General features: G+C 38.5%; 2 protein-coding genes and 1 pseudogene across 2 annotated transcripts; 2 read left to right on the forward strand and 1 right to left on the reverse strand.

Moving 5' to 3' along the window:
• Nucleotides 1-13,191: 13,191 nt before the first annotated feature.
• Nucleotides 13,192-34,289, forward strand: LOC111899328 (WD repeat-containing protein 55-like; annotated as a pseudogene).
• An 8,642-nt stretch (nucleotides 34,290-42,931) lies between these two features.
• LOC111899329 (cryptochrome-1) lies at nucleotides 42,932-43,926 on the forward strand. Its single transcript, XM_023895181.1, has 3 exons — nucleotides 42,932-43,503; nucleotides 43,557-43,569; nucleotides 43,813-43,926. The coding sequence occupies exons 1-3, from the start codon at nucleotides 42,932-42,934 to the stop codon at nucleotides 43,924-43,926; spliced, it is 699 nt and encodes a 232-aa protein (XP_023750949.1).
• A 14,949-nt stretch (nucleotides 43,927-58,875) lies between these two features.
• On the reverse strand, nucleotides 58,876-60,183 carry LOC111899330 (uncharacterized). Its single transcript, XM_023895182.2, has one exon. It carries the CDS (start codon nucleotides 60,181-60,183, stop codon nucleotides 58,876-58,878), a length of 1,308 nt encoding a protein of 435 aa, XP_023750950.2.
• Between the last annotated feature and the right edge of the window lie 11,906 nt (nucleotides 60,184-72,089).

Consider the following 72,089-nt stretch of genomic DNA (forward strand, 5'->3'; position numbering starts at 1 on the left):
ATCTATGCCATAAGTCTGTGGAAGCAATATACTTTTGAACAACAAGATTCTAAACCCTAAATGAAATCGAAATTCGCAAGGATAATAACATGCCTCTGATTTGTTATTGTAAACAAACCCTTTGATCAATCCAATAATCTCTTGAAAACTAGCTTCAATTGTGCGGAAGCCTTTAATGGTTCACACACACATCACATGAACTCTAGAAGATTTAGGAGAGAGGGGAGAGGAAAGAAATTTTTGTCTATTGTATATCTGATTGCATTGGCTGAAAATTCTAAGCCATAAGGCTCTATTTATAGTTGATTAGGAAATACCTAGAAACCCTAATTCGAATTTAAATAATATTATTTCAAATAAGGAAATTGTCTAGTTCCTTAATTATATGTATGAAGGCTTCCAACTTAATTCTGGTCCCTATGGTATGCATTTTTTGGGTTTTTAGTCCAAACCCCGACTTTTTTGGATTAGTGGTCCTTTTAAGCTAGTTTCGTTGCGTTTATGATCCGTACGAATAGTGAAAAGACTGTAATGCCCTTGGGCTATTTATTTTCCATTTTTCTTTCATTTCTTTACAAATTTATTTAATTTAATATTTAAAAAATAAAAAAAGGTCTCACTCTCTCTCTATCTCACTCCATAAGAATCCTTCCTTTCATAAATATTAATCATGAGTTCGTCATCTCTCACACATCAATCTTCTATTTTCATTTAACTATTTTTCATCTGGTTGTTTTTTTGCCATGGTCTCAACCCGCTTTGACTTTCTCTTTCCCCTCGGGTGACTTGTCTTCTCTAACAAATGTTGATATTTTTTGTGATTCCTTCTTCCTTGATATTTTAACTGAATTCTATCAAGAAATGACATATAATTCCTTCAAACTAAGCTCTTTTTTCCTTAATTATTCTCTTCAGTGCCTGCCTTGATTTTTAAAATAAGAAACATTCTGTAAGAACCAAACTGAGAACACAAACTTTTTATTGCTTGGTTGACTGAAAGTTTCATTTGAGGTTGAGATGAAATACAAATATCCATGATTCTTAGACTTAAAAATTCCTTATGAATTGTCACAACAAGATTCTTGTATAAATTTACTTCAATGGGTTAAGAGGTTTCTGCCTAGTTGCAGATATAACTAGTTAGAATAGGGTCCTTGACCCACAAAAGTTTAGAAAATTGAAATCCCAGAAAAACTAAACTATCCAACGATAACCCATGAAAAAATTATCACCAGGTAGATGAAGAGAAGTAGTCGATGGAGACACTCTTGTGGGTTTGGTTCTTTTCGTGGTCCATCATCATATTCCTCAACCACCTGCAACATCAATTTTTGATTTGGTTTATGATCAGTTCTTGAACACATAACAGTTGTATCTCGATTTATCCTTCTACCCTTGAATCAATCGGAGTAGATCACCAGAAAACCTTTTATGATCTCACCGAAGAGGTTGCCACTAGATGAAGATGAAGCATCTGCTAGTAATGGAGGAGTTATGTTTTTTATTGTGTTCTCTCCACTCCTCTCGTATCTTTCTTGTCTTCAAGGTCCAAATCAACGACCCTCTCTGATGTCGTAATCTCGTTCTTCATCTTCGACTTATATCTCCTCTTACAGTCTCTTTCTGAAATAACCCATCAAGAACCCTATGTACTTTCATTCGTCACCTGTAGATCACACAGATCCTCCATCTCTCCATTTAGCTCTATCAATAAAAAAAACTGAATTGAGCCCCAAAACTTTTCTCTTTCCTTTTGATAAACCCCAACACCCCACCACTCTCGTTTATATCGTAATATCCTTTTTACTAATATGATTTTTAATGAATTTGAGTTATAGGTGCGATGGTGAGAAGAAGATATGTGGGTTTTTTCTTAGTTGGAGAGAGAAGGAGACAGAGAGATATGTGGGCTCAAATTAATTATTTATTTCCTTTTTCAATTAAATTAAATAGAAAAAAACATAAAAAAAATTAGAAGGGCATTATAGTCATTTCAGTTTACCGAGGGACCAAATCCGGAACAAAACTAGCTCAAAAGGACCACTAATTCAAAAAAGTCGGGGTTTCGACTAAAACCCCTAAAAAATGCATACCACAGGGACCATTTTTGCGATTTTGTCTAATAAAAAGTTTATCTCTCTCAAAAATCAATCTAAACAATTTCTTAGTTATGAGGACAACACTAAAAGGACTTTAGTTTTATTCATAAAAATTATACCAATTTAGATAGGACCTTAGACACCTTAATCCAACATGGTTTCCTTTGTAGCGAAGTGGGAATGTGTGTAGTTATTACCCTTCCCATAACAACACTTTTATCTTCCCTAGTTCTTTTGGACGAACCAGCCCCCTTTCTCCCCCTTGTGACACATTTGTGGAACATGGAGCATTGGATGGAATGTGAAGGACAACATCAAGAATTGTTGCCAATTCAACTTTGAAGGATATCTCCACATAAGAAACCATGCAGGTGAATTGTTCTTGAGAAATCGAATTCGATTTAGGCACATCAAACTCTGATAATTGCTCATGAAAGCTAGTGAGCGAATTCTCAATATGGAAAACAGATTACTATCTTCTTCCTTTTACTATGTTAATACCTTCACATAGTCTTTGTAGCTTGAATATCTTCTATCAATGTGCGAATTGCCCCAATCAAAGTTTCAACATTGCTTTTGACTTGTCCGTAAAACGTGTCCAATTTTGAAATTTCTTGGTCAAGAGAATTACGAAGTTTAGTAAGATTTAACTCAACTGATTGCTTTGAAGAGATGAAAAACTTCTCAAAGAGTCCATGTCTCTCTTTGGCAACATCTTGCAATTTCCCAATTTCATGATTGAAATTTTGAGAATGCAGAGTCAACTTTTCATCAAGATTCTTATTAACACCTTCAATTAAAGTCCTAGTTCTCAACTCTTGTGAATTTAACCAGTATTCAACCTCAAAATCACTAACTAATGAGTTATTTAGATATTAAGGAATAGAATTCATATTCGAATTAAGAATCTTGAGTTGTTTACCAGACATGAGAGCATTATCAGGAACATCATTCTCATCTGGATTGAATTGTAAATCTGCAAAGGCAACCATGACATAATCTTCATCTACTTCTTCTTCATTAACAATCTTCCTAGCCTTTGCAGATTGAGATAAGAATAAGGATCTATTGGGTTCACTCATCGCTACTTGATAAGTTGGGGAAACAACTAGAATGGATGTAGGTGGAATTGAAGATGTTTGTGGTGGTGAAGTAGGTGGTAGTGGTGGAATAGCTATAGTACCAATGATACATGTAGAAAGCCCATCACCTATACTAAGATTTACGTCCTTATTAGATAAGTTTGCATTGATGTTTGAAGTTTTGTCCTCCTCCATATTGGACTTGGAATATGAGACCTTGGGTGGCGTGACTTTCATCTACTTAGGGAGTAATGTAATAGGTTGTTCACTAGAATTGATATTTGCATCCATATCAGATATGTTCGCATTGGCATCAATATTACTTGTCTCCTCAAAAATCAATTTGACATAGGTATCCTTCCTACATGAAAAAAAATGTACCTTGGAAGGCGTCTTCTGTAGCTTCACTATCATAGTGATGCTGAACTGTACCATTTGTCAATGGTGACTCAACAGTAGAAGTCTTAAACTTCCTTAATCTCTATACAACTTCCATTTCCTTTTTCTTTTTCGTATCAGGAGAATCAGGAATGGAAAACACCTCTTATCATAACACCCCTGATTGTTACCTTGAGATGTAATTTCTTAGGTTTCGTAGAGACAACCGCTTCAATAGGATTTTCTCCCTCTTGAGTATTAAAATTTCGCCCTCTTGATTAGGAATTTATCCTTCTTGAAGAGGAAGCTTCCTTAGTAACCTTCTCAAAAATTTGCTCAGGTTGCTTCTCAGAACCAACACGTGTATACTTCTCAGGAACAATTTTTGGACACATCTTTCTGAGATAATTCCTCCTCAACTGCTTTAGGTTTCACAACTTGTTTCTTCTCTTTTGTGCACGTAGCTTCTTTGGAAGATCCTTCTACACCTTTAAAAGTAGCCTTCTTAGAAAGAATCTCAGTAGGATTTGGATCCATTAAACTTCAAATCCAGAATTCGAACAACCACAAGAAAGATAGCAAGATCATTAATGGCAAACTTGGGAATATCCATCAAAGGAAATGTAGCAACATCATCATCAGTAGGTAAAGGAATACCTTCTTATGTATCCACTTCATTCAAAATCAAACTCCAAAATCGAGCACTAGACTCTTCTGTAGTCATCTTCGAATGAGAAATCGTACTACCAAAATTAGCCTAGAGCAATGAGGTATAATCAATAGCCGGTCCATAATACAAACCACCCACAACTAAATAAAACATGAGTTTCACTTTATCCAAACAAAAAATCCTACCGGTTAAGCAACAAAGGGTAATTCCAAAGAAAAAACTCCATATCCAATGAAGGGTAATTCTAAAGAAAAAACTCCATGATACAAACCACCCACAATGAAGGGTAAGACTTGATTTCTTGAAATGGCTAATAACCGAAAGAGTTAGATGATGCCCCATTTCATAAAACATATGAAAAACTTGTTAACTGGTAACTTCATCGAACTCAACTGTATATGGTAACTTCAAGATTTGGGCAAATTGCTTCTTTGTTAATCGTTTGGTCTTGTTCAATTTGAACTAAAACGTAACAAGTCTAGTTGTCATGTTATACATAGTAGTAGAAGCAACCATTGATAACCATTTTATAGGAATTGCAAATGAAGAAGTTAACGCATAAGTGAGAATTGAATCATTCATCACTTGAACAAGCATCTTCAATTCATTGGGAAAATCCTTGATCAACAGTTTGAACCAAAGATTATTCTACTGAATCTTCATTGTTGGTTGAGAGATTTCTTCATCGTTGGTGTTGAATTGATCAACAACATTGACTCCAGTAGCCATGATGAAAAATTGAGAAGGAATTTGGGATTTTATTGCAAAGAAAAATTAGGGTTTTTGTGTGAATGTCAGGAACATTAAAAAGAAAACTGAATCATCATGTCGTCCTTAAATAACCAGTGTCAAATTCAAATTCAAACGTTGATCCATTATGAGAAAGCCATGTGTAAAGTGGGTTATATAACCATCATCACACTGAATTGCCACGTGTAAAAATGATGGTCACTTTTTTCCTTGAGCCACGAGAAAATACTGAACTCTCTCATCCAACGTATACTTCATCCTTCCTAGTAAAAGTGAACCGTCACACAGCAACAACCAATCATCGTTATGGAGGTATGGCTCATTCACTTATGGGAATCGTAAGTAAAATCATTTTACAGACTTTGCGAAATCTAGGTCTAAGTTGGTAATACCCGTGACCTCAAGGATTTCGGTGCTTATGTGTGCCAAAAGAAAAGATAAAATCAAATTAGGAAAATTTTGGACAAAGTGAAATCAATGAATCTTTTATATAAAAGTAGATATATCCCTAGAAAAGATACTATGCATTCTACATGAAGAGAGATCTCGAATTGCTTGTGTGGTTTCCCATGAATTACAATCGAATAACCATTGACGAGTAACAAAGTGCCTCTTTTAATAAGCTTCCTAGGTGGCTTCATTTTCCCACGAATTCACAACTTCACATAACTGCAAATAATTGTACGAAAATACTTGTATAACCAGTGTAGTCAGGAACAAGTAAGCTTTGAAAAACTTTTAAGTAACGAAGGAATTAGACAAATGTTCATACGGATTTCTTGTTTCATATAAAAAAATTTAAGATCTAGATCTATTGGGAAGAAATGACTTGGAATGAGTATATTTCATCAAGATCACTTGAAAGAAATGAAAATGAGATTTTGAACAACGAAAAAGGTATAGTGAAACAAAAAGTTTCGTAAGAATCTTGAACAATAAATGTACATCGTCAATTCATTAAGTTTTGGTATGTTATGTCTTATCTTCATTATGGAAAAATGATTTAGGATCATAAACACAGAGTTTGTGACATACCTATTATACTGGTTGGTTTTTTTTACCAGAGATATCTTGCGCATGTGACATCGTGCGTGAGTGCGTTAGAGATTTTGGGTGAAATAGATATGATGCGAAAAATCATTGTACCTCTGTGAATAATTGGACCTTGAAGTAATCTCTTTACTCAAAATGAGAAGAGAAAGGTATCCCTTTGACTATTAGGAGTACAACCTAATTGGGAAGAAATTTTTGTAAGAAAAAATTAATTAAGGTTTTGTACACAATGAGTCGATAAAGCTTGTGGACAACATGTTGCAGCATGCCTTTAATGACACTTAACTAGTACAAAAGTTTCATATCATACCTGTTCCCTGTTGAGCTTTGATTTAGGCATGCAAATGAGCAACACATTGTTACAACGAATGCTTCAAATTTGAAAAGCAAATAAGGAATATATATATATATATATATATATATATATATATATATATATATATATATATATATATATGTGTGTGTGTGTGTGTGTGTGTGTGTGTGATTTTTGAAAAATTAAATTTTAATTATAATAAATATATTTTTGAATTTTATAAGAAAAGACAAAAAATAAGAAAAGGATATCACCAACATTGGTTATTCATTAATGATAACAAGTATTTCACAGGCGAACCAATGTTTCCCATTATATATGATTCCCATAACAAATTGATTTTCCATAAACGAGATTTTCTCTTATGTGATATTTCACATTGTGTATGCTTCCCATTTAGATACATTTCCCATTTGCTAGATGTCAACATCTGCAGAACGAATCAGAGACAATGTCGAAAGCGAAGCGAGTCGAACGCTGAATGGGAACAGTAACCTTTGAACGAATTTTGACAATTAACAAAAGTTTGTCCAACATTTTCGCACATCAAATTTAAGAAAAAATTAGTTAAAATTACGAACATAATATGCTTCCATCATTCTCAACCCATTTAAAACTCTCAAAAATGATTTTTTGTTGAGTGGTTTTGTAAAAATATTAGCAAGTTGGTCGGCTGTTTTAACAAAATGAACTTCAATATTCCCATCTTCAACAAGATCTTTAATGAAGTGCTATCGAAGTGCGATATGCATAGTTTTGGATTCTTGAACTAGATTATAACATATGAGAATTGCGCTTTGAGAATCACAATATAATGGAATTTTCTTCATGTTTATCGCATAGTCATGTAATTGACTTTGGATCTAGATCACTTTAGAAGTACAAGACACTGTAGTAATATATTGTACCTCAGCTGTCAAAATTGATATAAACATCTGCTTTTTGGACTGCCAACTTACAAGCTTCCCATCTAAGTATTGACATCCGCATGTAGTTGTTTTACGATCTAATTGACAACCTCCTAGATCAGCATCCGAGAAAGCATAAATAAAGAGTCCTATATTCGATGGGTACCATAATCCACGACTCGAAGTGTGGTAAAGATAACAAACAGTATTTTTCACCGTTGTAAGATGGGGTTCTCTGGGATTCGCTTGATACCTAGCATAGTTGTGTCAGAAAACATTATATCAGGTCAACTTGCAGTTATGTACAATAACAAACCGATCATGCTTCTATATGTTTTGAGATCAACAGTTGGCTTATTGAACGGAGGACCTAAGTGAGTGCCAACTGCCATGGGAATAGTACATTCGAGCAATTCATCTTTACAAATCTTTCAAGCAGGTCTCGTGTATAGTTCTCTTGATTAATGAATATTCCTTCCCTGCTCTGACGAATGTTCAAAACCCAAAAATGATTGATCTTCCCTATCATGCTCATTTCAAATTTACTATTCATAAGGTCGTCAAACTCATTTGACAGTGAAAGGTCATTATAACTAAATATTATGTCATCAACATAAATTTGAACAAGCATTAGGTGATCCCCCAATTTCTTTTGAAATAGAGTGGAATGAACTGATCCTCTCTTAAATTTAGTGATTTTTAAAAAATTAGTTAGCGCCGCATACCAAGCACGAGGTGATTATTTTAACCCATAAAATGCATTGTCAAGGATATAACAATGATCAAGATACTTATCATTTAGGAATCCAGGTGGATGTTCGACATAGACCTTCTCTTGAAGAACAGTGTTAAGAAATACACACTTAACATCAATCTGGTAGATGTCGTAATTCTTATGAGCTGCATAGGCAAGAAAATTCCATACGTCCTCAAGTCTTGCGATACGGGCAAAGGTTTCTTCATAATCAATTCCCTCTTGTTAACAATAACCTTTTACGACCAATCTTGCTTTGTTATGAACAATATTTGCTTCTTTATCCATTTTATTTTTAAAAATGCATTTAAGAACAACAAATGAAACATCATCAGGTTTGGGAATTAATCACCAAACTTTGTACCTTTTGAATTCAACTAACGCAGACTGCATCACAACAACCCAATCAGGATGTTCTAATGCATTCTTGATTGTTTTTGGTTCTATTTTTTAAATAAAGACACTAAGCATTCAATATTCCTGATGAACATTTGGAACCTCATTCCTAGCTTAAACATGTGCTCATGTTAAAACAACCAAACTAGGATCACCAAGAATTTGTTCTTTGGGATGATCCCTCGTCCATTTCTCAATAGGACGAAATGTAGGATCAAACTCCAAATGTGCATCCTCAAATGTCTCTTCTGCTTTTAATAATTCATCTGAAATAGAAATATTATCATTAATATCTTGAAATTCATTACCTTGAGCATCACTATCATTATGATTCATTCCACTTGGCTCCCCCTCAACCAATTGATTTGCTGTATGGTGCTCCCCTCAACACCAACATGCAAAGTCAACAACTCTCCTGAACATCAGCATATGAGTTTAACAACTCCCACTCAACTTGAGATTGATATGTCAAATTTCTACTTTCGATATGAGGTGAAGAAATCAAGTTCTCCCCCTCCGTTTGACCATCAGTCGAATTTTGAGTTATTTCGACATTGAATATTGAGGTTGATGAAGAATGAGCTTCATTTTCTTCATTAGCGCTTAATTAATCATCTGATTTCTTTGATGCTTCTAGTACTTTATTATCTATAATATTGATCTCAACATCAATTTCCCTATTAGGTACCAAATATTAAATCAAGATAAATATCAAAAGTAAGCATTTGCTCAGATTCTTCATTTGTTTCAGAAATTATAGGTTTCTTTGAAAATTATTTTTCAACTCTCTTAACATAGTAATTGTCAAATGTGAGATTGAATGTTTCTTCAACTTTCCATGTTCGTTTTTTCAACACCCTATATCCAACAAAGTTGTGTGAATATCCCACTATAGGTTTTATGTCCAAAGTGAACATATCACCGTTCCTCTTTGACTTCAACAATACTTCTTTTTTTATTTGTTCGAAATTATACTTCCTTCCTCATCGACAAGCATTTGACTCCCAGTTCCTACTATGAGTTGAGATACACTTATTAGGTTGTGATTTTACCCTTCTACATACGTGAATCTTTTCACTATGAACTTTCCACTTGTAACTTTCCCATATTTTTTGACTTTTAACTTTTGGTTGCTCCCAAAGTTTACTACTCCAGCATTCTCTAACAGGTGAAAATCTCTCAAATTCTCCTTTTCTCCCTGTCATGTGACACGGGCATCCACTATCGATATACCAGTTTTCACCATATTGCTCGTCACATAGAACCTGCAATCATTTAGAGAGATTTAGGTCCCCAACATGTTTTCAGTCCTTGGACATTATCTTGAAATGTAATGTGCAATGAAGAACTAAAGATCCAACTACAAACTTTAGTCTTAATTTTATCGATTAAGTCAAACTCGTCATCTTTAGGAATTGATATGTAATCATTCAAAGGTGAAGTTTCAACTTTGATTTTTTGTTTTTTAACCTTTTGTTGAGAAACGTCAACTTTCTTTGTTTTAACTTCTTGTCATTTTGACACTTTCGACACTGTTTCTTGAGATGAGTTACTCTTATTCAAGGATTCGATCAAGTAATTCTCATAAGCCTCTTGGAATTGTTCTTAAGAATAATTTTTGACTGAAATTGTCTTCCTTTTTCCTCCAACCAATGATTAAGATTTTTCGTGTCGTTTACCTTTGAAAAACGATACATTTGACTTTTGCTTTAAATCAGGATTTGAAAATTGTGGACCATCATGTTTGAATGGTATATTTTTCTTTGCAACATTTGTCATTTTCGTGAAATTCATTTGAGATGATGGTATTTGTGGTCATTATTGAAAATGAATTTCGTATCGATGTTATTAACCAAAATCAGAATCCTTTTGAAAAACTTTTTGATTTTGAGGAAAATACCTTTGTCCATTGTTTTGAAAACAATTTTGTGAATTGATTTTGTTATTTTGAAAAACATTCATCTCTTGAACATTTTTCTAAACAAGATTTGAAACCTTAATATTCTTTTCTCATTCGCTTTTTGAAGAACTTTTTCTTTTTGCAAAAAACCCATTTTTTATTGAGAACATTCTTTTTAACATTTTTCAAATCATCTTGAGAATACAGCATCCTTGAACCATCTCTTTCCTCTAGATCCACATCTTCATGTTTAGAAAACAACACGCCATGTGTGGGATGATGTAATTACTCATCATTTGATCCGGAAGACCATATCTTATAAGTTCCTTCCCTGTCTTCAGTACCTTTATCCATGAATGAATGATTCTTTGTTTGAGCACAAACTTCTTGAAGCCTCTTCACATAATAAGCTTTCTCCTTCACTTTCTCTTTCTTTTCTTCTTTCTTCCTTAACATACAATGTTTTGCCAGATGATTGTAACCATTACAATAGTTGAAGTTGTACCACGAGTCACCTTTCAATTACATCTCAGACTTCTTCTATTCTTCTTTCTTCTTAACTTTCGCATCTCCTTTCTGACTTTCACCAACATTCGACATCAGCTTCTTCTCCAAGTTATGTTTGAAATTTCCACTTATCAACTTACTGAAGAACTTTTTCACCATATTATTCTCATAGTATGAAACAATTTCATCATCGGAATTATGAAGAAAACCATATTCACCTTCTTTCACATCTTCTTCAAACTTATCTTCCTTCATATTTTTTTAGACATCAAAGTCATTCAACCTCCAAAATTCATCTTGTTTTCTTCAGGAATCTCCATCACCTTCGATTCATGTGCTTTTAGAATGTTATAGATATTTCATAAGGAGTATGTGTCGAAATTCTTTTGTATCCTTATCATCAAACAAATGTTTACCCATTCCTTTCTAAGTCAAAAAACAAAGGTTAGATTGAACTCTAGTGTTGTACGAATTACTCCATATAGACTACATTTGAATATTAACTCGTTCAGCCTGTCATAGTATGTCATGATACTTTCGTTCTACTTTTTCTAAAAACCTTCTAATTTAGATAAGCATTTCGACATAGAGCTCTTCTTCGTGCTTTCTTTTCCTTGATATTTTTCATACAAAGTATCCCAAATCAGCTTAGCAGTCTTGAAACCACAAACATAATTGTAAACGATGGGTGCAAGAGCTCCTCGCAGTTCACGGAGGCATCTTTTGTCATTCCCTTTCATCTTATTCTCTTGCACAATTATATCCTCATCTACTCCAACCTTACCAACTGCTTGAACCAAATCTACACGATAAGGTTCAGTCTCGATCAATCTCCACAGATCCTCATCGATACAATTCACATAATCCTCCATACGATCCGCCCACTGATCATAGTATGTGATAAACCACTACAAGAAAAAGACCCTTTTATGATGCGCAAACCATGAAACTCATTTATTTATGTTACGCAAAAGAGAGTGACATTAAAAAAGTGTCATCTCTTCAAAAATTTTAAAGATTTAGGTCACGCATTATTGCGTGCCCTTAAATTAGTTTCGTAAGAAAAAAAATTAAAAGCACGGAGGGCGCTGTATCTTAAATGCGCATCCTCTGTAAGTGTCACTTTATAATTTTACAAATGCACATCTCTTTATCACAAAACTTAAAGGATCTAGGGCTTTTTTCAAGAACATTACAATAACTCACTCACTCAGTGCTCTCTACAATCGATCTGTTCCGCGACCTCACGTCGCCTTGCCGGCAAACTCAGCTCACTTCTCCAGCCTTCCTTGTTTCCGCTATTTTGCCCTAGGTGTGTTATTTTCCCCAAAAAAGTTATCGCCGCTCTTCCTCCCCCTTCCTACATCAAGCATTGCTTTCTTCAATCCCTTGGACTCCGACTGCCGCCACCTGTTCCTTCCCGTTTTTCGATGTCGATCAAGGCAACAGGCAATCCATCGTTGGAGTTTTGTATGTCGTTTTCTCCACTCGCCCTTACCAGAAGCATGCAAAATTCAAACATGAAAATTTGATCTCCTCTGCTTCACGAAGGCGACTGGTTGCCTAGATTGTGTTCTTCTTCCCTAAATGACAACCCCACATCTTTCTTCCTCATCAGCGCACCACTCCTCCTTCGTCTGTCTCTGTCGATGATAATGACATCTTATGTTCAAAGCCGGAATTTTGAGGTATTAATTCATCCCTCTTCTACTAAATTACTTAATTAATTAGTTTTCCATAATATAGCAATAGTGTGAACTATTTTCTTTAGCTTAGCTTGAATTCAGATTCTATTCCAATATATATTTTGCAAACTCATATACAGTTAAGTGTGCATAATTACCTCTTTCATTATTCACTTCTTCATTGCAGCTTGAATTGTTTTTGGAGTTTACACTCTATTTGTATGTATGCACGGAAAGTGTTTATTAAAATGCTTAAACAAAATATACCCCTGTTATGTTTTGTTCTTCTTCTTGCTTCTTGTCATATTATTTTATTGTGTTTCGGTGTAATGTTATGGTTTTATATAGCATGTTGGTTCCCGTTTCCATATGGTGATACCCTTTATTTTACTTAAATCTACATCAAATTAAATCTCATATTATTCTTTTTTTGCTTATTTCATTTTTTCCCTTTTGCTTCTACAACACCTTTTGATGGTGCATTGCTTCTATCAAGTGTCCTAATTGTTCAACATCTCAAATGGTATACCACTCCTGAGATTAGTTGATTTTTTCATAACATAGTTTTGTAATATCAAGATTTTAGATATTCTTTAATGAAAAAATATATCTATTTGTAACTATATATGTTTTTATAGTTTATATATTCATTTACTTTTCTGATTTTGATGCTTTGGTTTGTTTATATGTAAGATGAGTAAAGCTGATTTTAATCGGAACAACCGTGGGTTTGTTTATATATAACATTTTTTCCTGGGTAATTTCGTCATTAAAAACCGTTCTTATAATGTGATTTCTCTAAAAAAATCATTTCAGGGTGTTGAATGTTCATGCACACAATGAATTTTGTAGAGCTGTAAGATTTATCAATGAAGGACGTTGTAATGAACCAACATTGTTTATACTTTATATACTCTTGAACCATGTAATTTACTTTTTTACCCTCAGTAGCAACATACTTCTATATTTCATACAAATAATAAAAAGAGTAAAGTATGTTTCTATTTCTTTCAACTTGATTATGAATGTGTGTTTTTGTTATCAGTGATCCTCACAGGTTCTCCAAATTGTTGTATTCTTGCAACTGATATTGAAACAGGACCTCCAGTTGCTCGTCTTGAAAATTCTCATGAGTAGGTGTTTTTTATTAATTTATTATTTCTTAATTATATATAATTATCATATTTGCTTTAACAATAAATATTTTTTTAGGAAAGTTGTGAACAGGCTAGTTAATCTCACAGAAACAACACTTGCTTCTGGAGGTGATGAAGGGCATATAAAGGTTACTTGTTTGTTATTATATTTTTCCTTTATTTAGTAATATCTCTTTCTTTTATTATCATTTTTCATATTTTGATTTTTTAAATGTGGGTATGAGATACAAGACAGCAGACATGCTGCAATTCATTTAAAGTTCATAAAGAGTATATTACTGATATGATCTTTGAGCCTGATTCCATGAAACTATTGGGAACAAGGTAGGAAAAAATGTCCCTTTTTTAATATTTATTTATAAATTTCTTATTTTTTTATGGAAAATTCCATGTAAGCCATTTTAACAATGAAATCATTTTTGTTTTCTGTAACACCGTGAATTTTCAAAATAATTTTTCACAAATATAAAAACATTTCTCATTTAGTTTCATAAAACATTAAGTTCAAAATCCCAATTCACATCATACAAAATCCCAAGATCACATATATATCAAAGAATCCCATGCGTGTGTACTGATCAAGCCGGCGCCTTCCCACGGTCATCGCTAGTACCTGAAACAACAAAACTAACACTGTAAGCACAAAGCTTAGTCAGTTCCCCAAAATACCACACACATAACACATATTAGCCACTCGAGGCTATAACTCTATGCGTCCGTGCACCCAACTCTGTGAACCCTCAGGTTCTAACTCTGGGAACCTTCCGGTTCCAACTCTATAAACATGCACAACAATAACATAGAAATAATGCAGTACAACACATCACATACACATAACATACAAATACTCTGATCACATAACTCTGGTTACCTACTCAAGGTAAAGTATAGTGAGAAGACTCACCTCGCGTATCTCGGTATCTCACGAATCCTGGAATCCCTTGTGCTTGATCCTCCGAGCTCTAATCCTCCTATAACATCATACATTTCTAATTAATACTTTTATCACTAAGGTTGACTATCCCTAAGAAGTCAACACAGGTCAACACTGGTCAATGGTCAATGGTCAACGGTCAACTTTGACCGGACTCGGCAAGTGCACTAGAGCGACTCGGCGAGTCTAGACATTTTCTCCAACTCTCTAGGATTCCCTTTTTGACACGTCGAGTACTCCCCTGACTCGACGAGTTCCACCTGGAAGAATCGCGGGGCTAACCCGACTCAACTCGCCGAGTCTCAAGAACAACTCGGCGAGTTCCAGTTCGACTCAATACACCTGTCAACCCTCTCTAACTCCCCCTGACTCACTGAGTCACCCCATAACTCGGCTGGACCACTCACTGAGCGATCTAAGGGCAATCTTCAAGCTACTCGCCGAGTCTGTTCGTCGGACTCGGCGAGTCCATGCCATGCAACAACTCAAACTTGCTTCTGAGGTCAGATCCGCTCCAACAATTCATAGATCTGGCCTTCCTAAGCTGATTCATCACGTAAATTCCTTATCTTGGTGTTCATAACACACCCCATGGCTCATAAATGGTGTTTTGACCTTTAGGCATAAGGATTCCAATCCAAAACCCCCATGGATTCACAAAAATCTTGGCAAAAGGGACACTCTGGACCTCCAAGGGTCCAGATCTATAATCTAAATCGCTTAAGGGACCAAGGAAGCACTAGATCTAGCCACAAAAGGGCTCAATAAGCCCTAAATCAATATAACATCAACATAGCAGAGAATAGCTCGAAGATAGTACCTCAAATGTGATGTTCTGGACCCCAAACCCTCAGGAAGTGGCTCCTCTTGCTTCGCCTTAGCTGATTCTCCCTTTCCCTTGCAAGATGACACCTCCAAGATCAATAATGGCTTCCTACTTTGCTCCAAACGCTCAAACTCGCTAGGGTTTCACACAAGGGACTGGTGAGCACAAATGACGGCCATAAGGCCCTTTGAATAGGTCCCAAACCCGAGAAATTAGGGTTTCATTAAACAGCGCGGACTCGCCGAGTCCAGGCGCGAACCCGCGTCCAGAATCGCGATCCTACTCGGCGAGTCTGAGCTCCAACTCATCGAGTCCCCTCACAAAACATCAAAATTGAAAGCATAAAAGATACCTGGAAATCGTGAATTTTCAAAATAATTTTTCACAAATATAAAAACATTTCTCATTTAGCTTCATAAAAAATTAAGTTCAAAATCCCAATTCACATCACACAAAATCCCAAGATCACATATATATCAAAGAATCCCATGCGTGTGTACTGATCAAGCCGGCGCCTTCCCACGGTCATCGCTAGTACCTGAAACAACAAAACTAACACTGTAAGCACGAAGCATAGTGAGTTACCCAAAATACCACACACATAACACATACTAGCCACTCGAGGCTATAACTCTATGGGTCCGTGCACCCAACTCTATGAACCCTCAGGTTCTAACTCTGGGAACCTTCCGGTTCCAACTCTATGAACATCCACAACATAAATCACATAGAAATAATGCAGTACAACACATCACATACATATAGCATACAAATACTCTGATCACATAACTCTGGTTACCTACTCAAGGTAAAGTATAGTGAGAAGACTCACCTCGCGTATCTCGGTATCTCACGAATCCTGGAATCCCTTGTGCTTGATCCTCCGAGCTCTAATCCTCCTATAACATCATACATCTCTAATTAACACTTTTATCACTAAGGTTGACTATCCCTAAGAAGTCAACACAGGTCAACTCTGGTCAATGGTCAACGGTCAACGGTCAAATTTGACCGGACTCGACGAGTGCACTAGAGCGACTCGACGAGTCTACACGTTTTCACCAACTCTCTAGGATTCACTTTTTGACACGTCGAGTACTCCCCTGACTCGACGAGTTCCACCTGGAAGAATCGCGGGGCTAACCCGACTCAACTCGCCGAGTCTCAAGAACAACTCGGCGAGTTCCAGTTCGACTCAATACACCTGTCAACCCTCTCTAACTCCCCCTGACTCACTGAGTCACCCCATAACTCGGCTGGACCACTCACTAAGCGATCTAAGGGCAATCTTCAAGCTACTCGCCGAGTCTGTTCGTCGGACTCGGCGAGTCCATGCCATGCAACAACTCAAACTTGCTTCTGAGGTCAGATCCGCTCCAACAATTCATAGATCTGGCCTTCCTAAGCTGATTCATCACGTAAATTCCTTATCTTGGTGTTCATAACACACCCCATGGCTCATAAATGGTGTTTTGACCTTTAGGCATAAGGATTCCAATCCAAAACCCCCATGGATTCACAAAAATCTTGGCAAAAGGGACACTCTGGACCTCCAAGGGTCCAGATCTATAATCTAAATCGCTTAAGGGACCAAGGAAGCACTAGATCTAGCCACAAAAGGGCTCAATAAGCCCTAAATCAATATAACATCAACATAGCAGAGAATAGCTCGAAGATAGTACCTCAAATGTGATGTTCTGGACCCCAAACCCTCAGGAAGTGGCTCCTCTTGCTTCGCCTTAGCTGATTCTCCCTTTCCCTTGCAAGATGACACCTCCAAGATCAATAATGGCTTCCTACTTTGCTCCAAACGCTCAAACTCGCTAGGGTTTCACTCAAGGGACTGGTGAGCACAAATGACGGCCATAAGGCCCTTTGAATAGGTCCCAAACCCGAGAAATTAGGGTTTCATTAAACAGCGCGGACTCGCCGAGTCCAGGCGCGAACCCGCGTCCAGAATCGCGATCCTACTCGGCGAGTCTGAGCTCCAACTCATCGAGTCCCCTCACAAAACATCAAAATTGAAAGCATAAAAGATACCTGGAAATCGTGAATTTTCAAAATAATTTTTCACAAATATAAAAACATTTCTCATTTAGCTTCATAAAAAATTAAGTTCAAAATCCCAATTCACATCACACAAAATCCCAAGATCACATATATATCAAAGAATCCCATGCGTGTGTACTGATCAAGCCGGCGCCTTCCCACGGTCATCGCTAGTACCTGAAACAACAAAACTAACACTGTAAGCACGAAGCATAGTGAGTTACCCAAAATACCACACACATAACACATACTAGCCACTCGAGGCTATAACTCTATGGGTCCGTGCACCCAACTCTATGAACCCTCAGGTTCTAACTCTGGGAACCTTCCGGTTCCAACTCTATGAACATCCACAACATAAATCACATAGAAATAATGCAGTACAACACATCACATACATATAGCATACAAATACTCTGATCACATAACTCTGGTTACCTACTCAAGGTAAAGTATAGTGAGAAGACTCACCTCGCGTATCTCGGTATCTCACGAATCCTGGAATCCCTTGTGCTTGATCCTCCGAGCTCTAATCCTCCTATAACATCATACATCTCTAATTAACACTTTTATCACTAAGGTTGACTATCCCTAAGAAGTCAACACAGGTCAACTCTGGTCAATGGTCAACGGTCAACGGTCAAATTTGACCGGACTCGACGAGTGCACTAGAGCGACTCGACGAGTCTACACGTTTTCACCAACTCTCTAGGATTCACTTTTTGACACGTCGAGTACTCCCCTGACTCGACGAGTTCCACCTGGAAGAATCGCGGGGCTAACCCGACTCAACTCGCCGAGTCTCAAGAACAACTCGGCGAGTTCCAGTTCGACTCAATACACCTGTCAACCCTCTCTAACTCCCCCTGACTCACTGAGTCACCCCATAACTCGGCTGGACCACTCACTAAGCGATCTAAGGGCAATCTTCAAGCTACTCGCCGAGTCTGTTCGTCGGACTCGGCGAGTCCATGCCATGCAACAACTCAAACTTGCTTCTGAGGTCAGATCCGCTCCAACAATTCATAGATCTGGCCTTCCTAAGCTGATTCATCACGTAAATTCCTTATCTTGGTGTTCATAACACACCCCATGGCTCATAAATGGTGTTTTGACCTTTAGGCATAAGGATTCCAATCCAAAACCCCCATGGATTCACAAAAATCTTGGCAAAAGGGACACTCTGGACCTCCAAGGGTCCAGATCTATAATCTAAATCGCTTAAGGGACCAAGGAAGCACTAGATCTAGCCACAAAAGGGCTCAATAAGCCCTAAATCAATATAACATCAACATAGCAGAGAATAGCTCGAAGATAGTACCTCAAATGTGATGTTCTGGACCCCAAACCCTCAGGAAGTGGCTCCTCTTGCTTCGCCTTAGCTGATTCTCCCTTTCCCTTGCAAGATGACACCTCCAAGATCAATAATGGCTTCCTACTTTGCTCCAAACGCTCAAACTCGCTAGGGTTTCACTCAAGGGACTGGTGAGCACAAATGACGGCCATAAGGCCCTTTGAATAGGTCCCAAACCCGAGAAATTAGGGTTTCATTAAACAGCGCGGACTCGCCGAGTCCAGGCGCGAACCCGCGTCCAGAATCGCGATCCTACTCGGCGAGTCTGAGCTCCAACTCATCGAGTCCCCTCACAAAACATCAAAATTGAAAGCATAAAAGATACCTGGAAATCGTGAATTTTCAAAATAATTTTTCACAAATATAAAAACATTTCTCATTTAGCTTCATAAAAAATTAAGTTCAAAATCCCAATTCACATCACACAAAATCCCAAGATCACATATATATCAAAGAATCCCATGCGTGTGTACTGATCAAGCCGGCGCCTTCCCACGGTCATCGCTAGTACCTGAAACAACAAAACTAACACTGTAAGCACGAAGCATAGTGAGTTACCCAAAATACCACACACATAACACATACTAGCCACTCGAGGCTATAACTCTATGGGTCCGTGCACCCAACTCTATGAACCCTCAGGTTCTAACTCTGGGAACCTTCCGGTTCCAACTCTATGAACATCCACAACATAAATCACATAGAAATAATGCAGTACAACACATCACATACATATAGCATACAAATACTCTGATCACATAACTCTGGTTACCTACTCAAGGTAAAGTATAGTGAGAAGACTCACCTCGCGTATCTCGGTATCTCACGAATCCTGGAATCCCTTGTGCTTGATCCTCCGAGCTCTAATCCTCCTATAACATCATACATCTCTAATTAACACTTTTATCACTAAGGTTGACTATCCCTAAGAAGTCAACACAGGTCAACTCTGGTCAATGGTCAACGGTCAACGGTCAAATTTGACCGGACTCGACGAGTGCACTAGAGCGACTCGACGAGTCTACACGTTTTCACCAACTCTCTAGGATTCACTTTTTGACACGTCGAGTACTCCCCTGACTCGACGAGTTCCACCTGGAAGAATCGCGGGGCTAACCCGACTCAACTCGCCGAGTCTCAAGAACAACTCGGCGAGTTCCAGTTCGACTCAATACACCTGTCAACCCTCTCTAACTCCCCCTGACTCACTGAGTCACCCCATAACTCGGCTGGACCACTCACTAAGCGATCTAAGGGCAATCTTCAAGCTACTCGCCGAGTCTGTTCGTCGGACTCGGCGAGTCCATGCCATGCAACAACTCAAACTTGCTTCTGAGGTCAGATCCGCTCCAACAATTCATAGATCTGGCCTTCCTAAGCTGATTCATCACGTAAATTCCTTATCTTGGTGTTCATAACACACCCCATGGCTCATAAATGGTGTTTTGACCTTTAGGCATAAGGATTCCAATCCAAAACCCCCATGGATTCACAAAAATCTTGGCAAAAGGGACACTCTGGACCTCCAAGGGTCCAGATCTATAATCTAAATCGCTTAAGGGACCAAGGAAGCACTAGATCTAGCCACAAAAGGGCTCAATAAGCCCTAAATCAATATAACATCAACATAGCAGAGAATAGCTCGAAGATAGTACCTCAAATGTGATGTTCTGGACCCCAAACCCTCAGGAAGTGGCTCCTCTTGCTTCGCCTTAGCTGATTCTCCCTTTCCCTTGCAAGATGACACCTCCAAGATCAATAATGGCTTCCTACTTTGCTCCAAACGCTCAAACTCGCTAGGGTTTCACTCAAGGGACTGGTGAGCACAAATGACGGCCATAAGGCCCTTTAAATAGGTCCCAAACCCGAGAAATTAGGGTTTCATTAAACAGCGCGGACTCGCCGAGTCCAGGCGCGAACCCGCGTCCAGAATCGCGATCCTACTCGGCGAGTCTGAGCTCCAACTCACCGAGTCCCCTCACAAAACATCAAAATTGAAAGCATAAAAGATACCTGGAAATCGTGAATTTTCAAAATAATTTTTCACAAATATAAAAACATTTCTCATTTAGCTTCATAAAACATTAAGTTCAAAATCCCAATTCACATCACACAAAATCCCAAGATCACATATATATCAAAGAATCCCATGCGTGTGTACTGATCAAGCCGGCGCCTTCCCACGGTCATCGCTAGTACCTGAAACAACAAAACTAACACTGTAAGCACGAAGCATAGTGAGTTACCCAAAATACCACACACATAACACATACTAGCCACTCGAGGCTATAACTCTATGGGTCCGTGCACCCAACTCTATGAACCCTCAGGTTCTAACTCTGGGAACCTTCCGGTTCCAACTCTATGAACATCCACAGCATAAATCACATAGAAATAATGCAGTACAACACATCACATACACATAGCATACAAATACTCTGATCACATAACTCTGGTTACCTACTCAAGGTAAAGTATAGTGAGAAGACTCACCTCGCGTATCTCGGTATCTCACGAATCCTGGAATCCCTCGTGCTCGATCCTCCGAGCTCTAATCCTCCTATAACATCATACCTCTCTAATTAACACTTTTATCACTAAGGTTGACTATCCCTAAGAAGTCAACACAGGTCAACTCTGGTCAATGGTCAACGGTCAACGGTCAAATTTGACCGGACTCGACGAGTGCACTAGAGCGACTCGACGAGTCTACACGTTTTCACCAACTCTCTAGGATTCACTTTTTGACACGTCGAGTACTCCCCTGACTCGACGAGTTCCACCTGGAAGAATCGCGGGGCTAACCCGACTCAACTCGCCGAGTCTCAAGAACAACTCGGCGAGTTCCAGTTCGACTCAATACACCTGTCAACCCTCTCTAACTCCCCCTGACTCACTGAGTCACCCCATAACTCGGCTGGACCACTCACTGAGCGATCTAAGGGCAATCTTCAAGCTACTCGCCGAGTCTGTTCGTCGGACTCGGCGAGTCCATGCCATGCAACAACTCAAACTTGCTTCTGAGGTCAGATCCGCTCCAACAATTCATAGATCTGGCCTTCCTAAGCTGATTCATCACGTAAATTCCTTATCTTAGTGTTCATAACACACCCCATGGCTCATAAATGGTGTTTTGACCTTTAGGCATAAGGATTCCAATCCAAAACCCCCATGGATTCACAAAAATCTTGGCAAAAGGGACACTCTGGACCTCCAAGGGTCCAGATCTATAATCTAAATCACTTAAGGGACCAAGGAAGCACTAGATCTAGCCACAAAAGGGCTCAATAAGCCCTAAATCAATATAACATCAACATAGCAGAGAATAGCTCGAAGATAGTACCTCAAATGTGATGTTCTGGACCCCAAACCCTCAGGAAGTGGCTCCTCTTGCTTCGCCTTAGCTGATTCTCCCTTTCCCTTGCAAGATGACACCTCCAAGATCAATAATGGCTTCCTACTTTGCTCCAAACGCTCAAACTCGCTAGGGTTTCACTCAAGGGACTGGTGAGCACAAATGACGGCCATAAGGCCCTTTAAATAGGTCCCAAACCCGAGAAATTAGGGTTTCATTAAACAGCGCGGACTCGCCGAGTCCAGGCGCGAACCCGCGTCCAGAATCGCGATCCTACTCGGCGAGTCTGAGCTCCAACTCACCGAGTCCCCTCACAAAACATCAAAATTGAAAGCATAAAAGATACCTGGAAATCGTGAATTTTCAAAATAATTTTTCACAAATATAAAAACATTTCTCATTTAGCTTCATAAAACATTAAGTTCAAAATCCCAATTCACATCACACAAAATCCCAAGATCACATATATATCAAAGAATCCCATGCGTGTGTACTGATCAAGCCGGCGCCTTCCCACGGTCATCGCTAGTACCTGAAACAACAAAACTAACACTGTAAGCACGAAGCATATTGAGTTACCCAAAATACCACACACATAACACATACTAGCCACTCGAGGCTATAACTCTATGGGTCCGTGCACCCAACTCTATGAACCCTCAGGTTCTAACTCTGGGAACCTTCCGGTTCCAACTCTATGAACATCCACAGCATAAATCACATAGAAATAATGCAGTACAACACATCACATACACATAGCATACAAATACTCTGATCACATAACTCTGGTTACCTACTCAAGGTAAAGTATAGTGAGAAGACTCACCTCGCGTATCTCGGTATCTCACGAATCCTGGAATCCCTCGTGCTCGATCCTCCGAGCTCTAATCCTCCTATAACATCATACATCTCTAATTAACACTTTTATCACTAAGGTTGACTATCCCTAAGAAGTCAACACAGGTCAACTCTGGTCAACGGTCAACGGTCAACGGTCAAATTTGACCGGACTCGACGAGTGCACTAGAGCGACTCGACGAGTCTACACGTTTTCACCAACTCTCTAGGATTCACTTTTTGACACGTCGAGTACTCCCCTGACTCGACGAGTTCCACCTGGAAGAATCGCAGGGCTAACCCGACTCAACTCGCCGAGTCTCAAGAACAAATCGGCGAGTTCCAGTTCGACTCAATACACCTGTCAACCCTCTCTAACTCCCCCTGACTCACTGAGTCACCCCATAACTCGGCTGGACCACTCACTGAGCGATCTAAGGGCAATCTTCAAGCTACTCGCCGAGTCTGTTCGTCGGACTCGGCGAGTCCATGCCATGCAACAACTCAAACTTGCTTCTGAGGTCAGATCCGCTCCAACAATTCATAGATCTGGCCTTCCTAAGCTGATTCATCACGTAAATTCCTTATCTTGGTGTTCATAACACACCCCATGGCTCATAAATGGTGTTTTGACCTTTAGGCATAAGGATTCCAATCCAAAACCCCCATGGATTCACAAAAATCTTGGCAAAAGGGACACTCTGGACCTCCAAGGGTCCAGATCTATAATCTAAATCGCTTAAGGGACCAAGGAAGCACTAGATCTAGCCACAAAAGGGCTCAATAAGCCCTAAATCAATATAACATCAACATAGCAGAGAATAGCTCGAAGATAGTACCTCAAATGTGATGTTCTGGACCCCAAACCCTCAGGAAGTGGCTCCTCTTGCTTCGCCTTAGCTGATTCTCCCTTTCCCTTGCAAGATGACACCTCCAAGATCAATAATGGCTTCCTACTTTGCTCCAAACGCTCAAACTCGCTAGGGTTTCACTCAAGGGACTGGTGAGCACAAATGACGGCCATAAGGCCCTTTAAATAGGTCCCAAACCCGAGAAATTAGGGTTTTATTAAACAGCGCGGACTCGCCGAGTCCAGGCGCGAACCCGCGTCCAGAATCGCGATCCTACTCGGCGAGTCTGAGCTCCAACTCACCGAGTCCCCTCACAAAACATCAAAATTGAAAGCATAAAAGATACCTGGAAATCGTGAATTTTCAAAATAATTTTTCACAAATATAAAAACATTTCTCATTTAGCTTCATAAAACATTAAGTTCAAAATCCCAATTCACATCACACAAAATCCCAAGATCACATATATATCAAAGAATCCCATGCGTGTGTACTGATCAAGCCGGCGCCTTCCCACGGTCATCGCTAGTACCTGAAACAACAAAACTAACACTGTAAGCACGAAGCATAGTGAGTTACCCAAAATACCACACACATAACACATACTAGCCACTCGAGGCTATAACTCTATGGGTCCGTGCACCCAACTCTATGAACCCTCAGGTTCTAACTCTGGGAACCTTCCGGTTCCAACTCTATGAACATCCACAGCATAAATCACATAGAAATAATGCAGTACAACACATCACATACACATAGCATACAAATACTCTGATCACATAACTCTGGTTACCTACTCAAGGTAAAGTATAGTGAGAAGACTCACCTCGCGTATCTCGGTATCTCACGAATCCTGGAATCCCTCGTGCTCGATCCTCCGAGCTCTAATCCTCCTATAACATCATACATCTCTAATTAACACTTTTATCACTAAGGTTGACTATCCCTAAGAAGTCAACACAGGTCAACTCTGGTCAATGGTCAACGGTCAACGGTCAAATTTGACCGGACTCGACGAGTGCACTAGAGCGACTCGACGAGTCTACACGTTTTCACCAACTCTCTAGGATTCACTTTTTGACACGTCGAGTACTCCCCTGACTCGACGAGTTCCACCTGGAAGAATCGCGGGGCTAACCCGACTCAACTCGCCGAGTCTCAAGAACAACTCGGCGAGTTCCAGTTCGACTCAATACACCTGTCAACCCTCTCTAACTCCCCCTGACTCACTGAGTCACCCCATAACTCGGCTGGACCACTCACTGAGCGATCTAAGGGCAATCTTCAAGCTACTCGCCGAGTCTGTTCGTCGGACTCGGCGAGTCCATGCCATGCAACAACTCAAACTTGCTTCTGAGGTCAGATCCGCTCCAACAATTCATAGATCTGGCCTTCCTAAGCTGATTCATCACGTAAATTCCTTATCTTAGTGTTCATAACACACCCCATGGCTCATAAATGGTGTTTTGACCTTTAGGCATAAGGATTCCAATCCAAAACCCCCATGGATTCACAAAAATCTTGGCAAAAGGGACACTCTGGACCTCCAAGGGTCCAGATCTATAATCTAAATCACTTAAGGGACCAAGGAAGCACTAGATCTAGCCACAAAAGGGCTCAATAAGCCCTAAATCAATATAACATCAACATAGCAGAGAATAGCTCGAAGATAGTACCTCAAATGTGATGTTATGGACCCCAAACCCTCAGGAAGTGGCTCCTCTTGCTTCGCCTTAGCTGATTCTCCCTTTCCCTTGCAAGATGACACCTCCAAGATCAATAATGGCTTCCTACTTTGCTCCAAACGCTCAAACTCGCTAGGGTTTCACTCAAGGGACTGGTGAGCACAAATGACGGCCATAAGGCCCTTTAAATAGGTCCCAAACCCGAGAAATTAGGGTTTCATTAAACAGCGCGGACTCGCCGAGTCCAGGCGCGAACCCGCGTCCAGAATCGCGATCCTACTCGGCGAGTCTGAGCTCCAACTCACCGAGTCCCCTCACAAAACATCAAAATTGAAAGCATAAAAGATACCTGGAAATCGTGAATTTTCAAAATAATTTTTCACAAATATAAAAACATTTCTCATTTAGCTTCATAAAACATTAAGTTCAAAATCCCAATTCACATCACACAAAATCCCAAGATCACATATATATCAAAGAATCCCATGCGTGTGTACTGATCAAGCCGGCGCCTTCCCACGGTCATCGCTAGTACCTGAAACAACAAAACTAACACTGTAAGCACGAAGCATATTGAGTTACCCAAAATACCACACACATAACACATACTAGCCACTCGAGGCTATAACTCTATGGGTCCGTGCACCCAACTCTATGAACCCTCAGGTTCTAACTCTGGGAACCTTCCGGTTCCAACTCTATGAACATCCACAGCATAAATCACATAGAAATAATGCAGTACAACACATCACATACACATAGCATACAAATACTCTGATCACATAACTCTGGTTACCTACTCAAGGTAAAGTATAGTGAGAAGACTCACCTCGCGTATCTCGGTATCTCACGAATCCTGGAATCCCTCGTGCTCGATCCTCCGAGCTCTAATCCTCCTATAACATCATACATCTCTAATTAACACTTTTATCACTAAGGTTGACTATCCCTAAGAAGTCAACACAGGTCAACTCTGGTCAACGGTCAACGGTCAACGGTCAAATTTGACCGGACTCGACGAGTGCACTAGAGCGACTCGACGAGTCTACACGTTTTCACCAACTCTCTAGGATTCACTTTTTGACACGTCGAGTACTCCCCTGACTCGACGAGTTCCACCTGGAAGAATCGCAGGGCTAACCCGACTCAACTCGCCGAGTCTCAAGAACAAATCGGCGAGTTCCAGTTCGACTCAATACACCTGTCAACCCTCTCTAACTCCCCCTGACTCACTGAGTCACCCCATAACTCGGCTGGACCACTCACTGAGCGATCTAAGGGCAATCTTCAAGCTACTCGCCGAGTCTGTTCGTCGGACTCGGCGAGTCCATGCCATGCAACAACTCAAACTTGCTTCTGAGGTCAGATCCGCTCCAACAATTCATAGATCTGGCCTTCCTAAGCTGATTCATCACGTAAATTCCTTATCTTGGTGTTCATAACACACCCCATGGCTCATAAATGGTGTTTTGACCTTTAGGCATAAGGATTCCAATCCAAAACCCCCATGGATTCACAAAAATCTTGGCAAAAGGGACACTCTGGACCTCCAAGGGTCCAGATCTATAATCTAAATCGCTTAAGGGACCAAGGAAGCACTAGATCTAGCCACAAAAGGGCTCAATAAGCCCTAAATCAATATAACATCAACATAGCAGAGAATAGCTCGAAGATAGTACCTCAAATGTGATGTTCTGGACCCCAAACCCTCAGGAAGTGGCTCCTCTTGCTTCGCCTTAGCTGATTCTCCCTTTCCCTTGCAAGATGACACCTCCAAGATCAATAATGGCTTCCTACTTTGCTCCAAACGCTCAAACTCGCTAGGGTTTCACTCAAGGGACTGGTGAGCACAAATGACGGCCATAAGGCCCTTTAAATAGGTCCCAAACCCGAGAAATTAGGGTTTTATTAAACAGCGCGGACTCGCCGAGTCCAGGCGCGAACCCGCGTCCAGAATCGCGATCCTACTCGGCGAGTCTGAGCTCCAACTCACCGAGTCCCCTCACAAAACATCAAAATTGAAAGCATAAAAGATACCTGGAAATCGTGAATTTTCAAAATAATTTTTCACAAATATAAAAACATTTCTCATTTAGCTTCATAAAACATTAAGTTCAAAATCCCAATTCACATCACACAAAATCCCAAGATCACATATATATCAAAGAATCCCATGCGTGTGTACTGATCAAGCCGGCGCCTTCCCACGGTCATCGCTAGTACCTGAAACAACAAAACTAACACTGTAAGCACGAAGCATAGTGAGTTACCCAAAATACCACACACATAACACATACTAGCCACTCGAGGCTATAACTCTATGGGTCCGTGCACCCAACTCTATGAACCCTCAGGTTCTAACTCTGGGAACCTTCCGGTTCCAACTCTATGAACATCCACAACATAAATCACATAGAAATAATGCAGTACAACACATCACATACACATAGCATACAAATACTCTGATCACATAACTCTGGTTACCTACTCAAGGTAAAGTATAGTGTGAAAACTCACCTCGCGTATCTCGGTATCTCACGAATCCTGGAATCCCTCGTGCTCGATCCTCCGAGCTCTAATCCTCCTATAACATCATACATCTCTAATTAACACTTTTATCACTAAGGTTGACTATCCCTAAGAAGTCAACACAGGTCAACTCTGGTCAATGGTCAACGGTCAACGGTCAAATTTGACCGAACTCGGCGAGTGCACTAGAGCGACTCGGCGAGTCTACACGTTTTCACCAACTCTCTAGGATTCACTTTTTGACACGTCGAGTACTCCCCTGACTCGACGAGTTCCACCTAGAAGAATCGCGGGGCCACCCCGACTCAACTCGCCGAGTCTCCAGAACAACTCGGCGAGTTCCAGTTCGACTCAATACACCTGTCAACCCTCTCTAACTCCCCCTGACTCACTGAGTCACCCCATAACTCGGCTGGACCACTCACTGAGCGATCTAAGGGCAATCTTCAAGCTACTCGCCGAGTCTGTTTGTCTTGCTTCTGAGGTCAGATCCGCTCCAACAATTCATAGATCTGGCCTTGCTAAGCTGATTCATCACGTAAAGTCCTTATCTTGGTGTTCATAACACATCCCATGGCTCATAAATGGTGTTTTGACCTTTAGGCATAAGGATTCCAATCCAAAACCCCATGGATTCACAAAAGGCTTGGCAAAAGGGACACTCTATAATCTAAATCGCTTAAGGGACCAAGGAAGCACTAGATCTAGCCACAAAAGGGCTCAATAAGCCCTAAATCAATATAACATCAACATAGCAGAGAATAGCTCGAAGATAGTACCTCAAATGTGATGTTCTGGACCCCAAACCCTCAGGAAGTGGCTCCTCTTGCTTCGCCTTAGCTGATTCTCCCTTTCCCTTGCAAGATGACACCTCCAAGATCAATAATGGCTTCCTACTTTGCTCCAAACGCTCAAACTCGCTAGGGTTTCACTCAAGGGACTGGTGAGCACAAATGACGGCCATAAGGCCCTTTAAATAGGTCCCAAACCCGAGAAATTAGGGTTTCATTAAACAGCACGGACTCGCCGAGTCCAGGCGCGAACCCGCGCCAGAGTCGCGATCTTACTCGGCGAGTCTGAGCTCCAACTCACCGAGTCCCCTCACAAAACATCAAAATTGAAAGCATAAAAGATACCTGGAAATCGTGAATTTTCAAAATAATTTTTCACAAATATAAAAACATTTCTCATTTAGCTTCATAAAACATTAAGTTCAAAATCCCAATTCACATCACACAAAATCCCAAGATCACATATATATCAAAGAATCCCATGCGTGTGTACTGATCAAGCCGGCGCCTTCCCACGGTCATCGCTAGTACCTGAAACAACAAAACTAACACTGTAAGCACGAAGCATAGTGAGTTACCCAAAATACCACACACATAACACATACTAGCCACTCGAGGCTATAACTCTATGGGTCCGTGCACCCAACTCTATGAACCCTCAGGTTCTAACTCTGGGAACCTTCCGGTTCCAACTCTATGAACATCCACAGCATAAATCACATAGAAATAATGCAGTACAACACATCACATACACATAGCATACAAATACTCTGATCACATAACTCTGGTTACCTACTCAAGGTAAAGTATAGTGTGAAAACTCACCTCGCGTATCTCGGTATCTCACGAATCCTGGAATCCCTCGTGCTCGATCCTCCGAGCTCTAATCCTCCTATAACATCATACATCTCTAATTAACACTTTTATCACTAAGGTTGACTATCCCTAAGAAGTCAACACAGGTCAACTCTGGTCAATGGTCAACGGTCAACGGTCAAATTTGACCGAACTCGGCGAGTGCACTAGAGCGACTCGGCGAGTCTACACGTTTTCACCAACTCTCTAGGATTCACTTTTTGACACGTCGAGTACTCCCCTGACTCGACGAGTTCCACCTAGAAGAATCGCGGGGCCACCCCGACTCAACTCGCCGAGTCTCCAGAACAACTCGGCGAGTTCCAGTTCGACTCAATACACCTGTCAACCCTCTCTAACTCCCCCTGACTCACTGAGTCACCCCATAACTCGGCTGGACCACTCACTGAGCGATCTAAGGGCAATCTTCAAGCTACTCGCCGAGTCTGTTTGTCTTGCTTCTGAGGTCAGATCCGCTCCAACAATTCATAGATCTGGCCTTGCTAAGCTGATTCATCACGTAAAGTCCTTATCTTGGTGTTCATAACACATCCCATGGCTCATAAATGGTGTTTTGACCTTTAGGCATAAGGATTCCAATCCAAAACCCCATGGATTCACAAAAGGCTTGGCAAAAGGGACACTCTATAATCTAAATCGCTTAAGGGACCAAGGAAGCACTAGATCTAGCCACAAAAGGGCTCAATAAGCCCTAAATCAATATAACATCAACATAGCAGAGAATAGCTCGAAGATAGTACCTCAAATGTGATGTTCTGGACCCCAAACCCTCAGGAAGTGGCTCCTCTTGCTTCGCCTTAGCTGATTCTCCCTTTCCCTTGCAAGATGACACCTCCAAGATCAATAATGGCTTCCTACTTTGCTCCAAACGCTCAAACTCGCTAGGGTTTCACTCAAGGGACTGGTGAGCACAAATGACGGCCATAAGGCCCTTTAAATAGGTCCCAAACCCGAGAAATTAGGGTTTCATTAAACAGCACGGACTCGCCGAGTCCAGGCGCAAACCCGCGCCAGAGTCGCGATCCTACTCGGCGAGTCTGAGCTCCAACTCACCGAGTCCCCTCACAAAACATCAAAATTGAAAGCATAAAAGATACCTGGAAATCGTGAATTTTCAAAATAATTTTTCACAAATATATAAACATTTCTCATTTAGCTTCATAAAACATTAAGTTCAAAATCCCAATTCACATCACACAAAATCCCAAGATCACATATATATCAAAGAATCCCATGCGTGTGTACTGATCAAGCTGGCGCCTTCCCACGGTCATCGCTAGTACCTGAAACAACAAAACTAACACTGTAAGCACGAAGCATAGTGAGTTACCCAAAATACCACACACATAACACATACTAGCCACTCGAGGCTATAACTCTATGGGTCCGTGCACCCAACTCTATGAACCCTCAGGTTCTAACTCTGGGAACCTTCCGGTTCCAACTCTATGAACATCCACAGCATAAATCACATAGAAATAATGCAGTACAACACATCACATACACATAGCATACAAATACTCTGATCACATAACTCTGGTTACCTACTCAAGGTAAAGTATAGTGTGAAAACTCACCTCGCGTATCTCGGTATCTCACGAATCCTGGAATCCCTCGTGCTCGATCCTCCGAGCTCTAATCCTCCTATAACATCATACATCTCTAATTAACACTTTTATCACTAAGGTTGACTATCCCTAAGAAGTCAACACAGGTCAACTCTGGTCAATGGTCAACGGTCAACGGTCAAATTTGACCGGACTCGGCGAGTGCACTAGAGCGACTCGGCGAGTCTACACGTTTTCACCAACTCTCTAGGATTCACTTTTTGACACGTCGAGTACTCCCCTGACTTGACGAGTTCCACCTAGAAGAATCGCGGGGCCACCCCGACTCAACCCGCCGAGTCTCCAGAACAACTCGGCGAGTTCCAGTTCGACTCAATACACCTGTCAACCCTCTCTAACTCCCCCTGACTCACTGAGTCACCCCATAACTCGGCTGGACCACTCACTGAGCGATCTAAGGGCAATCTTCAAGCTACTCGCCGAGTCTGTTTGTCGGACTCGGTGAGTCCATGCCATGCAACAACTCAAACTTGCTTCTGAGGTCAGATCCGCTCCAACAATTCATAGATCTGGCCTTGCTAAGCTGATTCATCACGTAAAGTCCTTATCTTGGTGTTCATAACACATCCCATGGCTCATAAATGGTGTTTTGACCTTTAGGCATAAGGATTCCAATCCAAAACCCCATGGATTCACAAAAGGCTTGGCAAAAGGGACACTCTATAATCTAAATCGCTTAAGGGACCAAGGAAGCACTAGATCTAGCCACAAAAGGGCTCAATAAGCCCTAAATCAATATAACATCAACATAGCAGAGAATAGCTCGAAGATAGTACCTCAAATGTGATGTTCTGGACCCCAAACCCTCAGGAAGTGGCTCCTCTTGCTTCCCCTTAGCTGATTCTCCCTTTCCCTTGCAAGATGACACCTCCAAGATCAATAATGGCTTCCTACTTTGCTCCAAACGCTCAAACTCGCTAGGGTTTCACTCAAGGGACTGGTGAGCACAAATGACGACCATAAGGCCCTTTAAATAGGTCCCAAACCCAAGAAATTAGGGTTTCATTAAACAGCGCGGACTCGCCGAGTCCAGGCGCGAACCCGCGTCCAGAATCACGATCCTACTCGGCGAGTCTGAGCTCCAACTCGCAGAGTCCCCTCACAAAACATCAAAATTGAAAGCATAAAAGATACCTGGAAATCCGGGCTGTTACATTTTCATTTATTTTTTTGTAGTGGAGATGGCACTATATCTGTTTGTAACCTACGAAGTAGCAAGGTAATTGGTTTTCAATGTTTTGTCTATACAAAAAACGTAAATACCCTCATCATCAAAATAGCTATAGAAAATCATGTCTTTTAGTACTATTTTTGACGAGGAGAGCATCCATGTCTTTTTCACAAAGAGAGTTTGTTGGGTTGGAATATAAAATAAAATTATGTTCCATTGATGAGATAAATATAATAATTAATAAGTCTAATTTTTTTTTTTTATCATTTTTTCAGGTTCAAACCCAATCAGAGTTTTCTGAAGATGAACCATTATCAATAGTGATAATGAAGGTATGTTTTTGAGACCAACTCTTTTAGTAGAGAGTGATAATAGAATGTAGGTTAAATTACACTTTTGGTCCCTATGGTTAGTTGAAATTTACAAATATGGTCCGTTTTTCATTTTTAACCTTTTTCGTCCCTAAAAAGTCTTTTTGTCACACTTTTAGTCCCTGAAATTGATGCCTTTTGAAAAGTGTTATGAAAGATGACATGTGCGTTTTTACATGAGGTTAATATTAGTCTTTTACATATTAATATGGGGTTATTTTTGTTTCTCAGAATGGTAGAAAAGTTATATGTGGGACTGAAAGCGGGGCCATGTTATTATACTCATGGGTTTTTTCAAGGATCGCAGGTAATTCTCAATGCAAATTTGTATTTTGGAGAGCATTTACATCTTTTATACAGATTTAACTCATTTATTTGTAATTTATAGTGATCGCTTTACTGGTCTTTCTCCAAATCCAGTAAACGCCTTGTTGAAGGTGAGAATAAAGTTTTCGTTTGTATTTAAATGATTACAAATTATCAATATTCTTTTATTAATTACAAATTACTGATTTGCCCCTTTCGGATATTGTTTAGCTTGATGAAGAGAGGGTTATCACTGGAACCGAAAATGGTCTCATCAGATGCTTCATCAATACCACAAAGCAAACAAACAAACAGTGTTAATAGATTATAAGCCATATCCAAGAACAATTGAAGGCAAAATCAGGAAAATCAGAGTAAGATAATAATTCCTCTTTTAGGATTGTAATTGGAACTCATTATGCATGTTTATTTTGTATGCATAGAATGGGAGAAGACACCTCACTTCTTCACGAAATGAGGTATCACAGGACCTCATTGTTAACACATATTCTAGAAAGAAACATAATCTTCTGGTATTCCACAACCCTTTCGAATTTTACTTTTAAGACCACTAATTTAAGACCACTAACCTTATATTTACATCTAACAAGAAATGTAAATTAAATTTACAGTGCATACATCCAGTTTTAGCAGCACTTCTTCGTGTAAAGGACATGCAAGTAGAACTTGAAACCCATGTCAATGAAGAAAATTTCTCTAAGGTCCACTTTTTTATTTTTTTTAGAATTTCTTTTTATCATAGCAGTGTAAAAAATAAATATACAATCTTGTTATGTACAGACATTCTAGGTCTTGTCTGAGTACCTCCAACTTCTGGATAGCTTATCAGAGCAATCAACTATACAAGAGATGAGTCGTGGTGTGGAGGTAAGATTAATAAGATACACTTCATATACATTCATCATTATCCTATATTACTTTGCCAACTGGACATATATTTGTACATCATCTATACTGATACAGTCATCACAAACTTACATTACACATATGGATTGGAAGAACTCTACAGAAGTTGGATTCACTTTTATTGGGGGTGTATCAAGACTTTAAAGTTCAGATCATGAACATTGGTTTGAACATGGATGAGTACACAATAGGGGAGGATGTTAAACATAACCCTAAGGTATCCCTATTCTTTTCTCCGGAGCATGTAAAATTCTGAATTATTTGATTGAGAATCAGAGTTTTGTGTTTTCAAGTTTACATGTAGATCACACTTTCTTGGGTAAACGTTATTTTGTATGCTTTCAAACTTGTCTTCTTCCTGAATTCTTTTTCTTTGTAAGTTTAGCCTTATTCTTTTCTTCAATTAAGTGTTGTCTGGAGAGTGTTGTATGAACACCAATAAATCAGAAAAAATTTCCTTCTTTTTCTTGTATCAACAATACATAGTCATAGTTTTACTTAATTAGTTGCTTATTTTGTTTATTAGTTGTTTGTTTTTTAGCTTATTATAGTCACTGATTGGTTTCTTGTTATGCTTAAATCTTAACAGCTATCATGGCAACCTTCAACAGTAGTTTTGGACCGGCACCTTCTTGCAAAAAATATCGTGTACGCGTTCTTGTGCTACTATTGTGGATTCGGGAACATCCTTGCTTACTGGTCCAACTGTATGTATCTCACGTGAAGCTTCTGTTAGAATTATTAATCCTAGAGATTTCAAGCTTTTCATATTTCTTGTATCTAATTAGTTTGTAAATATTCGTTACAACTTTTATTGATTTGTTTTATCTTTCCATGGAACGATTATTTGTATGACATTAAATTTTGTGCAATGGATTGTATTTTTGTATATGATATTTTATTTATTAAGAGACATTCAATGCAAATTTAATTTAAAAATTAGTAAATCTATAAATAATATTTTTTAAACATATAAAATTATGATACACAAAAATGTGTGTCATCTTCATTTATGACATGGCCTTCCTTGATACGCATTGCGTGTCATAAATGTGCGTCGTAAATCGTGTGTCATCACTGCACGTCATAGAGCACAAAGTGGCGGAGTCCAACGCTTAGAGCAGTAACCGACACGAGTAGTGTTTACATTACCCACATTTTGATATAGACTAGGTTTATGTGTATGCGTTGGTGCTACTCTTCTCTATGTGTTGGTTTAACCCTACGATTTAGTGATTACACTAATCAAGGGATTCAATTATTGACAAAGTCTTAATTGCATTGATGTAACATAGACCTGCTTCAGTGTCAAATTTGATGGGTTTTAGCCAAAAGACATCCTATGTGCTCATGCAAACCCTAATGCTTGGATCTAGGTTTCTCTATTGTACATGCTTTTAATCCAAGACTTAAAACCCTATATCTAATCAATATAACATATGAATTAGGGTTTAGATCATACCTTGATTGTTATATAGCAATAATAATCTCAATTCCTTCTTTTATTGACTTTAGAAAGCTTAGAGACACAAATGTCACTCCTCTAATGGTTCACAAACACCAAGAGCAAGAGGATGAAGAAGATAAGAGAAGGAGGCTGCCCAAAACGTGTGGAAACCCTAACTAATTTGTTCACCACGTTTTTGGGGCTTAAGGGTTCCTTAAATAGTGAGGCTATTAGGGTTATCTAACAAGGAAACCCTAATTTGGATGCTTAGGCCCTAAGAAACCCATGGACTCCTTCCTTAAGGGCCCTAGGACGATTTCTAATGGGTTTCCCCATAGAATTCGTCCACCCCTTTAATATGGACTCCATTACCTCAATATTCAACTATTATACAATTAACAGTTCATGTCCCTTAAGTTTAATTAATCTCTTTTAGCCACCAACTTAATTCTTATTAATTCTTGACTAATATTAATTAAACAATATGATTTCTCCTTTAATATATTATTCTAATAATATATTAATAAATCATATTTAATCCTTTCTCTCCATAATTCATCCTATCAAGTTGCTTTGGTGAAGGCAACCCAAAAGGACCATGCACCATCGGGTCAAGTACATACCAAAATAGTTATGGACTTACACACTAATCCAACAGTCTCCCACTTGGATAAGTCTAATAATTATTCTGCGTATGACTTCAGATCCTGATCTGCAATCGTAGCTTTCAAAAACCGTTGTCAACTCTGATCTTATCAGATACGTGTGTCCTTTAGATAAGGGATCATATATATTCCTCCATTCTAGATATTCTTGTATAGACTAAGACATGGACCATTCTCTCTGTCTATGTGCTGTTTCCCGAATTCAGATTTATGACAACTGACAACAGACTACAATTGAACACATCAATTTAGTCCCTACTTTGGATAAAAGGAACGGATAAATTTTGACTCAATGCTCGCTTGCACTCACTCACCAAATCACACACAACAATATGTTTTATAACACCAAGTTATAGGTACGTTTACATATTATCAATGTGCAACCGATTCGCAAGATACAACTCACACATCTCGGTTTCAAGAATATAAGATGTTATTGTCTCATCAATCACTCGAGATGAAATCTATGAAGTGATCCAAGTGAGCGTGGGTTTAATCCAATGCTCAAATCATATTCATAAGCACTCATGAACGTTGCAGCAAACATTTGCTTATGTCCAACACTCTTTAGACAATCCCCACACCAATTCATGACAGTCTTCATTCATATCTACTTCCAACATATGAACGACTGCGGTCCGTTCAAATAATTTGACTGTTCTGAACCAATTAAATTATTCAGGAAGTCAAAACATGCAAGGTGAAACACAAGGATAATACTAATCTCATATGGCCTCAAACCTTTGAGTATAAATAAAACACCTTTTATTTATCACCATATCAATTACTCATTATTTGTTGTTTCGGGTAATCAACTTCTTACTTGAATTATTACCACAATTTTCCCATGCTCTTAGCATACACACAATGTTTACCTATGGTTCTTACTTTGTGAAATAGATCAAATGAACACATTACCAATCATACTCATTTCACAACTCCCAATCCTTTCTACAAGTGAAAGAATATCAAATTCTTGCCACTTATAGAATATGCTAGATTCTAACATTTTATGCAATGATCCTTTTCGTAATATCACTGCACTAAAGTCACAAGGACTATTGCCAATGAAATTACAAAGTCCTCTATCGGAGATTGTTACAAGACAATTCCATAGATGTGATGTCTCTCACTCAAGGTACATTCCTTTGAACATCCTTTTGCATAAAAGTTTCTAATCTAGACATAGATTCTCAATATTTAACTCCCAATATGGAAACGTTTCCATATTTTCCATATGACAACTCATTCTTAATAGAATCTTATCTATTCATAATAAAGTCGATATGGTGCATCCAATATCATACTTCCAACTTCTCACAAGCGACCAATCCTCGGCGAACCCTGGATTGTCCTTTGATAGTTGTTTAATATCTTAGTCAAAACAATTCTTGTCCTTTTTTCCTCTAAATGCGCTAGAGATTTGAAAAAAATTTAGAATGGTCAAATATTATAGCATTTGCAATCGATCCTATACCTGAAGCATACGGGACACAATGCATAATGTCTTACATGAAGATTTAATACTTTATCAATCTTCTGCCATAATATTTTATGTGTTACGTTCTTATAATTCGAATTATGAAGAGGGATGCCATAATCATAATCGAAATTTAAGAAAACACTATGTATCCTTGACTAAATTTATTAATATTCCACAACCTAAGACTTTAGATTTGAAATGAAGCATAATATTCTCTCCCTTAATTATAGCAAAACAATTATTCAACCCTTACAACTTTACAAAGTATGACTCTTGTTTTCTATAATTAATATTGCTAACTTGCAATACTTGCCTTAATAATCATACAATCATAACATTTATGCTCCCACTATCATGATGATTATTATAAACATAGCACTTATGCTCCCACTAGCTTTGACACATATTCAGAAACAGCTTAACTTTCAGAAATAAGAATGCCTATTGAATTTCTTTAAGTTTGTATTTCTAATACCCAATGCTTTGATATTCTTTTATCATGGCTTCTTATACTTATACACCTTTGCTTTAGATAGCTCATATGTGTGTCTTAAACAATTCAGACTAATTGCCAAATCTCACAATTCGAATCATGGAAAGGGATACCGTAACCATAATCGAATTCGAGAATACAATTTCACAATCACTATCTTCTTAAAATCTCTATTAGTGAAAGCATTTCCTCACAGTCATTTTCATGAAGGAGGGAATCTTATGACACTTAAATTTTAATGGTGTATGTGTTCCTATCCTCGGAAGCATGGTCGGTTGAATTTCCAAACAAATATGCTCCATTGCTTTGCGAAATCATATATGATTCAGCAGCAATGAGCATGTAAGTTAGGTCAATGAGGTTTGCGTCATGATCCATCATATAATACTTTCTTTTGAACTCATTATATGATTCAGGGAGTGACTGTAGAACCCAGCCTATAACCAACTCATCAGGGAATGACGCACCCAACATTATCAACCTATCGATGTGTGATTTCATTCCTAGAACGTGGGCACACACGGGTTTACCATCTTCATGTTTCATTTCCAATAGGAATTTAGTGACATTTAACCTTTCAATTCTTCGATCTTGTGGGTTAGGGAGAATAATTAGAGGAGGTGGAGGAAGTGAAGCATGATCTTTTGTTCCTCGATTGAATCATGGAATATCATCTTCATGTGGAATACTTGTTCAACGGGATTTGGGGAGACCATAATTGTCGTACTTTGACATCTACAAAACGGGAGAAAACGAATTCAAGTTAGTTGATTTATTGAGTCCTTAGTAAATCACCCAAATGATATACTAGGGCTAGGACCCAACACAATATTCCACAACTCAGGAGAGGGATGTCGTAACCCTAATTGCAGAACATTTGAAGGTAAGTGAATGACGATTCACTAATTTCCACCATGAAAAACAAAAAAGAATTTTAAGTTTTAATTCTATAAAAACTCCTAGATCCTTTGAGATTCATTGAACATTTCAATGGCATGTTTAAATCTCAATATGCCCCTTTGGTTTGTGACTGGGATGCCGAGGATCACAAAGCGGGTGTGAATAACCATGCAAATCTACATGGTTCCCTCACATGTTACAGTCACCTATTCGATGTGCCGGTTAACCACACACGCTCCACCGAACTATGACAAACATTGAGTCACCCTTTGCTACCTTTGCTTAGAACCATTTAGTGTGCCGGTTAACCACACACGCTCCACTAACGTCTTCGCAAGGGCACAAAGTGTAATTTCATGGAATTGCATCAATTGACTTTTGCCTAAAGTAACTAAGATTGGGAATTTTATGAAAGCGTTTAGTTACTTTTATACTTCATTATACTTATAATGGAAGGTTTCTGTCCTATCCTACTCGTTCGGCTAATGAACCTCTACTAATCAAGAGTGCGGTGGGTAAGAGTGGATACCCATTCAATCGCCATTTTATAGGCAATTTCCTTAAACACCCCTTATAGACCAGCTTCGTGAATGAGGCCTACTAACGGTAAGACTGACTTTTACTCATACATATATATAATGTTAGACTTTTAATGTTATATATAGTATAGGGTGTATTTTACACTTTTAAAATACTAGGTGGTCTAATTTAATAATTATACTTTTAATTAAATTGTACACCAAAATTTTATGGATTTATTAAATCTCTAATAATTATACACCTTAATTAATTAATAAAACCATAAGGGTGTGATTTGAACTTTTCAAAACTATACTAGGGTTTTATAATTTAACATTCATAAATTAAACTTTTAATCAAATTTTAAATTCAAAAACTTGAGGGCAAGTTTTTGAAACATTTCAAAACATTAGGGTTTAGAATTTAAATATTTCAAAATTAAACTTTTCAATCAAAATATAAATTCCAAAACATGAGGGCAAGTTTTGAAACTTTTCAAAACATTTGGGTTTTAACTATTTAAATTTCAAAACAAAACTATTAAGTTCAAATTTACACTATAAAACCTAAAGGGGAAAAATTGAAACTTTTTTCACAAGATAATTCAAATCTAAATTACAAATAATCAAACTTTATCTAATAAAACAAGTGATTATCTAAATTTTGAAAATTATCTTCTATTTAGTTAAGGATAATCACCAAATATTGATAAAATTCGGATTTTATAACAAAAACATATTTAAGGTAATTATCCAAAGCCAAAACAGGAAGAAAATCGCGAAAACGAGTTGTCAGATGTTTCGACTCGTCGAGTCTGGACCTGGACTCGTCGAGTACACCTGACTCGGCGAGTGCACCAAGTGACTCGGCGAGTCAAACACTCAGAATCAAAAATTTTAGATTTTTCGTGCTGATTTCGATCAAATATGCATCAATAAAATAGAAACCAATCTAGGCTCTGATACCACTGATGGGTTTTAGCCAAAAGACATCCTATGTGCTCATGCAAACCCTAATGCTTGGATCTAGGTTTCTCTATTGTACATGATTTTAATCCAAGACTTAAAACCCTAGATCTAATCAATATAACATATGAATTAGGGTTTAGATCATACCTTGATTGTTATATAGCAATAATAATCTCAATTCCTTCTTGTATTGACTTTAGAAATCTTAAAGTCACAAATGTCACTTCTCTAATGGTTCACAAACACCAAGAGTGAGAGGATAAAGAAGAGAAGAGAAGGAGGCTGCCCAAAATGTGTGGAAACCCTAACTAATTAGTTCACCACGTTTTTGGGGCTTAAGGGTTCCTTAAATAGTGAGGCTATTAGGGTTATCTAACAAGGAAACCCTAATTTGGATGCTTAGGCCCTAAGCAACCCATGGACTCCTTCCTTAAGGGCCCTAGGACGATTTCTAATGGGTTTCCCCATAGAATTCGTCCACCCCTTTAATATGGACTCCATTACCTCAATATTCAACTATTATACAATCAACAGTTCAAGTCCCTTAAATTTAATTAATCTCTTTTAGCCACAAACTTAATTCTTATTAATTTTTGACTAATATTAATTAAACAATATGATTTCTCCTTTAATATATTATTCTCATAATATATTAATAAATCATATTTAATCCTTTCTCTCCATAATTCATCCTATCAAGTTGCTTTGGTGAAGGCAACCCAAAAGGACCATGCACCATCGGGTCAAGTACATACCAAAATAGTTATGGACTTAGACACTAATCCAACAAAATTTTCCAAACATTATGTACTAAAATCATATCAATGAAATGGTCATGCGTATTATTTCATTGGGAGCGCTACCACTATACTCATAACAATGTATATCGTTACTAAGTGAAATCTACAATTGTTCAGTGTATACACTAGCGTCATATATAGTTAAGAGTCTAATGAATTAGAAATGGTGAGTATGCTTTAGGTCTTGTTCCTTGTTTGGTTGTGGGCTTAGGGCAGACCCATTAGGATCGAAGGTCTATTGAATCATAGGTATATATAACCAAGTATACACCAAGCAATTGTGGGAAGGACCTAGTATGAATCAAGTTAGAAGTTTACATGCAGACACAACTATTAAAAATTCATGAGTTAGGACGTACGAACTGTCGTTATGAATTGCCTACCAATACGCTAAACTCATGAAATAAGACGTTAAGAACCTAAAATAACTTGGTTTGATAATACCTGACTTATAACCTCTACCAAAAGACTTGCTTTTCGTCTTTAAAACTATAGCAGAAATATGCCGCCATGGAAGAACCCCCGACGTTTCAAAATGCACCACCGCCACCGCCTCCTCAGTACGATCCTGCGGAAATATGAGCTGAGATAGCTACCGCCGTGGCAGCTGCCCTGGATTAAATAAAGACTAATGGTGTGAGTGGAGCGGGAAGTGGAGCCACAACTTCCAATCACATGGACAACTAGGGACGTCCGAGGGAATGCTCCTACAAATATTTTTCTAATGGCAAACGCAAACCCTTCAATGGGAGCGGAGGCGTCATCACTCTAATGCAATGGTTTGAGAAGACCGAATCAGTCTTCGAGATCTGCGCATGCCCTGAAGCAAGCAAAGTCAAATTCACGACTTGCACTTTCTCCGACAGGGCCCTCACTTGGTGGAACGGCCATGTAAAGTCATTGACGCTTCCAGTTGCTAACTTGATGAGATGGGAACACTACTAGAAAAATAGCCTTTTACGACGCGCACACAATGACACGTGTTGTCTTATGATTCGCAATAGTGTGTGCCCTAAAAATAATGTAAGCTCTCTAAAAATTAGAAGAATTTAGGGCACGCATTTCTGCACGTCCTAAAATAAGTGTCACAATGAAAAACAAACACGGAGGGCACATAACATAAAATGCATGTCCTCTAAGTATGTCGCTTTATACTTTTGTAATGAAACGCGGGCTCACTTCTTTTTGGGGAAATGAATTCTGAAAAATTTGAAAGGCCCGCCATGTTATTACCTTCTTTCCCCCGTTCTTCTCTCTCTTACTTAGATACCCAAAAAAACCCTAATGTACTCATTGCTCCTATTTTCTCCCACAACAAACTCGCACCATCACCGAATCTCTTCGCCATCACGAATTCCTGACTTTTTCTGATGCCAGGAACCAACATCCTTCGCTTCATAACACCGGAATACGTCCTTTAAGCCGCCAGAATTGAGCTCGGATGCAACTACCCTCTCCCTATTGTGAAAATAGATGTGGCAAAAGGCCAACTACAAGAAGCGCTTACTCAAATGTCACAGCACGAAGCTTCTTCTCGAGCGATTCTGGAAAACGGGATAGAAGAAGGGCTTGGAGACTCATCGCAAACTGCTCCAATTGCTTTCCTTCAAGATGTGGAGATGGAGATAGAGGAAAATACGTTGAGGACAAACCCTACGACAACCACGATCCGTCATTATGAAGACCAAATGCTTCCGAGTATGACGACGTCGTTGTTTAGGGGAGCGGAAGAGGAATCATCTTCAGAAATTGGAAATGTTATGGAAGATACAATGGCAGAAGTTCCGATTAATCAAGGAGGAGATGCAGATGGAGATGGAGATGGTCAAACGGTGAGAATGGGTAATATGCAGCCACCGATTAATATCACGAGGGCATTGAGAATTTCGAATGATTTTTCGGCGAATTCTTACATAGGTTCGAGTTCAAGTTCGAGGGAAAGAGATGGGGGTGTTGTGCCTGTATGGTCGCCTTCCACTTCTAGTTTCTCGGAGACATTTGTTTGTGAAGATATGTCTTATTTGCAAAGGAATACGCAATCTCATCAATTAATCAACAACTGGAGGCGGCTTACACAAAAATGGTAAGTGTTATGATCTGGAGGCGATATTATATATTTATGTGTATTTTTTGCAGGTTCAACCAGATGGTAAACCACCTGTTTGCAAACTCATGGACTATAACAGGGAAATGTTCTTAAAATGAATTAACTATTAGTAAGTTTATACTTTTAAACAAACATTCTACATTATAATTCTACAAAACCTTTGCGTTTTGACCTTTATACCCTTGTGGCTATCATATGTCTGCAGTCACTAATATCCACAAGATGTAAGTCTTGTTAACTTTCAATTGGAACATCATAAGTCACATTATAATTTCAATTAAATAGTTTAAGGGGAAAGTAATTGCAGGAAGAAGTGTTGTGGATGAGTCTATGCTTACAGGAGAGTCTCTTCCTGTTTTTAAGGAAAAAGGGCTTTTTAAATTGGATAATATTCTTTGAGCATTCGGAGAAAAATTTGATCTTTGAGCATTTTATATATAAAAAAATTTGATCTTTGTGTTCATGGGAAAGTAATTGCAGGAACTAGTTGAACATAAAGGTGCTTAAGATGAGGCATGTGATAACAATAATAATATTCCTCATTTGATTTGGCAGGTTGTTATTACATGAAAAAGAAATAACACCTTTGTTTTTGTCAATGCTTAAGATGAGGCATGTGATAACAATAAAAGCAGATGCACATATCCATATTCAATAATACACATTTGTTTTTGTCAATGTGATTTTGATTCATGTTTTTGTTTGTCTTTACTATATTTATTATTACATGTGCACTCTTATCCAAAGTTTGCAACAGTTACTATTTGCATCTTCCACCACTGCACAACTGATTTTGACACCACGCATATGCAATTCATTTATCAAAGCTTATTATTATTATTATTATTATTATTATTATTATTATTATTATTATTATTATTATTATTATTATTATTTTAATAAATATTTGTTACTAATCATAGTGTCTAATTGTTCAAACTTGATATTATGAAAATGGATTTAGATTATGAAGAGCTGGATGGGATGGAAAAGCTGAATGCCAGGCTGTCAGCTGCAGTGGAAGAAGTAACACTCGAACATTGCAAGAAGAACGAGGTAAAACAGAAACATTCACCATTAATGATTAACTCAGTAAATGAAAAAGAAACAACACCTTACCTTTTACTGTTTGGATACATATTAAATTATTAAATGATGTGATATATGTTATATGTATTTATGGGACAAATTGTGAAACATCACTCTCAAGAAATGGCACTTCAAAGGAAGGTATTTGTGGATTTCTTTTGTAATCCAGAACGTTTGAAAAATCAAGCCAGGGAACTAACAGCACGTGTTAGGGCTTTGCAACCATCATAAATTTTATACTTCTACAATTATAGACAATGGTCAATCAATGTATGTATTTTTCTTATGTTTTTCTCTTGTAATGTGTTTGTGTGATTTCATAATCTTCTAATTTCATATTCTCATGAAAGTTTGAAATTAGAACTCTTTACTCACACGTACCAAAAGTCACCATTTTCACCCGTTTTCCACCCAATTTTTCACTTCTAAATCATATTCAAACAACTATGCTAATATGGATGCAAACTGGGTGTAGGAGATTCATCAGAATAAAGGGTATATATTGATGTTTTTAAGTTATATACAAGTTCTGATTGTGTATTTGCCCACAGTATTATGCTTAATAGACCCTTTGATTTCTTCATATTCTTTCTCATTGATCTTATGGTTAATTTACTAATTATGACACCAGAGATTAATATATCAGAACTTGGGAATCTTTTCTTAGCCCCTAACAAGAATGCTGCAAAATCAAAATCTGCTCCAATTGCTAATAAACCAGAAAAAGTTCAACTAGTAATATATAGTAATGTATAGTAATATACTATCTCTCATAGTTTAATATATATTTGTTTATATATAATTTTGACTTTTTTGACCTTGTTACAGATTGATCATAGGCGACCATACAACTGTGAGATCATGCTTTCAAAGGTGAAGATACTTTTGCGTGAACTAATGGTAAGCTGACCAAAGTTGTTAAAATATTTTTGTATGTTAATTTATATAAATCATAATAAAAAAAGGCAGGATTATGTTAGCATATTAATTTTTTGACAAGTCGTCGGTATAGGTATTAGCCATTCAAACCCTTAGGACCCTTTCCAGAGGTTCACTTTTCCCTCATTTGACCACTCACATTTGGCACAAGTATTTGCAACTAACATTCCTTGTTTGATTCTTCTATTAATTATATTAACATATTAATTTTTTGACTTTTATTTTATCAGGTCACAAGAATTATCGAAGCAGGGGTTCATTAGTCTTCAAGAATTCTGAAAGGCAAGATGCACCTCTACTTAGTTGGAATTTGATTTTTATCATCTTTATGTATATCTTTTTAGTTTGTATAACATTACTTTGCAGAAGGTGTCCCTTGATAGCAATGTAGTATTAGGTTATATAGTTAGGGAAAACCTCTTAGTAACAATGTACAATTAGATCCCCTTAATAATAATGTATTACAATTTTTTGACATGATGTTATTGGATGAAATTGATTGTTTTGATATATATTTGTTTACATGTGCTATGCGTAAATGAGTATCGTATAGACGCGTCATAAATGCATATTATAAATGGTTACTGAAGTTTATGACACGCAAATGCGTGTCATCTTCATTTATGACAGGGGCTTCCTTGATATCCACTGCGAGTCATAAACATGCGTGTCGTAAGGTTACGACACTCAAATGCATGTCGTCTTTCTTTATGACAGGGCCTTCCTTGATACACATTGCGTGTCGTAACTGTGCGTCGTAAATGTGTGTCATAAATGCGTGTCATAAATGCGCGACGTAAATGCACGTCGTAAATGCGCGTCATAAATAAACGACGCGCAAAAGCGTGTCGTCTCTCGTTATGACAGGGCCTTCCTTGACACGCATTTGCGCGTCGTCTGAGCTTTTTACGACACACATTGCACGTCGTAAAAGGCTGTTTTTCATGTAGTGGAAGACTTGAAGTCCATAATGATGAAGGAGTACTGCCTAAAGGGAGAGATACAGAAGCTAGAGAAGTAGCTCTAGAATATCCGGATGATTGGCTCCGACCTCACGGCCTACACTACTCGATTCAGTGATTTGGCCCTTCTATGTCCTGGGATGGTCACCCCAGAGGACAAGAAGGTGGAAATATACATCTGGGGGTTGTCTCCCAAGATTCAAGGGAATGTAGTATCCGTAAGACCCTCTACTTTTGATAGAGCCAAAGAATTGGCACAAAGTCTTATCGACCACAGAGCTATCCAGAGTGCTGTGGTGGCCACTTCTGAGCAAGCAAGAAGGGGGAACAATAAACGAAGGTTCTGGAACAACAAGAACCAACCGACCCAAGATTCCTCTAAGAAGCAATAAATCGTGGCAGCTCATGCTGCAATTGCCCCTGCTGCTCCGGTACCCCTACGAAAATACGGTGGGAACCTCCCCAAAGCAATAGGTGTAACTTTCATCACACCCGCACTTGTCACGAGATGCACTGCAACAACTGCAACAAGAAGGGGCATACGACTCGCTTCTGCTAAGCACTTGCACAACCAATCAATCAAGGCGCCAAAACAGGGATAGGTCAAGCCTATTATGGCTGCGGTGAGACAGGGAACTTCAAAATAGACTGTCCAAAGGAAAGGAAAGCCAATACTGGTGGCGTGAGAAGAGTCCTAGCTATAGGACACGGGGAAGCAATAGAAGATCACACGGTGGTTACCGGTACGTTTCTTCTCGATAACTCTTATGCATGCATATTATTCGATAGTGGAGCGGAGAGGAGTTTCGTTAGTCATAAGTTCAAACACTTACTTAAACGCAATCTGTAATCACTAAAAGATATATACACTGTCGAAATGGAAAATGGAAAGATAGAAAACACTAGCGATATATATGCAGGGTGTACCCTTACTCTAGATAACCAATCATTCAAAATCGATCTAATGCCTATTTCAATAAAAAAGCTTCAACGTCATTATTGGCATGGATTGGTTAAGTTCAAGTCGAGATAACATCCTGTGTTACGAAAGGGCCGTTCGCCTTAACCTGCCAAATGGCAAATATCTCGTCATCTTTGGCAACAAACCTAGTTCGAACCTACAAATCATCTCTTGCGTCAAAGCCCAACAGTATCTCTGCAAGGAATATTGTACCTTCTTAGCCCATGTAGTAGATAAGAAACGAGAGGTAAAAGACAAGAAGGATATTGCAAAGGTGTACAATTTCCCTGACGTATTTCTCGAAGACCTTCCCGGAGTGCCGCCAGCGTGACAAGTTGAATTCCGAATCGATCTAATCCATGGTGTTGCCCCCGTAGCCAAAGCACCATACCGCCTTGCGCCAACCAAAATGCAAGAACTGTCTATCCAACTGAACGAGTTGTTGAGCAAGGAATTCATCAGACCGAGCTTCTCAGCATGGGGAGCTCCAGTCTTGTTCGTAAAGAAAAAGGATGGATCATTCCGCATGTGAATCGACTATCGCGAACTAAATAAGCTCACCATCAAAAACATATACCCCTTACCCAGAATCGACGATCTATTCAACCAACTTCAAGGGGCGAGCTACTTTTCAAAGATTGATCTAAGGTATGGTTATCATCAATTGCGGGTCCAAGAGGAAGACGTTCTGAAGACTGCATTCCAGACTCGTTACGGTCACTACGTGTTTGTATTGATGCCCTTCAGGTTGACAAACTCACCCGCGGTATTCATGGATCTAATGAACCGGGTATGTCGGCCCTACTTGGATAAGTTTGTGATTGTCTTCATAGACGACATTCTGGTCTACTCACGAAGCAAGGAAGAACACCGTCAACACCTACGACAAGTATTAGAGACACTAAGGGTGGAGAAGTTATATGCAAAATTCTCAAAGTGCGAATTTTGGATCCAAGAAGTGAGCTTCCTTGGCCATCTGGTCAGCAAGGAAGGGATACACGTGGATCCCTCAAAAATCAAGGCAATCGAGACCTGGTCTGCACCACAGAAACCAACCGAGATCCGACAATTCATGGGCCTTACTGGGTACTACCGCAGGTTCATACAAAACTTCTCTAGGATTGCCAAACCGCTTACCACTCTGACCCAAAAGAGTGTGGCGTTTATTGGAGGAGAAAACCAAGAAACATCATTCCAAAGGCTAAAACGGGCTCTATTTAGTGCTCTAATATGATCTCTTCCGAAGGGAACTGAAGACTATGTGGTTTATTGCGACGCTTCGAATCAAGATCTCGGGTGTGTTCTCATGCAAAGAGGAAAGGTCATCGCCTATGCTTCAAGGCAACTCAAGACGCACGAAGTTAAGTACACTACTCATGACCTCGAATTAGGAGCAATGGTTTTCGCCCTGAATATCTAGAGGCACTACCTCTACGGCAGGAAATGTACAATCTTCACCGATCATAAGAGCCTTCAGCACATCCTCAACCAGAAGGAACTCAACATGAGGCAGAGGCGATGGGTGGAACTACTAAACGGTTACGAATGCGAAATTCGTTATCATCCGGGCAGATGCCCTAAGCAGAAAAGAATACTCGGGTCACCGAGTAAGGTCGTTAGCCATGACAATCCATTCGCACCTAACTACACAAATCATGGAAGCGCAACTAGAAGCCTTGGAACCAAAAAATGTGATAGGTGAAACATTAAGAGGAATGGATAAAAACCTAGAAGTCAAGAGCAACGGAGCACGTTATCTCATGAACCGGATCTGGATATCAAAGTTTGTAGGGTTAGAGACGTCGTCATGAACGAGGCACACAAAACTCGCTATCCTATACACCCCGTTTCAGACAAGATTTATCTGGACCTTAAGAAACTTTATTGGTGGCCGAACATGAAGGCTGTGATCGCTACCTTTGTGAGCAAGTGTCTAACTTCCGCCAAAGTTAAGGTAGACTACCAAAAGCCTTCGGGTTTAGTACAACAACCAGAGATACCCGAGTGAAAGTGGGAACGGATCACAATGGATTTCATAACCAAGTTACCCAAGACAACGGGTGGTCTTGATACCATTTGGGTAATCGTCGATAGATTGACCAAATCCACACACTTCCTGCCAATAAAGGAGTCTGACAAGATGGAGAAATTAACTAGAACGTATATCAAAGAGGTTGTACGACTACATGGAGTGCCAATATCCATTATCTCCGACAAAGATAGTAGATTTACTTCGCGATTCTGGCAGTCCTTGCAGAAATCTCTACGAACTAGGCTAGACAAGAGTACAGCCTACCACCAACAAACCGACTGGAAAAGTGAAAGGACTGTTCAAACCTTGGAAGATATGCTAAGAGCTTGTGTGATCGACTTCGGTAAATCATGCGATACCCACTTACCGCTTATCGAATTCTCATACAACAACAGTTATCATATTAGCATCAAGGTTGCCCCATTCGAAGCTCTCTATGGCTGCAAGTGCAGATCACCACTGTGTTGGGCCGAAGTGGGTGGCATACAACTAGCAAGAGGGAAAGTCCCTAACAGCACCCTGACTGGTCCGGAGATCATAATAGAGACAACGGAGAAGATTGTCCAAATTCGGGAAAGACTGAAAGTATCCTGAGATCAACAAAAGACTTACGCAGACAAACGACACAAACCCTTGGAATAACAGATTAGTGAGTGTGTTCTACTGAAGGTTTCACCCTGGAAGGGAATGATACGTTTCGGCAGACGTGGGAAGTTAAATCCAAGAGACATCGGACTATTCGAGATCCTCGCACGGATTGGCCCTGTGGCATACAAACTTCGGTTAACACAGGAACTCCATAACATACACGCTATCTTTCAGGTTTCCAACTTAAAGAAGTGCGTGTCTGATGAGACTCTCGCCATCCCGCTTGACGAAATTGAAATCAACGAGAATCTCCACTTCATAGAAGAACCGATAGAAATCATGGACCGGGAAATCAAAAGAACAAAACAAAGTCGCATTCCCATCGTGAAGGTCCGGTGGAACGCTAAACGAGGACCCGAGTTCATCAGGGAACGCGAACATCAAATGAGGTAAAAATCCCCGCATCTTTTCCCCAACTCTTTAAGTCCCCGTCGAAACGCAAATTTCGGGACAAAATTCTTTCTAATGGGGGGATAGAAGAGAAATTTGAGATACAAGTTATCGCGGTGGGAAATCGGTATTTTTATATCATGCGTAAATAATATATATAAACGTAAAATATATATAATAGTGATATCAAAATACAAAACTAAAAAATGTTAATGTTTGAAGCATAATCTTAAGTAAGCCATGAAATCTTCCTCCAAGTCCACATACCAAGGTATCCTATTGTTTTGTCAAGATCTTCCTAATCAACTCTAATATCATCATCATCATCATCATCATCATCATCATCATCATCATCATCATCATCATCATCATCATCATCATCATCATCATCATCATCATCATCATCATCATCATCATCATCATCATCATCAGTTAACAATTAAGTACTTAACACAACAACATGATCAGTAGAAACTTGCAAGTTAACACTTAATTATTTAACAATTAACACAACAATAGTATCAGTTAAGACTTAAAACCAAGAGTCTATGACTTAAAACTAACAATCAAGTACTTAAAATAACAATAGGTTTAGTTAAGTTATAACCATAAGACTTAAACAATGACTTAACACTAACAGAAGTAAGTAAAATTAGTTAACCAATATGACAATATCCTATCTGGAAATCACTTGGAAATAACGGAAAATATCGGTAAATATCACTGATTGATATTTGACATTGCTAATTTGAAAGGTGCCGATAATCGATATCCACCTGGAAATCACGTGTGATCGCCGATAAAAACTACTTAGGTTAGCAATTTTAATGAATAAAATAAAAAATGAGCTATTAATTGGTTGGTAAAACAACAAGGAGAAAGAGGGAGGAGGGAGGGAGAACTGGGTATCGAGTTCCCTTCCTAGTCGACATTCCGAGGTAAGCGCAAAAAATGCTACATGCACACCGTTGCAAATACCAAGACTTACCGTCCACTCCTAGCCTACCAATCTAGTTTTTGGAAACCGCAAAGCAACTATTTGCGATAAGCACTATGTAACTATCTACGTTTATATATTTTTTACATAGCTAAACTTCTCTTTCATGTTTTTTTATGAATAAAAGTAATAAATTAAACAAGTTCGATCCATAATAAACAACTAATTCTACGATGGATTATTTTATTTTTTATTTTTTTCTATATTCACTCTCTAAATTCATTAAAATCGATGAAACATATTAAACATCTAGAACTCTTCAAGTCTAAGAGTCCCATTTTTCATATGTAAAAGAGGTAAATAAAAACTATTTATATTAAAATTACGTACTGTTTTTGACCGTTTTCTGGTCAAACATAGCTGTTTCATTTTTACACTAGCAAAGAAATTAGCCAACGTTATTTTAGTTTGACCCGTAACTAAGACCCTATCACCTGACCCACTATATATATATATATATATATATATATATATATATATATATATATATATATATATATATATATATATATATATATATATATATATATATATATATATATATATATATATATATATATATATATATATATATATATATATATATATATATATATATGTTGATATGAGACGGCCTAATTTTGTAAGACCGTGAGACGCAATCCTAGCATTCATTTGGTAGATAAAACAAAAAATATTTTTAAAATGCAAAATAATTGAAAATTTTCGAAAATCTTTTATTCAAATAGTATTTTCGGAATTTAAATTTTCCAAAAAAAAATACCAAAAAAAATATAAAAAATAAAAAATGTATTTTTTTACATATTCTAGTAGAATAAATACAATATTTTACATATCTGAGAAATCTAGTATAATATTCTAACATTCTAAAAATCACATTAGAATATTTACAGTGTAATATTTTATTAAAATATTTCACGTATTTTAAAAAAACAATAATTGTTTTTATTATTTTTTTATTTTTAATTTTTTCAGGTAATTAAAGTTCCAAAAATAGTAATTAAAAAAAACAATTTTTAGATTTTTCCTTTTAGTTTGCATTTTAACTTTATTTTTAGCTTTGGTCTCACGGTCTCACAAAATTAGCATGGTTTCAAATAAACCTAAACCTATATATATATATATATATATATATATATATATATATATATATATATATATATATATATATATATATATATATATATATATATATATATATATATATATATATATATATATATATATGGGTGAGATCCGTTGAGAAATAATAGTTTTCCGAAAACCTGAGAACTAAAGATAGAACGTTAGATCAAAATTAACTTATGTTAGGTCATAATTATGTGGTTTGGGCTAGGCATCTATCTTGTATAGGTCTTGGTGGGATGTTAGAGTGTGTTGTGGTGTTTATGGTTTGTTAGTGGATGTGTAGGGCCGCACACGCTGTGTGCGGCCATACACGTGTGTGTGTGTGCAGCCATAGACGTGTGTGCAGCCGCACACGCTGTTTGTGGCCATACACGTATGTGCGGTTGCATACTTGTGTGCTGCTAATTGTGGTATAAATAAGAAGTGTCAGTGCGTAAGTGGTACGCACGTATGTGAACAGTGACGTATGTGTGTGTTTTCCAAGGTGTACCAGACATTTATGTGATATAGATGTGTACATGCTTGACTTAATTCTCTCTCTACTTTTTTTACACTCTGGTTGATTGTTTGCATTTCATTGATAACTGATTTGGATCTATAGATCGAGACTTACAATTGGTATCAGAGCCTAATCAGTGTCAATTTGAAGAATCATAAGAGTGTGTAGTTGAAGATAGTTGTGGTTTTTGAGTTTTTAAAGGTGTGCGATTGAGACTTTGAAGGTGTGCGGTTGGAACTTTGAAGGTGTGCGGCTGAGACTTTGAAGGTGTGCGGTTGGAACTTTGAAGGTGTGCGGTTGGAACTTTGAAGGTGTACGGTTGGAGTGTGCAGTTGAGTGTGTGGTTGGTGTGTATAGTTGAGAGCTCGGTTAGAGTGTGCAGTTGAGTATGCGGTTGGTGTGTGCGGTTGAGTGTGCGATTGGTGTGTGCGGTTGTGATCTGGTGTACGGCCATACATGGGTGTACGGCCGTACACCTGTGTACGACCGTAATCAAGTGTACGACCGTAATCCCTTGTGCGGTCATAAACCCTCTCAGTTGTTGGTCAACCCAGGCTTGTAATAACCTGGGTTCCCAAACCTAAATAATCCCACTCATTGTGCAGGAACAGCTGCGGAGGAATGTCGTCAGACCTTGGTACGTTGACAGCGGTTGTTCCAGGCACATTGAAAGGAGACATCTCCCAACTGCACGCCATTCAGACTTTTAATGGGGTCTATGTTTCCTTCGCGGGAGGAGATGGGGGGAAGATCACTCAAAAAAGAATAGTTATAAATGGAGTACTGAGTTTTTAGAATGTCATCTACGCTCCTGAGTTAAAGTGTAGCTTGTTGAGTGTCTCACAGATCAGCTTATGGACTACGGATAATGATATAAGGTTAAGCAGTGAAGACCTCAATGCTTTCTTTGACACTGTCCATGATGTTGTGCAACCTAGACAGAAGGAGTTAGTGGTGTTCTCAAAGTGATGTCTCCAACTTTTGATCAGATGGCCGAAACCTTTCAACCAATATGGATACAACTTCAAGGATTCCTCCCCTTGATTATGGTATTCCTACATTTGTTCCATCCACAAGTGATTCGACACCGACACAAATCTCCCTTCCTTCTGTAAAAAGAAGTCGACTCGATCCGAGGCATGGAGTGTTTATTCAAGATCAAGAACCACCAGTACAACAACCCTCCACAGCTGCTACAACAACTCAATCGACCCTAAAAGGGCCAAGTAATGTTAGATCTTCATTTGAAGTCGGGAGTTCTTCTACTCCTGGGGGTTTTTCTCCTCCACAACCTGCGCATGATGCTGCCTCTGTGAGGCTTGCCAGGTTTCTTGCTCAACATGATTTGGATCCTTTACCTCGTGGCAAATGAATATCAATAGGTGAAGGAAGTTCAGGGGGAGCAGACCCATCTATCTCAGAGCTCAAGGAGGAGATCACTACTCTTAAATAGAAAATCATCAAGAAAGACGTTCTGATCGGAAACCTCGATATTCGAGTTTCCTGATGGGATGTCAAACCCACCAAGCAAATTACACCCTTTGATTGCTAAATAAACGTAATACAATGGTAAAAAGGGGTATCGATCCTTGGGGAAATGGTTGTATTCAATCACCAATGCAATTCAATAAAACTAGTGAAATTAAACTAATTAACTACAATTAAACTAAAGGGGGGGGGGGGGGTTGATTACTTGAAAACTAAAATATTTGAATAACTAAAAACCTTGCAACTAAGCAAGTTGACGAGATGCTCAAAGGTTGGGAATAATTGGTTAGCTAAGGCAATTCAACACAATGAACATTTGTGTGTTTATCATTAGGATCTAATAAAAAGCTTATCCTTCATCCCAAATTGGTTATAGCAATCACGAAGCATGATATGCCAAGATTCCGCATAGGTAGTATGGAGGTTGGGGAAGCCCACAACACACATTCTTAATTAAGATCAAGGGTCAATTGAAGCAATTAATCCCAAGAAATCAATTAGCCTTAAGAATGAAGGAATCCCCAATTCCAAGAGGATGTCAAATGCTTACACATCCATAAAGGAGATATGATTCATAAGCTAGAGATGATTTCTACCATCATAAAGCCTTTGTTCTAGATAAATTCAATGATCTAATGCAAAATCAATGAAATAAATCAACCATTGCTCAATGAAATACTAAGCTCATGATCAAAGCATCAAATAAGCATAAGAATTGCAAACTAGAATCATAAACATGGAATAAATTGATAATCAACATAAATCCTTCAAAACCCACAAACATTCATTGGTTTTCAGCCAAAGTCAACCAAATAAGAGTATTAGCCACTCATGGTAACAAAGTAACAAGAACAATAATCTAATTGCATAAAGAAACTACCTAAGATTTGGAAAGATGAAAGGAAATTGTTTCTAGCTCCCAAAATCGCCTCTTGCAGGTCTCCAATGGTGGAAAAACGTGAATGAGCCTCTAGATCTGATCCCCAAGGGTTGTGGTGTGCCAAATGACCAAAATGCCCAAACTGGGCAGTTGCACGGGTACCCGCGCGACGAAAATTCTACCCGCGCAAATGTTGCAGTAATGCTATTGGTCCTTCCTTCCACCACTCCACTCTTCCACTACCAAAGATTCCTTTGGTCCCCCCCCCCCCTTATCCATGTAATTTGAAATGCACCAATCATCATTTAGCCACCAAATGGATACTCCAAGCCCAAAATTTGAATTTTATGATCCATCTTCACAAGCCTAAATAATCCAAGCCAATAACTTTCAAAGCCCAATTCTTCCTCTTTGATTCCGCCAAGCCCAATAATGCCTTGGGAGCCCACTAAGCCCGTCTCCAATCAACCCGCCACCGCAACAAGCACCGAAAAGCCTACAAAATATCTCATGCAACATAACAAGCACCCGGTACGATCCATACTAAAGAAAAATAAATAAAATACAATGCATTAATGATAAAAAGATCTAAAAATCTAAAATAAACTAATAAAAATAAGGAAATAAAATAAGCTATCATATCACCCCAAGCTTAAACCTAACTTGTCCTCAAGTTATAACAAGACTAAAAATGAGCTCGGGATGAACTATCTAAAAAGGAAAAAGAAAGATACCATAGAACTTGGTCAACATCTGTCAACATGGTCAGAATTAGTCCTTCAATAGACCCTACGCATCTTCAAAATGTTCCCCGCTTTAGAACCATAAACCACATTCTCAACCACTTGATGGGCGAATAGATCACGGCTGGATGCGGTCGCGGTGTGCAAGACAAAGGAAACAGAGATGCGCCCAGTGGGGGCACTTTAAATCACCAATGTAGACCATAGTGCACGAAGGAAAGGCGCCTCTTCACACACTATGATTCCTACATTTTTCAGACCAAAGTGTATAATAACGAAATAGGGTTTTGCAGCACGGCCTCCGGGCAAACATCCGGTTTCAGAGGCTTCTCCCTTGTACTATCCTTTACAGTCTACCGTCTCATCGTCGGGGCCTTTTCTCACCAAAAATCAAAAATAAAAAAAAATAATAATAATAAAAACTCTACTTAACCTAAATCTAAACCTAACAACCTAATTCTTCAATCTTGAACTTCTCTTATTGGGTCTTCAATCGCATTTGCTGCTTGACATTCAACTTTCTCGGGTTTTTTTTTTTTTTTTTTTTTTTTTCCGGAGAAGTCTTGTTTTTCTTTTTGTGTTGCTCTTTTTCTTCATTTTTCTTCTTTGTTTTTGTTGCTTTTCTTTAATCCTCTTTATTGTTTCTTTTTGTCTTCACTTTTTCCAATTTCTTCATTTTTTTTTGTCTTTCTTCTTTAAAGGACTAAGGAATTTCACCATGTAAGATAGGATGGAAGCTAACATGAACACCTAATGATCATTGACAATGTGCCAAGATCAACTAAAAAGGGTGGGGTATGACTCAAAAATGGGTATTACCGAAAAAAAAACTTGGTCCCAAAAGATGTGAATTGGGGGACTCACTTCAAAGTTCATCAACCACCTCAATGCAAGGTGTGATAAACAAAATCTATCTAACTATCTACTCTAAACCCCTAGAAAAATGATGACCTATCCTAAAAAGGCAGTGAGAATCTAACTAAGCAAGGCTCGGACGAGACTCGGGAGTACTAAAGGGTACTCCCACCAAAACCAAGATGCGAGTCTTCAATATCTTCAATGTCTTCAAAATACCATACCGGGCTAGTCTTTGCTCACACACATTGGCATGACCAACCACATCCCTCTACACCTAGACCCAATCAAGCTACCTGCATCTGACCCCCACACAAGCGGTCTCAAAGTGGTCTGTGAGGCCCAAAACGTGTCCCATTCATCAAATACAAGGAATTCCATATCAAGACCCGGGACCAATCTATGATTCAATACTTATGACTCGGCGCTATGGTACCTGTAGGGATGAGAAGACAAGAGAGAACAAAAATGCATGAACTTAACCTAGAATGCATCTAAAAAGTGAAAATTAGAAAAGAAAGAAACAAAATATGCAATATTTTTTTATGCAATTTTTATGAATGCCCTAAATGACTTAGTCTAGATGCAACTATATACAACCTAAATGCAATAAAAATAAAAGATTAGATTACCTCACCCCAAGCTTAAAATTAAGCATTGTCCTCAATGCTTAGGATGAGAGTAAGGAAGGATCATACCGGAATCAAGGTGGAGGAGGCACGCGAGGACGGTATGGAAGCAACACACGGGTCGCATAATGATGCTTGGATGGAGTTCTTGGCCGCCTAAATACACATGGATGAAAGCTTGGTCGCACAAAGGACGCATATGAAATGGGTCGAAATTTTCTTATGAAATGACATTTGCGCGGGTGGGGGGAAGCCGCGCGCACATGTCAAAATACATCCCATGTTGGGGTAATTTGGAACTCGGAATCTACGCGGCTGGGGGTCGGTCGCGCAACGGCTGCGCGGGCAACCGCACGCAGCAATCAGAGAGCACCCCACATTGGTGTAACTTGGCACTGGGGACCTGCGCGGCTGGGGTCGGTCGCACAAAGTCTGCGCGGGCACCCGCGTAAAGGTCAAATTTTTGGAAATTTTCAAACTTCACCAAATCAGTAGAAGACTTCTATATGCTTATATTTAGGTCAACTTCAAGTTTAGAAACACCCAAACCTTCAAGCGGAGATTATTTATTCACAATGCATTTATTTAACGTCTTTGCCAAGACATAGTCCCGCTTCCGTCAACCTTCATAAATCGGTGTTTCGATTGTTACGTTGTCGAATTCTCCTGTGTCAAATCCTTCATAAAATAGTTTCAAATGGTGCCCATTCACTTTGAAGATTTGGTTTGTTTCCAAACTCTTGATTTCAACCACACTAGGATCAAACACTTTTATAACAATAAAAGGTCCATGCCATCGAGATCGTAATTTTCGCGGGAATAACTTTAAGCATGAATGATAAAGAAGAACTTTTTGACCCGGAATAAAGTGTTTTTGGGTGATGTGTTTGTCATCAAATGCCTTTTTCTTCTCTTTGCCCCTTTTGAACCTTTTAATTATCTTCTTCTTGACCACTTCCATCAATAGAGGATCCAATCTTCTTTGAGGTTCCCTCTTAGGATTACAATCATCTTCCACGATTATCTTGTCTGTGCATATATTAGGGCTTATCTTGTTTGTTGGATCAATCACATCAACCCGATACAATGGAGAAATGTTGCTAGGGTATCACATTCCTTCAAAGATGTTGAAGTGAATGGTTTCTCCATCAAACTCCATAGTTATCTTTCCTTTATGGACATCAATGATTGTGTGAGCGGTATGCATGAAAGGTCTTCCAAGGAGGATCATAAATGATTTGGAAGGAGTCTTCTCTTCAAGATCAATGACATAAAAATCCACTGGAAAAACAAGTTGATTAACTTGTACTAACACATCCTCCAACACTCCTCTTGGAGACACACTTGACTTGTCTGCTAATTGAATAATGACTCCCATTTTTTCCAAAGGTCCAACATTGAGAGATTGAAAAACCGAATATGGTATCACATTGATCGAGGCTCCAAGATCTAACATAGCACTTTCGACATGCAAATCACCAATGGTACAAGGGATAGCAAATATTCCCGGATCCTTGCATTTGGGAGGTAACTTCTTTTGGATAACCGCAGACACATTTGCATTGACTTGAATCTTTTCATTTGCCTTGAATTTTCTCTTCTTGGTGCATAAATCCTTGAGGAATTTTGTATAACTTGGAATTTGCTTAATAGCATTCAATAGTGTAATGTTGATTTGGACCTTACGAAAAGTTTCAAATAATTCATTTTCTTCCTCTATCTTCTTGGAAAAGGCTAACCGGGAAGGGAATGGAGGTGGTATGACCAATGGTTTGATGGGTTTGTTGGAAGGATTGGGTTGATCAACATTTGGCACAACCGGTTCCTTTGGAGGAACTACAACTTTTGGAGTTTCCACAATGATCACTTCATCTTCGTTTTCTCTTGAAACTATTTTAGGTTGACTTTCTCTAAGTGTTTTCCCACTTCGCAAGGTGATGGCACTCACATTGGGGTTCTTCTCGGTTTGTGATGGAAGTTTACCCCTTTGTTCTATCTTGTTGAGAGCGGTTGCCAAGTCTCCAATTTGTGCTTGAATGTTGGAGAAAGTATTCTTGGTTTCTTGTTGAAATTGGGTTTGACTTTGAGCAAGAGAAGTAACAAGTTCTTGAAGGCTCATTTGATGGTTACCACTTGATTGACCTTGTTGTGGAGGGTGTTGGTAATTTGGAGGGTTATAAGAATTTTGTGGATATGGAGGTTTTTGGGATTGGTATTGTGGATGTTGGGGTCTCATCAAAAGATTTGGTGGATTTTGCATTGGTGGATAAGGGTTGTTTTGGGTATTCCTCCAATTTGGGTTGAAATTGTTTTGAAATCCCGTGGGTCTTGGTTGACTTTGATATCCTCCCATTTCATTCACATCTTCTGATTCACTTCCAAGTGTGGGACACTTATCCGTATAATGGCCCGTCATTGTACAAATACCACATACCATCAATTGTTGACCACTTCCCACCACCATTTGACTTAACAAATTAGTCAAATCCAAGAGCTTTGACTCCAAATGTTGAGTGTTGCTAACTTCATCAACCACTTGTGTAGAATTTCTCTTCATGTCATTTCGAGTCCTAAAATTCCTTTGATTTTGAGAAATGGTACCAAAAAGTAATTGGATCTCGTGAGGGGTTTTCTTGAAGATGTCACCGCCACTTGAAGCATCAATCATCCTCCGATCTTTTTCATTCATACCCTCATAAAATTGTTGAAGAAGTAGTTGTTCGGGTATATTGTGTTGAGGACAACTTGTACACAAATTGTTGAAACGCTCCCAAAAATCATGAAATGTTTCATTTTCCCCTTGACGAATCCCCAAAATGTCACTTCTTTGACTTGAAATGCGGGAGGTGGGATAGAATTTGCTATTGAAGGCCTTGAGTAACTCTTCCCATGTGTGAATTGATCCTGGTGGTAAGTTAAATAACCACTCTCTAGCTTTATCTTCCAAGGTGAGCGGGAATGCGGTTAACTTAAAATCATCCAATGTCACATTGTTGGGAAACATGCTAACACATATCATATGAAAGGACTTCAAATGCTTTTGAGGGTCTTGTCTATCCAAACCATGGAACTTGGTAAGTTGATGGATGAAACTTGACTTCAATTCAATCCCTCGGCGGTTTGCGGGATAAACAATAGCAAGAGGTGTATGAGTAACATCGTTTCCATCATTTTTCTAAGTGTCAACTCTTGAGGGGGATTGGGTGGATTGGGGTTGTTTGGATTTTGTTGCAAGTAATTGGGTGGTTGATGATAAGTTGGATATTGGTATTGTTGGGGATTGTAGATTGGTGGTGGATAAGGTTGGTAGTTAGGGTATTGGTTGTAAGGAGGTTGTTGTTGTGGGTACATTGGGTTTTGGTACATTGGAGGGGGTTGGTAATTGGGTTGATTTGGGTAATGTACTTGTTGTTGAACTTGAAAAGCATTGTTTTGAGGTTGGTTGTTTTGCTGGAAGTGTTGGTTTTGAGGAGGGGCTTGATTCCAAGGTGGCATATCAATGAGAGGTTCTTGTGGTTGTTGTCTTGGTTGATGGGGTGGGGTATTGGCATCTTGATTGATTGGGTTTGGGTTGGGATTATGAGGTGGAGTGTGATTCATGGCTATGTGGTTTTCAAACGGAATGTCTTCAAAGGAATGAACAACAATTGGAGAACTCGGTTCGGTGTCGGTATCACTTGAAGTATGAACTTGATCTTCTATGTTGATTAGTGGAGAAGAGGACGAAACTTGAACTAGTTGTTGTTTTGCTTGTTTAGCTAACTTTTTCAACCTTTTTGCTTCTCTTTCAATTTCCGGATTGTAGAGTAGTTCACCGGTTCTTGTAGACCTAGGCATAAATAATCAAATAACAAAAACCAATTTCCCCGGCAACGACGCCAAAACTTGATTGGGATGTCAAGCCCACCAAGAAAATTACACCCTTTTATTGCTAAATAAACGTAATACAATGGTAAAAAAGGGTATCGATCCTCAGGGAAATGGTTGTATTCAATCACTAATGCAATTCAATAGAACTAGTGAAATTAAACTAATTAACTACAATTAAACTAAAGGGGGGGGGGGGGGGGGTTTGATTACTTGAAAACTAAAATACTTGAATAACTAAAAACCTTACAATTAAGCAAGTTGATGAGATGCTCAAAGGTTGGGAATAATTGGTTACCTAAGGCAATTCAACACAATGAACATTTGTGTGTTTATCATTAGGATCTAATACAAAGCTTATCCTTCATCCCAAATTGGTTATAGCAATCACGAAGCATGATATGCCAAGATTCCTCATAGGTAGTATGGAGGTTGGGGAAGCCCACAACACACCTTCTTAATTATGATCAAGGGTCAATTGAAGCAATTAATCCCAAGAAATCAATTAGCCTTAAGAATGAAGGAATCCCCAATTCCTAGAGGATGTCAAATGCTTACACATCCATAAAGGAGATATGATTCATAAGATAGAGATGATTTCTACCATCATAAAGCCTTTGTTCTAGATAAATTCAATGATCTAATGCAAAATCAATGAAATAAATCAACCATTGCTCAATGAAATACTAAGCTCATGATCAAAGCATCAAATAAGCATAAGAATTGCAAACTAGAATCATAAACATGGAATAAATTGATAATCAACATAAATCCTTCAAAACCCACAAACATTCATTGGTTTTCAGCCAAATTCAACCACATAAGAGTATTAGCCACTCATGGCAACAAAGTAACAAGAACAATAATCTAATTGCATAAAGAAACTACCTAAGATTTGCAAAGATGAAAGGAAATGGTTTCTAGCTCCCAAAATCACCTCTTGCAGGTCTCCAATGGTGGAAAAATGTGAATGAGCCTCTAGATCTGATCCCCAAGGGTTATGGTGTGCCAAATGACCAAAATGCCCAAACTGGGCAGTTGCGCGGGTACCCGCGCGACGAAAATTCCACCCGTGCAAATGTTGCAGTAATGCTATTGGTCCTTCCTTAAACCACTCCACTCTTCCACTACCAAAGATTCCTTTGGTCCCCCCTTATCCATGTAATTTGAAATGCACCAATCATCATTTAGCCACCAAATGGATATTCCAAGCCCAAAATTTGAATTTTATGATCCATCTTCACAAGCACAAATAATCCAAGCCAATAACTTTCAAAGCCCAATTCTTCCTCTTTAATTCCGCCAAGCCCAATAATGCCTTGGAGCCCACTAAGCCTGTCTCCAATCAACCCGCCACCGCAACAAGCACCGAAAAACCTACAAAATATCTCATGCAACATAACAAGCACCCGATACGATCCATACTAAAGAAAAATAAATAAAATACAATGCATTAATGATAAAAAGATCTAAAAATCTAAAATAAACTAATAAAAATAAGGAAATAAAATATGCTATCATTTCCGAGCTTGAAGAAGAAAACTTTCAAAAGTCGAAACAGATCTCCGATCTCCAGCTTAATCTTGGTGCCCTATTAGCAGGCTATTTTGACTTGAAGAACAAACTTATTGCAGAATTTGGTGACAAGTTGAAGACCAAAGTCGAAGAGTCTTGCGCAACTGCACTTATCAAGTTTCAAGATAGCGGTTGCGCTATTCGTCTTGATTGATGCTAAGGATCTCATGCAGTTCAGGAAGCCAGACATACACACCTTTGTGACGCTGATCAAGAAGACCTGAGTTCATGCTTGCCACAAACCAAGGGGGAGATTGTTAGGTCATAATTATTTGGTTTGGGCTAGGCATCTATCTTGTATAGGTCTTGGCGGGATGTTAGAGTGTGTTGTGGTGGTTGAGGTTTGTTAGTGGGTGTGTGCGGCCGCACACGTTATGTGCGGCCATACATGTGTTTGCGGCCGCACACTTGTATGCTGCTAATTGTGGTATAAATAGGAAGTGTCAGTGTGTCAGTGGTACGCACGTACGCGAACAGTGACGTATGTATGTGTTTTCCAAGGTGTACCTGACATTTATGTGATATAGATGTGTGCATGCTTGACTTCATTCTCTCTCTCTACTTCTTCTACACTCTGTTTGATTCTTTGCATTTCATTGATCACTGATTTGGATCTATAGATCGGGACTTACAACTTAGTAAGGACATAATCGTCATCTTACTGATCTTATTTAATGTTTATTTTTTTTGTTATTGGAAATATTAATAAAAAGTTTTAAAAATTAACATAATAAATCAATTTTCGGATTTAAAAAAAAATAATTTTTGACTTTTTTTAAATAAAATGGAGATTTTTTCAATTTTTTTTTCATAAAGCAAGAAATTAAAAAAAAAATTAAAAAAAACCTGCAATTTTTTCAAAAAAACAACAAGTTTTATATCTGCATTTTTTAAAAAAAATTGTAATTTTTCCAAAAAAAAACTTGCAATTTTTTCAAAATATAAATACAAATTTTTTAAAAAACTATTTTTTTTTTTCAAAAAACACTGCAATTAAAAAAAACTGTATTTCTTTAAAAAAAACTGCATTTTAAAAAAATCTGCAAGTTTTTTAAAAAAAGTGCATTTTTTTAAACATAAAAATTTTAAGAATCAATAAATTAAACAAAATAAAAAATAGAATATTCAAAAAAAATACTCTAATTTTTTTTAATAAACGTTTTAGGTGCAGATATTCGTAAGTAATCATAAGAAACCTCATTTTTTTGATTAATCAATCTATAAAAATAATATTATAAGTATTTTATTCGTTGCAAAATAAAATATGAAAAAAATATAAAAACTACAAAGATTTACAGTATGATCATTTCTTCATATCAAGATTTCCATATTTTTTTTTTCAATTTTTCACTTTTCACATCTTGAATATTTTCCACAAATTCTTCAAAATCTACAAGAAAATTAAAAAAAAAGTAATTAATGGAAGAACACTCATGTGAATCGTATATGATTCACTTGTAATTTACATGTGAATCATATGTGAATTACATGTGATTTACATGTGAATCACAAGTAATTCATATGTGAATTACATGTTATTTACATGTGAATCACATGTAATTCTTATTAAAGATGCACAAAACCCGAATCCGATCCGATCCGATCCGGATCCGAATCCGATATGGTTTCTCTTATGTCAACAAAAATCCGATCCGGTCAAAATCCGATCCGAATCTGGTCAAAATCCGATCCGATTCCAACCAAAATCCAAATCCGATTCTAATCCGATTTGAAACCGGTTTAAACCGATTTTAGTGGGTTTTAATCGGATTTTGGGGCGGATTTGGATCCGGTTTTTAGCGAATCCGGTTTACTATCCGGTATCAAATCCGATTTGGGATATAGGATTAGGATCCGATTGAAAATCCGGTTTTAAATCCGATCAGATCCGGTTTGGTCAAAACCGGTTTTGACCCAATCCGGTTTCGGATTGGATCCGGTTTTGAATAGTGAAACCGGTTTTTGTGTGCATCTCTAATTCTTATGTGATTCATTTGTGATCTACATGTGAATCACATGTAATTCATATGTAAATCACTTGTGATTCATATGTGATTCACTTATGATTTACATGTGAATGCCATCTGATTTACATATGAATCACATATATTCATATGTGAATCACTTGTGATTTACTTGTGAATTACATGTGATTAATATGTAATTCACATATGAATCACATGTAACTCATATGTGATTCACTTGGGATTTACATGTGATCACATGTAATTCAATAGTGAATGACATGTACTTCATATGTGAATCACTTGTGATTTACATGTGAATCACATGTAATTCATTAGTGAATGACACGTAATTCATATGTGGATGATTTGTGATTTACTTGTGAATCACATGCGATTCATATGTAAATTACATATGAATCATATGTAACTCATATGTGATTCACTTGTGATTTACATGTGACTCATATGTAAATTACATATGCTTCACATGTAACTCATATGTAAATTACACATTGTAATTCCGCTAATGAATTAGTTAATATTGTAAATGATACCTTGACCAAGGACAAACAAATTAAGATTTTGAAAAGAAATGAGAATTCAAAAACTGACCTTCAAAACAATTATGCTGATATTGAAGATGATTCTGATAATGTTAGCGAAATTGAAGAGGAGGAAGTTATTGATTGTTTTCAATTGTCTATCATTAATGTTTCTTTAATGGCTAAAGGCAAAGAAAAATGTAATGATTCCCAGGTTAAAATTGAGAATGACCAACCTTCAACTTTGAAAGTTGTTGATCATGATCATGTAACTGTAAAAAATAGTCAAACTGATAGTGACGATGATGAAGAAGTGTCAACTGAGACTAGTGCTCCAAAAGTTTCGAATGAAAACATCATACCTCGCATAGTTAAAGATCAGGTGTACGAAGAAACAATGGAATTCGACAAAGTCATGAAAAAAAGGTTCTCATTATCTTGAACCGAATTCTATGGTTTATCCAAACTTCAAGTGTTCGGATCATGTCATTTTTCCCAACCAAGTTTTTGTTACGACGGGTAATGGAGAAAGTGTTAAACCTGAAATAAACAAACTGGTTGAAGAGGACAATAGGAAAGGTTCAAGGGATGGGTTCTTCTCGAATCAAAGTATCATTGAAAACAATATGACCAAAAACTCTTACACTTTTCCACGAAAAAAACCAAGTCAAACATGGATTGTTAAAACTGACAAATCTCAAGTTGAAAAACAAACAAATGTCAAAGTTATTGAAAATTCAAAACAAGTTTGGGTTGAGAAATATGAAAAATCAAAAGATGTTTCAACAAGGAATGACATTAATTCTCAAAATATCAAAATCAATTCTCAATATTTTAAAGATCAAGTTGACAAGATTTCAAAAGAAAACAAAATTTCAAAGAGACAAGCATGAAAGAAATTTTTTTGGCAAAACATTGAGTCACAAAAGATAAAAAATGTTTTGCTTAATAAATCTTTTAGAAAGAAAACGTTTAACAATGTTCAGACTTCTTTTGAAAAGAAATCAGTAAACAAGGTAAATCCCACTCACATTTCAAAGAATTCGTCTCCTAAAAAACCAACTTCTAATGTTCAAAAATCTTATCATGAAAATTATGTGCAAAATAAACAATCAAAGAATTTTGATAAGACTTCATTAAATGAACAGAAGAATTATCATCATGTTTCACATCCAAATCAATTAATGAACTCTCAAAAGGTTTTTCAAAGAAATAATGTTGGTTATCAAAATCATTTTCAAAACCGTTATACTCCTCATGTTTCAACACGAAAATCAACAAGACACTATGATAAGTTGCAAGTTCGTGGACACAAATTCGGAAATCATAATCTTGATCTACCTCCTTTTCAAAACGCACCCTCAGAACAACCCGTAAAATCTTCATTTGTTAAAGGGAAAACAAATGTGAAGAATATCAATCATTGGTTGGATGGTAACGGAAAGAGATTTCAATCTGCGAAATTTTCTCAAGAGGTGATCAAAGAGGCGTATGAAAAGTATATGAATGAATCTTTGAATGGATGTTCTTCCTCACAAGAGTTGAATATTTCTATCAAACAATGGAAAGCTCTTCCAAAGAAAATGGTGTGTGTGAAACAAACTGGAAAGGAAAAGGAAAAAGTCACTGAAGATCTTAAACCTGTGAATACTTACTTTTATGTGCCTTTAACTAACAAAGTAGACTTAGTAGATAGTCTCAAGTCTAAAGTTCGTCATTGGATCACAAGATTTTCATTTCACAGTATCTTTCAAACTTATCTTTAAGGACCCAAACAACCTTGGGGACCTAAATTCTTTCATTAATTGTAGGTAATGAGTGACGAACAATATGATGAAAAATGGTATATTTATTGTGGTTGTTCACGTCACATGACTGGACGAAAGGAGAATCTTCGTGATTATAGGACTTTGGAGAATGCTAGAGTTGTAAAGTTTGGCAACAACAACAAATGCCATGTTCAAGGACACAACAAAGTCACAAATGGGAATTTTACAGTCAAAAGAGTTGCATATGTCGAAGGTATTCAACATAACTTGATAATTGTTTCACAACTTGTTGTGGGCACTAACAATCAAGTTGTGTTTAACAAAGAAGGTAGTGCGATTTCAAAAATTGACACAAAGGAAATTCTACTCAAATCCAAACGAAAAGGAGACATGTTTACTCTCAACATCATTCTAATTGTTTGAATTCCTTCAGTTTGCTTACTTTCAAAGGCTCCGTCTGACGTCAGCTGGCTTTGGCTTAGACGATTATCACACTTGAATTTTCGAAATTTAAATAAATTGGTGGTACAAGATTTGGTAAGAGGTTTACCTGTGTTAAAATGTAAAAATGATACTTTGTGTGCAGCTTGCGAACAAGGAAAGCAGCACAAACAAGGTCATCCTATTGTGATTGATTCGAAGATTGTTGAGCCTCTTGAATTACTTCACATTGATTTATGTGGACCCTCAACTGTTGCAACTCTCAACAAAAAGAGATACATATTAGTTATTGTTGATGATTTTTCAAGATTCACATGGGTATATTTTCTACGACTCAAATCTGAAACAGCTTAAACATTGATCGACTTCATCAAGCATATTGAATTAAGTTTGAAGAAAAATATTCGAAAGATGAAGAGTGACAATGGTTCTAAATTCAAGAATAATGTTCTTGATTCGTTTTTTACAGACAATGGAATTTCACATAATTTCTCTTCACCTTACACTCCTCAACAAAATGGTGTTGTAGAAAGACGAAATTGTTCACTATATGAATCTGCACGAACAATGCTCATATATGCGAATCTTCCTCAATACTTATGGGCTGAAGCAATATCTACTATATGTTTTACTCAAAATCAATCCTTTATTCATCGTCATTTTAACATCACTCCTTATGAAATTATCAACAACCATAAACCAAATGTTAAGTTTTTCCATGTTTTTGGTTGCAGGTGCTTTATCATGAATCTTAAATATTCTCTTTCGAAGTTTCAACCAAAAGCTGACGAAGGGATATTTTTAGGATATTCGCACAATTCGGTTGCTTACAGGGTGTTAAACAAATGAACCCGAAAAATTAAAGAAATATTCAATCTCACATTTGATGATTATTATGTTAAAAGAGTTGATAAAATCTTTGAATAACAACCAATAATGAATGAATCAAATAATGAATCTCAATCTTTGAATTCGGTAGATTTTGATTACGATTTGACTTTTGGTGTTCCAGATCGTTCCATTGATGCCAAAGTTAATGCAGATTATAATTCAGTATCTGAAGCATCGAAACATTCTGATAATTCCACTCTTACACAACATAAGAATGATGTGTTGTCATCAGCCAATTCTTTCACAAATCGTCACACTCCCAAACCGGAACGACGGAAACATTTGGGGGCGGAGGACATCATGTTTAGTATCACAACACACACATCATAGTAATCAAAGTAACAAACAAAAACTGCATTAATAATAAAGTGTTTACATTATGTTTGTTTCGCAAAATATTTACTCCAAAAGTAAATAACAAAACAAAGACATGAAGCTACTATGCTCCATCTTATGAATCCTTGAGCATGTACCCGTCTACTAGTTTCCTGAGAATACAAGTTATTTTTAAAGAGTAGAGCAGCATTTAAGCTGGTGAGTTTGTAACATCCCAAAAATCAAGACCAAAAATTTCATTTTAAGCTTAGAGGTTTATAAAATAACTTGTCAAGACATTGCCAAAATCACATCAATACATAAAATCGTTGTATCATGTCTCAAAAACCATATCTTCTGAAAATAATAAAATATCAGAGTATAATCCCAAAAAACTCGAAGTGGAATCATAGGTGCATGTGTGATGTGCTGCTACACTGCCGACTCCTTCCCCGTGGACGAAAAGGTACCAGAAACCAAAACTGAAACTATAAGCACAAAGCTTAGTGAGTTCCCCCATCATACCACATACCATACAATCTCATAGCATACATACTGTCGGGAAATTCTGGGGCGCCCGTCCTACACATGTCACGCCATTCTGGGGTGCTGACCTACCCTCGCCAAGCCATTCTAGGGTGCTGACCTACCCTCCGCAACTGGGAGAGATGAAATGTGCTATGAATCTGACTAAGTTCAGCTGGCAGATCCAGCCTATATGCCACCTTGCCCACCCGGGCTACAACCCTGAAGGGTCCAGTATACCTGGGTCCCAGCTTGCCCCGCTTCCTAAATCGAATGACACCCTTCCATGGCGACACCTTCAGGAGCACCATATCCCTGACCTGGAATTCTAGGTTTGATTGTCGCTTGTTGGCATAATTTTTCTGCCGACTCTGAGCAGTCTGAATTCTGCTCCGAACCTGCTGGATCCTCTCCGTAGTCTTGAGTACCACTTCGGTACTCCCCATGACTCTATGCCCCACTTCTCTCAACATATCGGGGTCCTGCACTTCCTCCCATACAACATCTCGAAAGGAGGACAATTGATCTCACATGACAATTATTGTTGTAGGAGAACTCCGCCAACGGAATGTAAGTATCCCAACTACCTCCAAAGTCTAAAACATACGCCCGCAGCATATCCTACAGAGTCTGGATGGTCCACTCGTTCTGACCATCCGTATGCGGGTGGAAGGCGGTGCTAAAATGCAGTCGAGTACCCAGCTCGTCATGAAACTTCTTCCAAAACCTGGAAGTGAACCGCACGTCCATGTCTGAAATCACCGAAACTGGCACCCCGTGCCGCACCACTACCTCTTGGATGTAGATGTTGGCCAACTTTTCAGCCGAAATACTTTCTTGAATCGGAATAGAATGGGCGATCTTGGTCAGTCGATCAACGATGACCCAAATCGAATCCACCCACTTCCATAGCGGGATAAAATGGGCGATCGCGCGGTCCTGGGAAGCTTCCTAATGAAGTCGATAGTAATATCCTCGCACTTCCATAGAGGGATATCCAACGACTGGACCTTGCTATGAGGTCTCTGGTTTTAGCCTTGACCTTCCTGCAGGTCAGGCACCTCTCCACAAACCAAGCTATGTTCCTCTTCATGCAGGGCCACCAATAATCGATACAAAGATCCCTATACATCTTCATCGCCCCAAGATGGATGGAGAACTTGGATTTGTGCACCTCTGCCATCAGTACCTGGCACACACCTCCATGATATGGGACCCACACCCTACGGTGAAGAGTCAACAATCCCCGACTAGCATAGTCGAAGGAGGAAACATGGCCCACAATTCGCTCGTTCTTCCGATGTTCCTCCTTCATGGCCTCATTTTGGGCCTCCCAAATCTACTCCAACAACGGAGTCACAATTGTCATCCTCAGAAAAATATCCATGATTGGCGCTGCCTTGCGGCTAAGAGCATCGGCCATGACATTGGCCTTCCCTGGGTGATAGAGGATCTCGCAATCATAATCCTTTACCACATCAAGCCACCGACGCTGCCTCATATTCAGATTTGGCTGGTCCATGAGATACCTCAGGCTCTTGTGGTCCATGTAAATGGTACAAAGAACCACATAGAGGTAATGGCGCCAAATCATGAGGGCAAAAACAACAGCCCCCAGCTCCAAATGATGCGTCGGGCAATTCGCCTTGTGAGGCTCCAGCTGCCTCGAAGCGTAAGCTATAACATGCCCTCTCTGGATTAGTACCGCGCCCAAACCTGAGATGGACGCATCGCAGTATACCACAAAGTCCTCCATGACCTCTGGCAGGGTTATGATTGGCACCTTTCACAATCTCTGTCTCAATGTCTCAAACGCAGCCTGCTGCTCAGGCCCCCAACGAAAGACCACAACTTTCCTCGTCAACCCGGTCAGGGGCACGACTATCTTGGAGAAGTCCTGAATGAATCTCTGATAGTAGCCTGCCGGTCCCAGGAAGCTCCGAATCTCGGATGGGGACCTCGGAAGCTCCAACCTCATCACGGCCTCCACCTTGGCCGGATCAACGGAAATCCCGTTCTGGTTGACAAGGTTCCCAAGAAACTACACCTTGCGCAACCAGAAGTCACACTTTGAGAACTTAGCATACAAGTTCTCCTTCCTCAATTTACCCGTAACCTCCCACAAGTGCTCCTCATGCTGCTCTCGCGTCTTGGAATAAACCAAGATGTCATCGATGAAAACAACCACAGACCGATCCAACATCGTTCTACACATGCGGTTCATGAGATCCATGAACGCGGCATAAGCATTGGTGAGCCCGAAAGGCATCACCACGAACTCGTAGTGGCCATAGCGCGTCCGAAATGCAGTCTTCTGCGCATCCTCCTCTCTGACCCTCATCTGATGATATCCTGAACGCAAATCAATGTTGGAGAACCAAGACGCTCCCTATAGCTAGTCAAAGAGGTCATCAATCCTCGGGAGTGGGT

This window comes from Lactuca sativa, chromosome 6, assembly GCF_002870075.4.
Source record: "Lactuca sativa cultivar Salinas chromosome 6, Lsat_Salinas_v11, whole genome shotgun sequence".
Classification (NCBI taxonomy): Eukaryota; Viridiplantae; Streptophyta; class Magnoliopsida; order Asterales; family Asteraceae; genus Lactuca; species Lactuca sativa.

Coding starts and splice junctions, on each gene's coding strand:
- LOC111899329 (XM_023895181.1), top strand. CDS start 42,932: ATGTCACAGCACGAAGCTTCTTCTCGAGCGATTCTGGAAAACGGGATA.
- LOC111899330 (XM_023895182.2), bottom strand. CDS start 60,183: ATGACGGGCCATTATACGGATAAGTGTCCCACACTTGGAAGTGAATCA.